This window comes from Taurulus bubalis (assembly GCF_910589615.1).
Source record: "Taurulus bubalis genome assembly, chromosome: 17".
NCBI classification, from domain to species: Eukaryota; Metazoa; Chordata; class Actinopteri; order Perciformes; family Cottidae; genus Taurulus; species Taurulus bubalis.
In genome coordinates, this window is record NC_136605.1 from 11457903 (window position 1) to 11529991 (window position 72089).

General features: G+C 44.7%; 2 protein-coding genes across 3 annotated transcripts; one reads left to right on the forward strand and one right to left on the reverse strand.

Moving 5' to 3' along the window:
* Window positions 1–9805: 9805 nt before the first annotated feature.
* Window positions 9806–59488, forward strand: adgrl1a (adhesion G protein-coupled receptor L1a; the record flags this gene model as incomplete). The annotated part of the gene is made up of 25 exons (XM_079233044.1): window positions 9806–9875; window positions 21370–21583; window positions 22721–22830; window positions 29600–29614; window positions 37974–38181; window positions 38411–38675; window positions 40119–40446; window positions 41698–41991; window positions 43379–43482; window positions 44387–44572; window positions 44759–44797; window positions 46431–46611; window positions 46791–46913; window positions 47810–48018; window positions 48115–48288; window positions 48865–49074; window positions 49322–49542; window positions 49869–49935; window positions 50117–50208; window positions 50339–50507; window positions 50758–50913; window positions 51891–51987; window positions 54812–54928; window positions 58240–58257; window positions 58401–59488. The coding sequence occupies 25 exons, from the start codon at window positions 9806–9808 to the stop codon at window positions 59357–59359; spliced, it is 4626 nt and encodes a 1541-aa protein (XP_079089170.1). The 3' UTR covers window positions 59360–59488.
* A 7530-nt stretch (window positions 59489–67018) lies between these two features.
* LOC306749463 (uncharacterized protein) lies at window positions 67019–71347 on the reverse strand. Of its 2 annotated transcripts, none has more exons than XM_079232758.1 (13): window positions 71257–71347; window positions 70978–71084; window positions 70660–70788; window positions 70496–70541; window positions 70336–70380; window positions 70157–70238; window positions 69945–70046; window positions 69577–69869; window positions 69380–69433; window positions 69203–69259; window positions 68394–68483; window positions 68058–68157; window positions 67019–67957 (listed from the first exon to the last, which is right to left on the reverse strand). In XM_079232758.1, exons 1-9 carry the CDS (start codon window positions 71315–71317, stop codon window positions 69384–69386), a joined length of 915 nt encoding a protein of 304 aa, XP_079088884.1. In that variant the 5' UTR covers window positions 71318–71347; the 3' UTR covers window positions 67019–67957; window positions 68058–68157; window positions 68394–68483; window positions 69203–69259; window positions 69380–69383. The 2 variants fall into 2 exon arrangements, with proteins under 2 accessions (XP_079088884.1, XP_079088885.1); XM_079232759.1 differs by having other exon boundaries at window positions 68054–68157.
* Between the last annotated feature and the right edge of the window lie 742 nt (window positions 71348–72089).

Consider the following 72089-nt stretch of genomic DNA (forward strand, 5'->3'; position numbering starts at 1 on the left):
ACTATGAGCAGTAGTGGGGGAAGGCGGTCGGCTCAGACCCTCTGGATCCTCTCCATGCACTAATGGGTGTTCACCTTGTGTGGATCCCGGCAAAGCGTTTCCAGCATCGTGCTGTTGGTAATTAACAGAAGCAGGCAGTGGAAAGCAGCACCTGTTACAGCCTGACTGACTGGGGCTCTGAGCTCTGGGCTGTGTCTCCCACTGCTCCTCTCTAATAATCAGACCTCCGCCTCGCAGCATGAATGCATGCACTTGTGTGTTTGTGTGATTAGTTGGGTTTTTCATAACAATGAAAAAAGAGGCAGATTAAGAGGAGGTAGGGACAAAGGAGAAGATATTCTACAAATACTTCAGTAGTAATGGTAGCTCCACACATTGCCTGAGGCTCTGTGTGGTTCTGAGTGTTCTTTCCAGAAAACGAGCAGGCTGTTGTCAAACATTTACCTGTCGGGTTCCCAGACAGCTGAGTAATGGAGTAATGCAAAGGCTACTGTGTGACTTGATTTTACCCTTTTAGTATGAATGTGTAAACAGTCTTTTTTTGCCACCTCCGTTAAGACTTTTTTTAAGCTAGGAATTTCTCTGTCTCGGATTCAGTTGTTTCAAATTGCAAATACTGATAAATAAATGAGCATTAACTTGAGAATTAACTAAATTATACGGCCGCATGCTGTGTTTGCGAGCGCTCACATATCTGAATGGAGACTTTTATTTCTCCTGTTTTTCCTGAGTAGCTATGAAGGCTGCTACTGTGCTGTATGCATGTGGGACAGTGTGCCATCATATGGGGGGCGGGGGGGGGACATATGTGTGTGTGACAAAGGTAGACAGAGGGAGGAAGCGAGACAAGAAGTGAGTGACAGCCATGTTTCACAATTGGGGCATGTCAGCCAGGCCTGCTGTGTCAGAATCTCCTGATGCCGACTCTGCCTATCCTAAAGCTGGATAACCTTGGCAGGCAGATTGGGGTCACTACTATCAAATTAGATATATCACTCTCACAAACACACCCACACACACACACACACACACACACACACATCGTTGCACACAAATCACTCCGACATGTGTATTTGGATAAGGTAGACATGTCTGCATCTGCATAAACAAGCAAACTTGCTGTGCTCTGGCAATGCACAACAAAACCATCTGGATGACTCCAGACAGATATCGAGGGCCAAGGAGAAGTTGAGAGTTTGGTAGAATTGCTAAAGTCGTCCTGAATTGAGTTCTCTACTGCCCAGCTGTCACAAAGAGAGAATGCACTTGAATGCAGCTGATAGAAATCCAGATACACATCTGAGGTTTAATTAATGTTCACTCACATTAAAAGCCAGACCCATATGTACGCTCATGAAGCACTTTGAATGCAAATGTGTGTGTGTGTGTGTGTGTTTGTGTGTTTTTGTGTGTGTGTGTGTGTGTGTGTGTGTGTGGGGGGGGGGGCTCTGACATTAGGAGTATTGCTAATAAACAGCACTCTCAAGCTGTCGTGCCAGAAATCCAAACCTTGAAAACAAACATAAAACTGGCAAATGAAATATCGACGTTGTCAAAAGGACATCATAGATTTTTTTTCTTCTTTCTTTTTAATAAAAGGCTGCTCTGCCAGCATTTTTGAAAACCTGAACGTTCTTACAAACACTGAACGCACCACAGCACAATAACAATGTTGGCTTCATGTTCAATGAGCAGCCTGCAGCACACTTTTTAAACCAAATGCATTGAAAGGGATGAAGCATGTTAAACTCAATATCAAGTAAAGAGGAGGAAACAAATCATTTGGGCGAATAAGACACAAAACACAATATCAGTGCATTACATGTTCCAACTACTGAAGCAGGGAACGATCAATATCTGAGTTCAAAATGAAAATGAAAATGTCTTAGTTTGGTTTTTGGTCTGTTGGACCCTCCTCCAACTTGCTCCACTGAAACCAAATCTAAACCTGGGCAGAGGGTGGCTTTCTGAAGTTGTAAGTTGAAGATGTGACGGAATAATTAGTTGACACAAAAGATGGATACTTTCATTGTATGGGCCTCAGCAATGAGATGAAAAGAATGTCAACCTATTTTTAAATGTCACTGTCTCTTTTTGTTCTGAATCCCTGCTCTACTTTGTGCCACAGATCTAAACTGGGTCAACATCACATGTGGCGCCCTGGTGTGTGTGTGTGTGTGTGTGTGTGTGTGTGTGTGTGTGTGTTTGTGTGTGTGTGTGCTTCAAGACATCATCATGTGCGCGTTACTCTACACTGACATCAACACTTAAAAGGGGGTGTCTACAGTTTGCAGAATTTGAAAAATATAAATAAATTAGTTTTTTTCCACACATAATTATTGTCAATTATGAGTGAGCATGAATTATCTGCAAATTGTCTGTTGCTGTGCTCATTATTAGAGAGAGCTGTGGATAGGCGGGAGTGTAAAATGATTGTGTCTGTGTGTGTTTGTTTGGTGTGCATCCTCGTGTGTTTCAACAAAGCGTGTCTTGGCTATGGTGAACCGTAGCGCAACAGTGAGGCGGGGGTTGCCCTGCTGGAGCTTTCAGATTAATAGATAGACACTGATAATAACACACACAACTCACAGCGCTTCTGTCCTTAATGAAGATGGATCTAGCCGGGGCCTGGCGGTGCACAGGCACTCGGGGTGGCAGCCTGCCAGTCACAGCCAAGTGACATCTGGGAACAGCTCAATGCAAAGGGCGGGAGGGAGCAAGATTCACCAGAGAGTACAATTTCATAACATTATCATGTTATATCATAATCCATTGTTGGTGGCTCATAAGATTAATGTCAGGGCCGGCAGTTATCACTCTTTGTGTAGACTTAATGGTCACAGTGAATTATTCATTGCCTCCTATTGATTCGCGACGCAACTTGTGCTGACAAAGTTGACAGCCCAGGTTGACTGATATGGAGTATATCTAATTTGACTGTGAGGCTGGGACGCAGGGGAGAAGGAATGGAGGAGAATGAGTGAGAGGAAAAGTCAAAATGCAGAAACAAGAGGAAGTTATGCGTCAGTGCCGACAGATGTGGCTGAACTTTCTGCGTCTTCTAAGAGATTTCTATGTAATAAATGTATTTGTCATTACTAAATTGCAATTTTCAGGCTGAACTGAATACTTTTTCAACTGGTTAGTGATTGGCTGTCAGACTGGGTCAGAGGTTCCATCCCTGTAAGATAGTAGATCCCATTAGAGCGGGGCTGCAGCCAGTGTTTGTGGTAGAAGACAGGTGGTTGCTGAGGTCACTTCCTCTGGCAGCTGTGGCCGGCATCACAGGGCAAGCATTGATGGGTGGTGGCGTTGCCTCCTGTTGCATCAGTAATAATGAACAGTGACAAGCTCTCTGCCGCCACAATAAATCACTGGCCACACAGGAGACAGTGAAACCCGGGCCGGAGAGCACGCTCTGTCTGCTGCGTGGTGTCGTTACTGCCGAACGGACTGACTGACTGACTGGCTGACTGACTGGCTGGCTTAGGGCAGACTATCTCTATCACTCACTCACCGATGAGCCCACATCATCACACATAGTCGGCCCCCTTTCAGATACTCAGGACTCCGATTAGCAAGTACATCTGTCACTTGGGAATATTGGACTCTTACTGGCTGCTTTATTGGCAGTGAGACCTACTACTGTTTCAGAAACATATAATAGTTCAAGTGTAGACTCCAGAGATGAGGAGGCATGTAGGTTGGGCTTTGTGGGGAACTGCATCTGAGGACGGGCGCTGGAGCAGGAAAAAGTGGTACAGGAGTGTCTATTGAATAAAGTGAGTGGGGATCTCTCTCTAGCCCCTTCCTTTTCCCTTTACCTCTTTGACAGCCACTAGCCGTGTTTGATATCCCTCCGCTGTGTTCTGCAGCCCTGCAGATTCCCTTGTCTAATTTGCATTCCCTTAAAGCACACTTCCATTAAAGTCTCCCCCTGTTTTTTGTCTCTTCCCACTCTCCTTCTGTTTCTTCAAATAGGTATTTTTTTTTTTCTCCTGGGTTGCTGTTTTGGAAGGAGCCTTATTCCCTGTTGACTACACAGCCTATCCCCGCTCTCCCTGAGTCAGTAATCAAACACATTGGCCCTAATACACAGGCCATTACAAGAGCTCTGATGTTCCATCTGCACACAGCCGGCACAATGGTGTCATTATATAAACAGCCCTGCTGCTGCAGCCAGCGAGATACTACCACACCAGAGCCCCGGCCTTAACTGACCCACCCCAGTAAATGGAGAAGTGTTGGGATGAGCTGACCTGAATGTGTTTGTGTAGTCGCTATCTTAACAACATTATCCATCCTGAATGGATGCTCTAGCGTTAACAGTACAGTTCTCACTGTGACCGAGAGCGTGTGGGCTGTTGAGCATCAATGCAAATGTAATAGAGGTTGTTGTGAGGGAATAATATCTAATGATATTATGTTGTCTTTGCTAGCGATAGCCTCACCAAAAAGGATTAGAGAGATTAGTGATTGGCCCAACTGGAAGATAACATTGAAGGGGGTGGAGGACGGCGGTACACAAGCTGGTGTCTTTTTTTTCCTTTTTTTTTTTTTTTTTTGCATTGACATTGATACGATCTTGTTTTGGCATCTGCTAACTGTACAGATGTGGAATTGTAATTTTCTTTGGAAAAAAATCTGTTCGAAAATGTTAGAGTTGTCGGACATTAATTAAATGCTAAAAGGGCATACTTCCTGTTGTTTTGAATTCCTCAGATAATGATGTCAGATTGTGCCAGCCGTTGAACATGCCATTTATTTGCACAGTGACTGAAGCTAACTCTTTCTCATAATCAGAGTAATCGGATTCCATGCGCTCCGTTAATAAGGGATTTTAACACAAACACACACTGCAAGGGGAAGTGTGTCCAAATCATCTCTCTGGATAATTTGAATAATCATTGAATTAAATTCCACTGTCATACCTCAGCATCCTGGAAGGCAGGTTTGACAGTAAAAACACAGCCGCCCACTCAGCAAAGCTCAGTCACAGATGGCGATGGTAATGATATTTCATCGTATGTCTGTTGCGTTTCAAAAGGAAAAGGAGAATAATTATATTCACTTTGGCGAGTGATTAGTTTTATGGAGGTGAAGAAGTAATTAATGAATTCTATTTCATCCTCATTTATTGTTACACTCCGTTGTATAGCTCCCTCTTGCCCAACTCAAGAGAGTACAAAAGAGTATCGAGTGTGACAAAGCTTCAGCACCGATGAGTCAGAGGGAGAATTACTTAGAGGCCCCCAGGCGAAGCATACGTTTTTGTCGTTCTCTGCAGTCTCATCAGACTCTAATACTACATGGCTAGCCTTCACTGAGTCTAGTGATACTCTGCTCTGAAATAAAGTGCCTGTCTCAGACCTGACTGAAAGCAAATCCCAACAGCATTTGAAAAATAAGTATTTGTTTTCAATTTATTCCAATTTAAGTGGATGTTGGAAGTTTATCTAAAGTGAAATTTTACTTGATTACAAATATTTAATGCAGCAGTTTGCATCACTTTTAGATTTGTAAGTGAGATGTGATTGCCATTCAGTTTTGCACGCTCGAATGTGTCGGTTGCTAGGAGGCAATCATTTCCTTCCTAGCGGGAGCTTTGCTACTGAACCAACTATTTGTTGTTGAAGCATCTGAGGCATAAACATCAATCCTAATAGCATAGGAAATGCTGGTGCTTCATCTCAGGATGCAAAGAGTTCTCTTTGCATGAAGCAACAGACGGTCACAAGTTATGACTGTCAAATCTTTAAATCAATCACGAGTGTTTTCCTAACCAAATAAATTTGCGTGTTTGTGTTTGCACACTCCCAGCTTTGCTACCCATTGCCCTGCATGATTTTCACTTGTTCATACAGCGTACCTCATCTTCAAATATATTGAAATGCAAATCAAGAACCTTGTGTCTGCAAAGCGTCTTTGGCAAGCTCTTAGTAAAATGTTTCCTTTTCAAGCTGCAGTTGTTGTCCAATCAGCAGTGTGGCTCTCAAGCTTTCTGACCACAAGCTGCTCAGTCACACACGCACATACACGCGCCGAGTCGACACACTTATCATACTTGTCTCTCTCACCTTGATATCAGATTCCCCTCGGAGGGGGAAAAAATGAAGAGAGAAAGCCTGGAGCTACACCAGCTTTTCTAATTATGCAGCAAAAACTGTCGACGTAACCTCTTTGTTCTCCTTCCTTTTGATTCCGGTCGGATAATGTTCCTAAATGCCTCTTTCTTCTGTACAGATATAATTTGCGTGATGGGGTGAACATGAATGGTTTCCGTGACAGACACACACATACCCCCCACCCCGTATTAAAGCAAACAGAGTCTTAATGATCATGGTCATTATCATAATGATCCAATAGAAGTGGATAATAAGGTTATTTGCGTTGGATCAAGTTGGAGAAACAGAAGGTAGCGTCCCAAAAAGGAAGACTGAGCCACTGCTTCCTTCAGAGTGCCTGTCATTCACTTCCTCTTTCCCAGTGCTCGCCCTCCTCACCTTTCCACCAGTGTCGGGAAATTGTCATCCATCTTCCCATTTTGTGGGCTCCGGTCTCATAGGGGTATGATATTCCACTCTTTTAGAAGAGGAATAGTGATGATAATAATTGTGGATGTGATCAGCGCAAAAAGGTCAGCATCTTGCCTCGGGTGGGTAACATCCACCAAGTAGGGAGAGCACGGAGGGTGAAGACACCCATCTCACACTCAGCAATGACTCCTAACCTCCCTCCCTCCAGAGGCAGACTGACTCACAGACACAGGCAGAAGAAACGCTTTCTCCTTTGACTTTACTTCCTGCTTTCTTACTATTCTTTGCTGTTCTCACTTGGCTATTTTCAGCAGTTTTTCCTCCCACTCTCATATTTATTCTCGTTATGCAGAAAGTCATCCTTCCCTTAGTTTGTTTGTTCCTCACTTGCTTTGCTCCTTCTGTCCCTTGTTTATTGGTTACTCAGGCTGCGTGATGCTTTCTCTCTTTTTTGTTCCATCGTTCTTTCATTCCTTTGTTTTCTAGTTTTCCTCCATTTTGGCCATCACTACATCCTTCTTTCCTCTATTCATTGTGTTCTCCCTTCTCACCACATTGAAATGAAGTGTTGTGTAATGCTGGCTTTCTTTTTTGTCACAAAATGAAATCAATTTATCCACTTTTCTCTCCCTCCTTCCCTCAATCCCAAACCTGCCCTCCCTCCCTGCTCTTTCGCTAGCCCTTCTCATCTTCTGAGACCACAGGAGAGCTATTGTTGAAAAGTACGGACAGAAGCACAGTAAGAAAAAAAAAACAAGAGGAAAGACAGATTTTTCTTATTAAAACCACAGAAGTTGGAGAAACAGCCCGTCACTGCACAGGAGGGGATCACTTTTTGACCATTAATAACACAGCGAGAATGGGGGGCGGGGGAGGAAAGACCGTGAAAGAGCGGCACCGCCTCTGCCTCTACGGCACCACATCACATGTCTACTGCTATTTGTTTACTGCTTTTCTACTCTTTCTTTGTCTCTTCTGCCCTCCCTCTGAGCGTGTCCTTTTCTCTCAGCTTCTGGTCATAGAGGGTGGTCGCAAACAAACACAAATTAAGGCACAGGCTTCACTAGTGCAGAGGTTGTGTTTGTGTGTGTTGTGCATATGATTGAAATAAACGTTGGTGTAAAGAGCAGCTGCTGCGGATGTGCTTTGTACCCTGTTCTGCTCGCGTTCTTTCTCCCTCTTCGCTGTTTGCCCTCCCCTCTCGCTCTGTCTTGCTCGTACTCTACGACATCCAACATACTAATCCACACGGCGACACCCAGGCAGGTCGGTGGCTGCGGGCCGGGCGTTGCCACTGGGGAGGAGGGTAAATATCAGAGAAGGTCAGGAAGAGGAGGGGCTTTGAGAGGTGGAGAGGAAGCCAAATCAGTGATGACGAAGAGAGGGGGTGAAAACACCCAGTCACTCAGGATCTGCCATCTTGGCTGCCAGGAGAAGAGAGCTTTGCCATGCCTGCATGTTGATGTGTGTGTTGTTGAGTAAACATTCAAAGATCAAAAGATTACAAAAGTGCTTGTGGTTTTCTGCCAGTGTTAGAGCTCCAAATGTTTAATTTATATTTTGAGTTTAAAATCCAGATTAGTATTCGGGTTAAAAATTCACAATATTTACTTTGAATTTTTGCTTTAATAGTTTTATAGTAAGACACATTTTCACATATTCTGCGATATGTGCTCAATCCAGCATCTGTACGTTTCATCACATTTTATGGCTGAAACACATTATGAAATGAAAACATTTGAGTTTGTGTGTGATTAAGCATGACATATTTGCTAGCGTCGAATATGTTTGGCTCTGAAAAGGTCTGTTGGCTTGTCAGCCAGGGACAAATTAGTCGAGTTGGAGCCGTTAAATAGTTAGTTGGGCTGAAGTGGTAATTGTATGGGTTCACTGAAGATGATAGGGCTCAGAATTCGGAAATGAATGAAGTAATTTAAAAGTCAAAATAAGTTCTGTATAGTCAGACCTGTGTGTGTGTGTAATGGACCCGTACTTGTATAGCACTTTTCTAGTCTTCCGACCACTCAAAGCACTTTAACACTACATGAGTCACCCATTCATACACTGATGAGAGGAGCTACCATGCAAAGTGCCACATCAGATTATCAACCATTCATACACCGTAGGCGCAGCTACGGGAGCAATGTAGGGTTAAGTGTCTTGCTCAAGGACACAAAGACATGGGCTAGCGGAGCCGGGGATCGAACCGGCGATCCTCTGATTGAAGGACGACCCTGCTCACCACTGAGCAGGGTCACTGTGTGTGTGTGTGTGTGAGCGCGCGTCCGTGTGCATGCAAGCTTAATCTATTATATTATGCCCTCGTACAGTTTCAAGTTGTAAGGATCACTCAAATAAAGGAGATAGAGGGTTGGTGAGATCAAAGGAAATCCTCTAAACCCCCTTCAAAAAAAATATAAAATTGCACACAGATACAGACAGACACAGTCCAATCTGTCTGTTTCATCAGCAAGCTCAGCAGGAGGAGCTTTACCTCCAACAATACCGTCTCTACTGTTTTCTCTTTCAGCCCCCGGCGGGGCAGAACAGTTTCTAGAACAAATCAGAGCTAAAGTTCCAGATTATGATTTATTTCATTAGGCAACGGAGATGTGTGAGCCCTACGGCACTGCCGACAGAGTCACCGTTTTGTGTGCATGCCCGTACACAAACACAAACGCACGCACACACATACAAGACGTGTTTTTCTCACATGTTGAATACAGCCCCGTTTACAGCCCTAAAACATATGCTGCATGTCGGATTCAATCAAGCGTTCAAATGCTTTAGAGTGATGAGCTGGTAGTGGTAACAGCTGTTGCCATGCCATCCTGCACAAAATGGCCTCAGATCTCCCTGTCTGATCATTATACCTGACCACCACAGGGGGAGCCTCTCCTCTCCTCTCCTCCGCCTGCTGTGGTACCATTTAGTATGCTACACCACTCGAGAGCCATTCCGTTTTGTGCAGTTATTATCACATATTCCAGCGATGAATGCAGAATAAATTAGTCAACGCCGTCTAATTCAAATGCCATACGGAGAGGGGTGAAATTGAAAAACAGAACAGTGGAATAATTGCTCTTTATGAACATACAGTTACATAGAAATGTTTATGAGGCCCGAACCTCTCTGATATTTTTATCCCACTTTTTCTGCAGGATCACCCTCCGGGAGGGTGTAAGCTGAGGAAGTGCCGCCCCGCTCACCTGTGCCTGCTGACCGCCTCTTCACTCTAGCACCACCCCTTCCCCTGCTCAGCCCCCAACATGGCTCTAGCAGCCTGGATCATCTTCACCTGTGCTGTGGCTTTCAGCAACGTTGCTCCGTCCTCGCCAGGTGCGTAATGACATTATGTGGTATTTTATATATTGTCACATTACAAATGACTAAAATCATGTCTATTCAATATTTATTTATCTTTGTTCATTTATATATTCAGTAACACAGATTACGTTGTACTGCTCCACTGAGCCAACTTGTAATAGCTCCTGTTGGGTTCACTGTAACTGGCCTGACCAGGTTGTAGCAAATGAGGATGTAATATTTATACGTCAGCTACGTGATGGAGGTTGTAAGTATATTGACTTGCTGACCAGGCTAGAAGCACTGTACTTGATTAACCAAACGGCCTCTACAGGGGATGGAGAGAGCTTGTGAGTGTGTGTGAATGTCAATAAAATTTCTTGTCATCTTGATGTTAGTTGGAGCGTGACAAGAATATAAGGGGGAATCCGTGCATGTAATGGCGCCATATGTGTGACCTCCTTGAATGTGCCATGTACCATGAGAAATTTCATTGTGCGTGAGCTAGCCGTTAGCCTGGCAGCAGGTGACCTGGTTGGGCTGTAGTGATGCTGGAGGGTGTGTGTGTGTCAGAGGATGTGTAGGAGGGAAGGAACAGGGATTGCAGGGAGAGGCGGAGGACCAAGGCGGGAAGGGAGGGGCTGTTGGGTGTCCCGCTAGTGCCCTGCCACACAGACAGCGGCACACCATCTGCTGTATGCTCTCAGTGAGCTCTGTGCCAACTAGCCACTGGGTGGTGGACAGTTCGGACAAGCAGGGAGAGGAGCCTTAGAGAGACAGTCGCCACAGGGAGGGGCAAGAGATGAAGCAGGAGGAGTCGACGGAACCGAGGGAGGGAGGTTCAAATTAAAATGCGTCCGTGTACGCCTGTGTCAGCAGTGGCTTTAGCTTTCCCTCTGTGTAAGCTATGATTGGCCAGGTGCAGTTCTAATTTGAGGAGGTGATGTTTTTTTTTTCCATCTTAATTTGGCTGCATTTGTAACATTGAATTTGAGCAGCGTACGCTTTGTTCTATCGGACACATTTGGCCTCTGGCGATGTGTTTGTTTGTGTGTGTGGGTGGGTGGGAAAATAATCCAACTATCTGTGTGACCTGGCTCTTGGGGGGTATTAATAGTGCATTAATAATCAATTGATTGTTATCTGTATTCAGCCCCAAAACACTGGCGCAACATTCGGTTTGATAAAATTAAGAATATTTCTAATGGAATCTGGCACACGGGCATGCATGTAGACACATGCTCATGCACACCCACACCGCTCTGGTGCTCATAATGTTGGCAGCTGAATTTTGGCTGAAATGTATTCTCTTTATACTGTTAGTGTGATCAGAGAGCAGGGGAGAATAAGAAAAGGAAGCAAGGCATTTAGAGTCTAAAGGAAGAGGGCAGGGTTTTTGATGTGATGAGAGATGCCGAAATCACTCTCAGGCTAATCAGAGCTCATTTGGAAACCTGCAGGATCATCACACATGGCTTCACAGCCTAATGTGTACCTCTGCTCCTCCTCCGTGTCCCAACTAATCTGCCATGCTTTAACCCCACGCTACTCCTGGCTGCACATTCTAATATTTACCCCTAACACTCAAACAGTTATTCTCCTCTGGAAGCAGCTTTGTAATGCAAATGTTCCTAACCAGCATGAGCTGTGTAGACATCCTTCTCTGTCCCACAGTCCTCACTCACCTGCGCTATTATCTTGTTCAATCACAATTTCCCACTTCTCTTTTAAATGCAGTGGCTGTGTGAAACAAAAACAATATTTTCAGCAGTGTATGCAAACTGAAATTAACCTAGGAAAATAAGGTAATGTTCCTTGAAGTATACACAAAACTACTCCACCTGCCCAACCCGACAGGCTCCCTGATAGACTGACATGCAAACCCCGACAAATTGAATGTCCCGCTGATTCCACAGAATGGTTGAGAATGTACAACCCTTCATACGTAGTGTTGCTGCTTTGAAAGCCCATTAGGCTTGCTTAATGTGGCAGGCATTGCAGGCAGCTGCGCCGTACATGATGAAGTCCTGTCACAGAGCTTTCATTTAGCACAGCACAAGCATCGTTGTGTGTGTGTGTGTGTGAATGTGTGTGTTTGTATTTATGTGCACCAGTGGTGGAAGCTAGACCATAATAAGCCCCTTTGTGGGACATTTCAGTCTGTAATAATACGTGTAAGGTATGTTAATCTGTAAATATGTACATGTATGTCCATGAGTGCGTATAGCAATTCAAGTGAAATTGTGTGTGTGTGTGTGTGTGTGGGTGTGGGTGTGGGTGTGGGTATCAGGACAGCGGTGCCAGCTGACTAGTGGAATCTGTTCTCGTCTCCCCTGTATTTAAGCCTCTACTCTCAGATCAGTCGCGTGGAAAGGCCCCTGGTCCTTTAGTGCACACGCAGACATTTTTATCTGTCTTCCCCTTTCCTCCTCTTGTCTTCTGGGCCTTTTCTCCTGAACGGGAGTTATTATTTAAGGATTGGGGAATAGATTTTTTTTTTTTTTACACATCTTCTCAACAAAGTAGTTTAGTCTCTCGACTGTCCTTGGATGGTGACAATGTCTGAATGGAGACTGATCTCGATGCAGTATTTTGCTTTTATATAATGCAGGGATGGCTAGATATTTTTCACGGAGGGCCACATGAAAAATGCCACTGCACTATGCCTCTGCAAGCCAGATGCTTTTTTATGACTGAGCTGACAGTTATTTCGGGTCTAAGTGTTGCTCAAAGTAAATAACATAATACTTGACCTGAAACCACAGCCCATATTTAATTCTTGTACAGAGAGAGGGAAAGAGAGTAGACTTTAACTCCCGCAATACAACAATATTAAAATGATAATTTCAAAATTGCAACCTACTCACTAATTCATAAGAATTGATTCTCTGACAGGCTTGTAGCAATAATATCTCGAGAGGAGGCAATAAAGAGATAGTGCCGCTAACCTTGCTACTGTATGTGGACTTGGCTTCTTGTTGTTGTATAAATTGCTGAACCGCATATTGCTTTAATGTGTGTTTTGTAAACTTGAAGCTCTACACTTTTGAAGCTATCAGAAAAATTGAGCATACTTCAGGGAGAGCACTGAAGTTGTGCATGGTGTTAGCTGGACAGAACCAGGTGACACTAGAAGTCAATGAGGTAAAATTAACACGTACGTGCTGCACCTGCAGCTGTTAAGGTTCCTTATTCATCATACACATCATGTATTTGGTAAGCATCCTTCATTTTAACACCAACACAACAGCACAACAAATTGTAGCTACAATTTACTTTGACATAAGTATATAAGTTATAAGACAGACAGATGACTTACTTACGTTAATTTCAGAACAATAAAGACAACTTGCAATTTCAAGTTTCTAATAACTTTGTGTTTTATAGACCATCAGAACCAGCTAGTTATGTATGTGTTTATAGAGACAAGTAAATGCTCTCATTTTGTCTGAAAATGACCTTTGAATATGTTTTACTATGTCTTTTCTCTGCCATAAAGCTGAAATCCACGGGCCTAGCTGACACTAATTGCTAATCTAGAGGCTTGTGAATATTGCGGCGTATCATTTGGATTTTGCAATAATAAAACAGCTGTAGCCTTTTTTCCCCCGCTTTTCCCTCATCTCCTCTTGTGTGTGTGTGTTTTCAAGCTTTCGTTGCCTCCCCATCTTACGAGCAACAGTCTTCTCACTTCTCTCACTCGGCACTAATTTTCAACCAATCTCTCTGCTTTCTCTCAACACCACAGCTATTACTCCCTCTCTCTGCGTCATGATGTCCTCCCTTTTTACCGGCCTTCCCCTCCTATTCCCTCTACTGCTTCCATTCTTCGCCTCTCTTCCATTTTCTACCTTCTATTTCACCTCCTCCCTCTTCTGCCCATCGCCTTACCCTTCTTTCTATCCAGCCTCCCTCCTCGAGTGTCACTCCCCTGGCTCTCCTTTCTTTCCTTACCCTCTTCCTACTATCTGTTAACGGGACGCATCTCTTGTTATCATTTCCTCCTTCCTCTTTCCTTTCTCTCCCTTTTGCCTCTTTCTGTCTCCCTGCACCTCCTCTGCTCCCTTCCCAGTCCTGGTGGTTGCTGTGCTCTTCAAAGCCCTTGGCTGAGAGCAGTAGATCACAGAGAGGCCTGTGTGAGTGAAAGGTTAATGGTTGGCCTTTGAACACATATTGGTAGTCGGGGGCGGGCGGGGAGAAGGAGGGAGAGGCCGGGGCGGAGTGGCGGTGTGTTCTTTCAAACCTCCCTTTGAAGATGACGCACACTGCTCTCATGTGTCGGCGCCTGTATACAGGGGCTGTGCCTTTTTTGTTTATTCATTCGTTCACAGTGTTAGTGTACGTGTGTTTGTGCGTGTGCCCATTTTGTTTGTGTGTTTGTGTTTGCTTGCGGGTGTGTGCAACGGGGTATGTTAGTTTGTGTACATTGATTTGTGTACCGCACACAAGCTCCTACATGCAGGATTGGGGACTGTGTTCCTGTTTGTGTAGTCGTGTGATAGCTGCCTCTTTTCTCTCAGGGCCTCGCTACGTAACTTTGAGGCTTTGTAGCCGTGAAGGACCGTGTGTGTGTGTGTGTGTGTGTGTGTGTGTGCTGGTTTGGGAGTGCGTGCAGGAGTGCTAGTGCATCATGCATGTTGTGAGCTTGAGAATGTGTGCATTTGCTTTTTGTGTGTTTTATGGACTGCAGATTGATAATTACCAGTCACAGCTTACAGCTGAAAGACAAGGGCAGAGAATGTGGGAGAGAGAGAAACGCAGCAAAAGAGAGCTGGATGAGTCGGGAGGCTGATAAAACTGCGAGAGGGGATGAAAAAAGGATGAGAAGAGAAGAGTGGAAAACTGGAGGTGAAGGGTCAGGACAAAAGGGAGGGATGGAGACATGGAGAGAACAAGGGGAGGGTGAAGAGGACGGTTGGGGAGGGTAAATGAGAGTTTCCGGGTGGATGAAATTTGATGAGGGATCGAGGGATGTTGCTGAGGTGAAAAAGAAAAAACAAAGAGTGGAGGAAACATACAGTATGTTCATTGCACTGCAGGTGAACAAGATGGCATATAACAATAAGAGGGATTTAGTAGCGTTTTACAGCCAAATTCATTTTCAATTCATATGAAAAATTAAGGCACCGGAGCACTTGAAATGCTGCACACTGTCGATACCTACTGGCAAACAGATCGATCAGCTCATAAACATGCACAGAGAAATACAGCCAGACACACACTCTGTCCACACATCCAAGCCTTTGGCTTGGCACACACGGAGGTTAATTAAGTGTCTAATGCAGCGGCAGGGCTGGGCTTTGACACTCATCTTTCCTAACTGGTCTCTGGATGTGGCTTGCAACTCTTCCAAATGCGCACACACATCTTTCTGACAGCAGGCCTTGCATGGTGTACTCACCCAGTCCCCCTTCTCTTTCCTTCACACTTTATTTCTCACATCCCCTCCTCTTTCTTATCATTATATTTGCTTCAGACTCTCACCACCTTCCTAACTTTCCTCTCTCTGCTTCCCTATTCTCCCCTCATCCCTGTGGCTGCTTCCCTGCATCACCTGCAGTTTTACTCCACCACAATGTTTATATGAATCTAGGTCTGACTCACTGTCTGCTGGCCTGCCTCTTGTGATATGTGCTGGAAACAGAGAACAGAATAGAGTTGTGTTGGGCCTGTAGCACAGCTCCCGTCCCTCGGGACAAGGAGGATATTTTACACCAGGTGAATCTCTTACTTTTTAGGCAGGCTGATTTTTATTTTGGGCTATGCTGCTTTCCCCCTGCTGTGGCGCTTTTATTGCATAATTAGGCGCCAGGGCCAGCAATGGAGTTGTTTGACAGTATGAGCACGTCCTGTCTCGCCTCCCTCCTCAAGTTTGTGTGTGTGTGTGTGTTGCTTCGTGTCTCAGCGGCTTTTTAACCGCCTGTCTTGATCTCTCTGCTATGCCTGCTAGTTCCCCCCACAGCAAAGTTTGTCAACACACACTGAGACTTCTTGAGGTTGAAGGTGGATGAGCGGTAGGGCTTGTGTGCCTGCAAGAACTCTGTTGTGTGTGTGTGTGTGTGTGTGTGTGTGTGTGTGTGTGTATATGTGTATGTGCATGTGCATGCATCATTGCAAATGCATGAGTATGGGTTGCATGAGGGTGTGTGTATTGGGGGCACGTTAAATTCTCCTATGAATGATGTAATTTTATGGGTTGTGCTGTAATGCAGTTCAGTTAGAGGGCTGCTGAGGAGAGAGGCTGTCTGTGCTGAGTGGATCAGAACAATAGGAGGTCCTCGCTCCCACAAATCTGTCTGCCTCACTCCTTTATGTCGGTGACCTTGTGCCTCCACAAAGAACGATCGTCATGTTCATCTTCGGCCGGCATCTGGTTTGATGGTTCCTACCCTTTTCTATTGTTACCCTCTACCCCGTCTAATTTGCTCTGCCGTTCCTTTTCTCCCTTCCTGTGCGTTAGCCTGACTCGGCTCCATCACAGTGGATGTGTGTCATTTTGGCGCTGCTTTGTGTTCTGACCTTATAGCACGACGGGTGACTCCCCATACAGTCGCCCCTCATCTCATCTCCCCTGCCTCCTTCGCTTAGACAGGCGGAGGAGTCAGAGGAGATGAGATAGCATCCTAGCTTTTAGGCCAGCGTTACCCCGTTCCATCAATACACGCACGCACGCACGCGCACACGCGCACACACACACACACACACACACAGTCCCACAAACTCACACAGCCCCCACCCCCTGCACCCTCATGTTAGGCCTTTAGGTTTGTCTCAGGATGTCACTTTGTCACAACTCCTCAGCTTGACGGCTGCCTGGATTTGACAGTTGTGGCCGCATCGACTCAGCTTGTCTGTGCTGACAGGCCATGCTCCAGCGAGTCATTACGCTAACTTGCAGTGCTAAATGAGTCGCTAAGATGCAGCACTAAGCTGATAAAGTACTTGAGACATTGGTCGGGTTAATTCTGCACTAGAGAAGGATTCCCATCACTGATACCTCTTAGTTTTGTCCCATGGCTGTAGAATTAGGTGTTCTTTTTGCCACGTTTACTAAGGAACCAACCTGAAATTCATGAGGGAATTTTATATTTTATCCAGAGCTGACAGAGGGCAAGTGTAGATGTATGCAGTATACTTTAAAAGTAATATCCCACTACTATCTCTGAGCAAAAAGAGGATATACTCATCTATTAGCCTTAATGCCAAATTAATTTAAAGTCAATTTTAAGGACGGAGATATAACAAGAATCCCACTTCATCAGTAGCATGCCAAGTGTCTCAACTACAACTTGGCAAGAATATTCTCTTGCTTTGTGCTTCAGTGCCATGCTGGTGAGCAACATTAGGAGAAGACTGCTGGAACAGACAGATGGGCTAAGAGGGGCTGATCACATTTCGGCCCCCAAAAGACGGTCAGCCATCCAGCTAACAAGACATCCTTCGGGCCACAGAGCTCCACGCCTATAATCTCTTATTGTGAGTCAACTGCAAAGTCGCTATCATAGTCTCTGACTAGTGGCTACCTGTGACGGCAAAACTTCTCACCCAATTATTTCTGAGAAAACACGCTATAGAGTCTCTGTGCTAACTCAGTCGAAGGTCAAATGATGGTACAATCAAAGGGCTTTTATGTTTGAAAGCACACCGGTGATAACTGAATGTTCTTTATCATCATGTTTCAATGAAGAGAAATCTCTTTTCTATTCATCCTGTGAACTTTTCTTTTCAGAATTCTCTCTCCAAGTCAGTCTTGAAATAACAAACCAGATTTTCTTTTAAGTGCTGGTCACAACTCTTGGTTGCAGTTCATGTCTCCTCATCTCCAAATGATCTTGAAACCTGGCAAACGTGTGTGTGTGTGTCTGTGTGTGTGTGTGTGCTCATTTGAATGAGAATTGAAAGAACAAATATGTTTGTGCAAAGGCTGGCTTAGCGTCTTCAAAATTATGTTCTTGTCTGAGGGTCCAAACATCTATTCACCCTCAGGCTTTAATTACTGTGTGAGGATAATGAGTCAAATCAAATCAGTTCTCTCTTTTGCTCTTAATTTGTATGGAGCTTCTATTATGAAGGCAACCACTTCAGCCTCTCACACCAGCTGCCCTGGAGTGACACCAGGCCCCCCTCTCTCTGTGTGTGTGTTTGTGTGTGTGCGCGTGTGTGAGAGACTTCCGTCTCTTGCACACTGCCACGTCTGTGCATATCCACTCATGTAATTATCAAATTGGCTCATATCCCTATCAGTATGTGGGACAATTGGTAACCATGTCTCGCGGTTGACAGGTATTAACACAGTTTTATATACCACGGGGGATGAGTCATAGCCTCACAGTGTGGGATTAGATCCACCTATACATATGGCTGCTGCTGAAGACACTTTGTCATCCAGCTATTATGATTCTGACAGGCACGACTAAATGGCCACGTGTGAGTCTGTGTGCATCTGTGTGTGTGTGTTGGCTGAAGAGACCCTGAAACCTTAATGGATTCCTGCAGAGTGAAGGACAATCGTAGCCCATGGCCAGTCCAAGCTTATCCTCTGCTCATCTCATCTCAGCTCAGCTCAGAGCCAGCCACGGCTCCAGCTAGGCCTCAGGCCATCTGGATGATACACAACCACGTTCTCTCTCTCTCTCTCTCTCTCTTTCTCTCTCTCTCTCTCTCTCTCTCTCTCTCTCTCTCTCTCTCTCTCTCTCTCTCTCTCTCTCTCTCAAACACACAGACAGTAAGTCCCTGAAGTTAAGTCCCACGCTTGTTTGTGAATACGCCATTCAAAAATCTCTCCGCAAATCAATATCTAAGGTACATCCCTGCTGTATTTACACGGTGAATTCCACCTTAACCTGGAACATGTCAAACAGTGTAGGTGTGAAATATGATGCAGTATGCCAAAAGTAGAGAATTGCAGTGGTGGCAGAAATAGGCTAGTTACGGTGGTTGCTGTCACCATTGAAGTATTCTAGCTCAATAATGTGTGTGCTCAATTATTGCTAAATTTATACAGTAACAGTCGGGCCAAAAAAATAAATGTCTGGAAAAGTTAAGGGATTTAGGTTCATGCATCACAATCTGTGTGAAATTGGACTCGTGATGTTTCTTTTCCAATGTTTACATTGATTCAATATGGTCAAACATATTTTGTTTGAGCCTTACCACACTTGGCATAATACTATCTAGTCAGCAAGCTACAAACAATATACCAGACATAACAGTCATGGTAACAAGCTGGAATTATCTACACAAACACAAGCTGAGCAGCATAACTATCAGCAATGCAATGGCCCATTCTTGATCAAAAACAGTACAGAAATGATGTTATTAACACACCCCTGTTCTAACTCAACCAACAGCCAAGAACATAAATTAACTCCTCCTTGGCCTGTTTTGCCCAAGAGCTGAGCCCTTCCACTGAAGTATTAGCGCTCATTGGTGTCACAGATGGCCCTGAATGGCCAGAAATAGTTACCATATCAAGTGTGTGTTGTATATAAAGTATGTTTAACGTGTGGTGTGCCGCCTCTGATAGGGGCTAAGTGGAATGAGCATGATCACTCCTGGTGGTCCGCTTTAGTTTAACACTCCTCTTGGCTGACTCTGTGGTTCTAATAGCTGGCCAGCTGTACGCTGCTGTGTACTTACACCACAGGGTAGTTAGGAGAACAAGGCCACACACTGACACTGTGCATTGCAATCCCACTGTGACACCAAGACTGTGCATGCATGCAAGTATGTGTGCGCTTAACTGTGACCGTGCACACTCACCTGCCCAGTACGTCGGCCTATGTGTTAATTTGTTTGTGTGTTCTTTTTGCATTGGTGTGTGGATTTGTTTGTCTGGCCTCGCCTGCTGTTTGCATCTCTGCATGCTTTAATTAGTATGCGTTTTTGTATCTAGGCCTTTGTGATTTGGCACTGGCACTGCATGCTGGCGAGGCATAAAAAGATTTGAAGTCTGTCTGTGCTAGTCATTCAGCCTTAATGGCGTTAGTTACACAACTGAACTCAAGTCCCTGCTGCATAACTGGGTGGCATTTAGAAATATGAGGAAGTTCGATGGCAGTGAATCATGTAGCGCACCGCTGCGGAGCATGTCGGGGATGACTGACATTGACATTGACCCAGATGGGCACTGCTCCTGAATGGACAGCGGCTGAAACCTAAGCAGTGCTAGCTCAGTGTCAGGGAGTGAAAACAGCCCCGCTCTGTGGGTTTCAGCACTAACAAAAGAGGGAGAGAGGGGCTGACTCAGTGCCCTCGTCTGCTGCTCAGTCCGTCTGGCAGGGGGAAATGCGCAGTGAGAGCTTCAGTTCATAAAGAACTTCTAAATTCCAGCCTGCTTAAGTGGCACATGAACTGGTCTGTTTAGATATGACAGCGTGCCCACTATCAGCTTACTATGTGTCATGTCCTCCCCACTGACGATGAAAAGCAGAGCACAGTCAAAGCTCTCTGCTCCTTCAGGACAGCGGACAGCACCTACCAGTCTCTGATGCAGCAGTCATTTTCCCCCCAAAGAAGTTTTGTCAGTTCAGGACCATGGACAGCAGCTCTCACAGTCGCTGGCACGAGTCTCAGCACAGAGAAACACTGCCAGATGACTCACTCTGTCTCTACTTCTATTCTGTTTCTGTGCCCTTGTCTCCACCTGTGCAGGAAAGGAAGCCGGCAGCCATTTTGTCATTTGTGCTTGTGTGTGCATGCGTGTGTGTGTGTGTGTGTGTGTGTGTGTGGCTGAATAAAGAGAAGTTGGATAGGTATGCAGTTATGGAGAGAGCTGGGTAGACAACAAGTGTCTCTCTCAGTGCCTCTTTGCAGCCCTCTTTCATGCCTCTCAGCTTGGCTCAGCGATTAACCCTGAATACCTCGCCGTCCCTACTGACCCATCTCCACATAGAGCCCCGCTGCTGGTCACAGCGGTGCATTGACATGCTTCTCAGATGGCTGATTAACAACAGCGGCTGTGCAAATGGTGTACACACCATAGGTGAAGGTGTACAGAGACACTAATTCTCTTTCTTGGCTGCCTCTACCCTGACTTCCTCTCTTACTCAGAGTGAATGCTAAGGTGCTGCTCCGACACCCCACAGAGGTGGAGGGATGCTGAGAGAGACACACAGTTCCTTTTCAGTGTGGGGCTGAGTGTGATAAGCGGCTGCCTGGCTGTGTGTAGGAGTTTGTTAACATTTTAAACTCTCAGTTTGTTTCACAAGTCTAATATCTTATTGGAGAAACTGGTGCGGCTGAAAATCCCTCATGCCAATATGTGATCTGTGATGTTCCAATGTGAAAACTGGATTGCGAGGCTATGCATCAACAGTGCTGAAACGTTACTGCTCAGTGAAGGCGAGTCGATAATAGCTAATTTGTGTTATACATGAGGACAATGGGAACCACTTTCATTCCACCTACTCTTGTCAAATACTACACATCATATTTACAATGTGGTTGAATAATAAAGTGCCTCCTAAAAGTATTAAGGTTCATTGAATTATCAATAACTTTGCCTCTCTCCCTTTTTCCACTCCAGCTCTGAGCCGGTCAATGATGCCCTTCGGCTTGATGCGTCGAGAGCTGGCGTGTGAAGGCTACCCGATCGAGCTGCGCTGCCCTGGAAGTGATGTCATCATGATTGAGACGGCCAACTACGGACGCACCGATGACAAGATCTGTGACGCAGACCCCTTCCAGATGGAGAATGTGCAGTGCTACCTGCCCGACGCCTTCAAGATAATGTCACAGAGGTAACTATTGATCTGTTTGGATTAGTCAGACCCTGCTATTGGCCAAAGAAACAAGATACTCTCACAACATAATTCCTCCAGAATTTCCTGCTTTTCCTCCTGAGGTGTTGATGTCTTGTGTGAAATACTGAAGTCAGCATCCGCTACGTCTTGGCGAGACGTGCATGCCTTTGGTGGTTTATTACGTGCGTGCGTGTGTGTATGTGAATGTGTATGTTCTGGATTGTTGCGGGAGTGTTTGTTGGGCTTCCTACAGCTGCTCACTGTGTTTGCGCTCAGCATCTGCTTCCTCTGAGCTCAGATCAATGGAAGCCCTCTCCCAGCTATCCATCACGCATGTAATGGAGGCACAGGGTGCTAGCGTCGGGAGAGAGCAAAGGAGGGAGGGAAGTGGCAGCGGGAGGGGTGGAGTGGAGAATGGAGGGGGTAAAGAAGGAAGAGAGACTGATAGAAATGATGGGATGATAGAGTGAGTTCAGCAGAGATTTGAGATATGACGGGAGTAAAAGAGAGAGAGCACAGGGGAGAAATGCTGAAAGCTGGATAGAGAAGGATTATGTGATGAGAATGAGTGAGCACATGTGTTTGTGTGTGTGTGTGTGTGTGTGTGTGTATCTTTTCATCTGGGTGTTTCTCCGGGTGTGCTAATGTGAGAAGGCATGCAGCGATGCGGTTTAGATATAGGTATTATGTGCATGTGAATGTTGTCCTTGTGCATGTGGCGGTGGAGTATTTGCCTGAGCCCCTCGCGTCCTTCCCTCTTCTCTCACCTCTAATTGCTCCCACTCACAATCCCCCAGGAGAGGAGCCTCTTACGTCACTGGCCCTCTCTCTGCCTCTTACCTCCCTCCTTCCTTCTCTCTATCCTTCATCCTTCTCCTTTTCCCCGACCCTCATTCCCTCTCCGTTTCCCACCTCCCCTCAGGTGCAGCTGTCACATGATCTAGTCTAGTGTGAAATTACTCCCTTCCCTACCGTTCTCCTCATCTTTCAGAGCCTGAAGATGTTTTTTTTGCATCCGCTCCTCTTTGTCTTTCTTACAATGGCACTCGTCGTTTTTTCTTTTATCACTTACTTCCTCCACTCTCTCTCTCTCTCTCTTTCTCCCTTCCTTCCCCCGCCTGTCTCCTCTCACAGGTGTAATAACCGCACCCAGTGTGTGGTTGTAGCGGGGTCGGATGTGTTCCCAGATCCCTGTCCAGGGACCTACAAGTACCTGGAGATCCAGTACGAGTGTGTTCCCTACAGTGAGTACTGAGACCCTGTCACCCTCCCCAAACCCCTCACCCCATTCGCCCACCCCCTCCCCCAACCTGAATCTCCCACCTCCTGTTCAACCCCCCGAAAACCCTCGTCAAATGACGTTCTCACACTTACACGCGCACATGTGCTCTCTAGGGCTTTTTTTTTTTCCAACACAAGCACAACAAAACATGACATACAATTATTCTCACCTGCATTCTCTCTCTTATGTTGTGCTTCTCTCTCTATCTTTCTCTCACTCTCTCTCTCACTCTCTGTCTCTCTCTCTCTTTTCTTTCTCTCTCATACACTTACAATGCACAGACACACACAGACACACATGCACGCATTCGCACAGAACGCTAAACCTTTTTTTCTTTATCGACAGAGCAATGCAACAGTCGCTGAGAGGGATTTTCACATGGGGGAAGGAAACACAGGGTCCGCTAAGCACTTCACACAGACCCACTGCAAACGCCCTTATTGGCGATCACAACAGTGTAACACACACCGCCCCACACTCACACACGGATTGACCCAGGGGCATGCCACTGCCTTTATCAGGTGCCAAACACCTTTGCTGTCCCTCTGATTTCCAATCAAAATTAAAATTGGGCGCAGTAAGACTGGGAGGCAGGGGCGGGGGGGCGTTGTGTGTGTGCTGCACCTCACAATAGGAATGTTAACACAAACAGAAAAGGGTTTATTTTAGACCACATGACCTGGAGCGCCACACATTTTAATGTCCCCATGGTAACGGCTGACTTCCACAAGGCACTGCTCAGAGCTCCGTGGCATGTGTGACATACATGCCCGCACACACACGTACAGGTCTACCTCACACTTGCAAAAGGGGGACACACAGTCGCTCTCATTCTTCCTCCCTCTTACTCGTCTTCCCCAGAGCAAGCATGCACACAGAAACCAAAGCACACCGCCAAGGGAGCAGACGCACAAAGATTATGTGGCGTTGTGTTGATCCTCATTCATGTGAAAATCTCCGCTCAGTCTCCCCTCCTCCCTTTCATGTATTATTACTCTCAGCATTGATCCCCTCACTGTGTAGGAACACCTGGCTGGATGGGAGGGGCACCAGACAGAAGCATAATTGGGGTGCAATGACGATTAAGGGTGTTGGGGTGGCGGGAAACTGTGAGACACGGGTCTGCTTGTGGGGAGGGGGCTGTTTGATTGATCGGGTGGGGATATGGGGTGATTCTCTCTGCTTTTTCCTCAGGCACAGATGTTGTGGCGAGCCTCGGGTTTGGAGTCGTCGACAAGCCGTTAACCTCCTTTCCTCTCTTCTTCCACTACATCTCATTTCTTCTCAGAGGTCTCTCCCTCATCCTTCTTTTGCTTATAATCTCTCACAGTCAATATCACCCGTTTCCTCGCTATCTGTATTGTGCTTTTCTCAATTTCACCTCCTATCTACACTTTAAAGTATTTAACCCTAGAACACTAACGTTAAAAATAGTTACACTATCACTAACGTCAGGTGAATTTCACCCGATATAATGTACCTGATAAAATATACTTCTCATCGAAATACATTCAAATACAACAATACAAGGCAAGTTGAAGTACTCTTCTTTTATTTGACCCTATAGAACTTATCATAAAACGAAAAACAGGTATCACAGGGAGACCCTGAAAAAAAAGGCTCAAAATCTGGTGAAAACTTAGGGAATCGTCAATAAAAAATTATTACAAATATAAATAAAGGAGCTATGAATTTGTTATTTGGTCTACATGTTGGTCCACAGACAACACAATGAAAATAACGTAACTACAATCGCTCGGGTGAAAATCACCCAACGTTAGTGTTCTAAGGTTAATCTTTATCCATCAACCCCCAATTCTGTCATTATTCTTCTATTTATACTCTCTGTCCATCTAACTGTGACACTTGTCATTCTATTCAGTCTCTTCTGCTGTCTCTTTCTTATTTTTCTGTTACAGGTGGAACAAATATTCAAATATCCAACCATCCAGGTCGGATGGAGAGGCTCTTCGAAACTCAGGGACTTCCGAGCACCTCTCTCTCTTAGTCTTTGCCCTGCTCTGCTCTGTGCCTTTGTGCCCTTGGTTTACCTTTTGAGAGTCTTTGTTGAGTCAGGTTGCAGCCACAGTCACAGATAAGAAGTTAGCTGAGTTTCTTCCCATTGGGGATTTCTCTCTGGTGTGAATCTTTTCTTCACTGCCGCCCAAGTGGCAACAAGTGTTCTTTTCAAGTCTCCTCTGCCCTCTACACCTGTCTTTCAGTCGCTGCAGTCAGACTGACCCTCTCCAGGCGCCTGACTTGGTTGTTAGCCCTCTGGAAGTTCTGTGCTGTAGCTTAGTGTCCTGTATTGTTAAGTCCACGAAGGGCCAAGGTAGCATTGTGTAGTTATACCTGCCTTCTTCTCCTCATGCATTTTAACCTTGTTTTTCCCCCCTCTGACTGCACAAGGGAGCTTGCTCTCTCTCTCTCTCTCTCTCTCTCTCTCTCTCTCTCTCTCTCTCTCTCTCTGCGAGGCAAATCAAAGGGATGATTAAATAGCTGCTGACTTGCATTTTTCCCCGCCCTGTTTTGAAAAAAAAAACACTCATGATTGCGTCTGAAGTATGGCGTAGCTTAGAAAATTGGAAGCTGATCCCTCTATGATGAAAAGTCCTGCCTGTCTGAGTTGACAAAGAAGAGCCAATTACCCCTGTCCTCTGCCACTCTCCTCCGCAGGAGAGGCACGACTACGCTACACTCACTCACGCACCCAGAAAGAGAAACAAGTACGCGCGCGTATGCACACAACTTATACCTCGGGCTGCTCCACGTGTTTGTTCTCATTTGACAAAGTAAATACGACCTGACACATTCAGACTCAGAGCTGGAACTGTTCGTCCCAAAACCTAGTCACCGTCGCACCACACGCCACTCAAGTCGGCCACTTTTAATTACCAGGAGAGGGGGCGCGTTGCTCTCCTCAGTTCTGCCTCAGCAGAGATTTGTCAAGATTAATTGAATTTGCTGCTGCTAATCGCTCTGGTAATGCCCCATTGTTCACGTCTGGCTGGGAACGCTGGGCACTTTGGCATCACCCAAGGCCGACGCATGTTTTTCATCGGTTGTCTCGACAAAGAAGGTGAACAAAAGAGAGATGATGTGTTGAGGTCGTGTGTCATAGCAGGTGAGATGGTGTGCAGCCATGTTGATGACTGTGTGTGATGTTAGCGCCTGACAGGGCCCTCTATGTGCGTGTCACACAGGCGCCACGTTACCAGTCACCTGAAACGGCGAGGTGACAGCCAGAGCCGAGCTGACACGCAAACGCAAACACGCACAGACACACATCTCTGTCAGCTGAGCTCAAACAAGGGTCCGGAACGTGTGTGTTTGTTGAAGCGCGTGGGATCGCCTTGGCAAAATACAACGTCCGCCAACAAGTCAAATCATATCTCATCGAGCCAAAAAGCCCTGCGAGGCCTCCCCGCCACAAAGCATTGTTTTTTGCCAGCCAGAACAGAGCAAGACAAAACGGCTCAACAAGAACTCTCATTTTGCACTGTCACAGCCTGCTGTAGACTTCTGGGTAACATTAAGACATCACAGATACACGCACACAGTTGCTGCGTTTATTTACTGCAGTTGAAACCATACACTGCAGTCTTATAGCACAGATGTAAACTGAGTCAAAGTAAATCTACCCTGCGAGAGAACTCCACCTGCCCCCCCGCCCCTCCCTCCTCCGGGACACAGTGCTACATCATTATTGACTCCTAATGCTCTGTACTCGGGCCATCCATGCTAGCCATGCCAGAGCCATTAGACTTAGTGTGGTGCCTCTGCTACTTCATCAGCTATGATTTCTCTTGCTGATATGCACAGTGCAGGTAGCTGAAGAGCTGCCTGTATAAACGGCTACCGAGGCTGTGCAGTAGAGATTCTGCACAAGTAACTCCATAATCTGCACTTATACATTCATATTGTGTGGCTCTGCCACTGTTTCACTTTATGAAAATTATTCTTACCCACACATGTATTCAGCGCTGCCTATTCATTATGAGACATCGCTTTCTGGACACTAAGCCGCTGGAAATAATAGTTGACTTGTTGGGTAGAGTTTGTCGGTAGAAGGAATAATGGCATTGTAATATGACAAGTTTTCAGGGGAAGAAAAGGAATCACTTTGATGTAGCTCCTAAATGCTTGGTGAATGAGAAGCAGGCGGCTGTGCTCGGGCCGTGGAAAGGGATGAATCTTTACCATGAAAGATTTAAAGGAAGAGAAGGAGAAAGGGGAAAGGAGAGGACGGAAGGAGCTGGAGAGGACACACTATCTCTCAGCAGTGTGAAAGAGACAGATGAGGCTGAAGATGTCCTGCAGTACAACTGTGTGTGTGTGTGTGTGTGTGTGTGTGTGTGCTTGAGAGTGTGTGTTTCTAGCTGTACTCATTAGTGTGGGAGTAATTGATAGGGTTGTAGAGAGCACTGAGCAGAGTGATTAAGGGGAGAGAGGGCAGTGGCTTATTTCTCAAAAGGGCCCTGAAAAAGAAATGCTGAATGAATCAGACAAACAACCAAGGTGGCCTTAAACTAACCTCCTGCTCACTGTGAGGACAGTTTGATGAGTTTCTGTCTCTTTTCTCTGTGCTTGTGTGTGTGTGTCCGCAGGTACGTGTGATGATCGTGTGTGCGAGTGTGCTTCGTGTCTATTTTTCAGGTCGACCAAGAGCAGAAGAAGTAAAGTCAACAGTCTGCCACCAATATTTGTCTTCTCCTTTTCTGCAGTATACAAGACATGTTCTTTCTTTTTTTTCTTTCTTTCTTTTCTCTCTCTTTTTCTCTCCACACGTCACTGCTGTGCATCATGTTCCTCCTGTTCAGGGAAACCTACTTAGTAGTCCATTCATGACATTTAGAATACACATTTTTGAGGATACTTGCATGAAGTGGACAATCTCTACTGTCAGTAGTCACATCTACGAAAAAGCTCCCTATGTTTGAGCTCTGCTGAATCTTGAATCCCCAACACCCCCGCAGTTGTTTCAGTGAGGATGAAAGCAGGATGCTCTCTGGTTTGTCTCTCCCTCCCCTGATCTTAGAGCTAATGATTGCACTCGCAGTTGGTGGCGGGGATGTAATGCTTTCTTGCCCCCTGCCCCAGCTTCACAGGACTCTCATCCATAGCTTTGTCATGTTTACTCCTCTAGGCTGAACATGGCTTCCATTCCCCGGTTCTTCATGCGGGTTGTTGTCCAGTTTGATCTTGGCACAAGATGATAAATGATCAGTGGTGCTGCTGATACTGATGCTGCCTGTGCTGTATCACTGGCAAGATGCAAGGCCATCCCCCACACAGATCAGGCTACTGCAGCTAACGCTCCCTTTTTTCCCCTTTTTATTTTGCTCACTATTTGTCTCTTCACATCTCTCTCTCTCTCTCTCCCCTTGTATTCCTTATTTATGGGTAGCCCTGCAAGGTGTCGTGACAATTTCACAGGGCTCCCCTGGGACGTCATACTTCCCTCGACACATGCATGACAATCACGCCCGCAGCAGGAGTCCACCAGCCACGTGCCTTTTGACGCGTGTCTTCCCGAGAGACACGCCGATCCACTCGCACACCGCTTGCGCCTCAGCAGACACAGATGAAAGGCGTGTGCCGCCACTGTGATGTGAAAGGCTGAGCTGAGATCCTTGCCGGAGTCTCCAGTTGCTAGCGGACCTCCCAGGACGAGGCAACTCAAGCAGGTGCCAAACAGCGTCATGGATGTGGAAGGAGCCACGCCTTACCTGCTGTCAGCAGAGGCCTCGGTGTGACTCAACACACCAACCTATTGATTCGTGTGTGATGAGCCCGCTCTAGACATTGCTCTCATCTCTCTTTTGTCTCTACCATCTTTTTTTCCCTCTCCCCCCTTGCCCCCCCCCCCCCCCCCCCCCTTCCCGACCGTGTCTGTTAGTTTCTCTCTGTGTTTCTGAGACGTTCCACTCTGTCAAGCCCTCCCTTTCCCCTGTTGTTTGTTCTCTTTTTCTTTGATGAGCCAGCATCGGTCAGGCAAGCCAGCAGCTCCCCATTGATTGGACGGTCGATGGGTTGAGTGTTTTCGCTGGCTTCTATAGCGAGCATCCTAACTCTGTAAATTGAGCAAAGCCTAAAGCGCCGCTTTCTTTAGACCAAGGAGCCGCTCTAATGTCAACACAGACTGTACATTGAGAGAGAGGGATTCATCAATCCCGCCGAAGACAACTAGCCACAGATATACATCCCCATCGCCACCTTCCCATCTACCATCTCCTCATCGCTTTCACAACCTTTCATTCTTTGTTTGCCTCCACAGCTGAAGAGGACTACAACACAGTTTCTCTCCAACAGGTTCCTGGAGCTGCACTTTTTGGGCGTAAGGGAAAGTGGGTGGGAGGTGGGGTCGAGAGTGTGTGGTTGGGGGAGGATTGTGTTGTTGGGGGATTATTGATAAAGCTGAAATGAAATGGAAATGGATTTAAACCCAGGTCAGGCCATTTCCCCTCCTCATTTTCCATTTGAGCCATCCTTTCTCTGAGTAGCCAACCATAACACAGACAGATAACTTGCTTTAAAAATAGAGAGTAAGAGAGAGAGAGAGAGTAAGAGAGAGAAAAGACAGCGTTTTATTTAATCTCAATTTTCTCTTTTTTCCTGCACCTGTTTTTCTTTCGTTTTCTTCACTTTCCTTCTCTCTCTTTCTCTTCTTTACTGTCTTTCTCCTTTATCTTTCTATCTCCTTCTTTCCACTTTTTCCGATGCTTGAATAGAAGTGGATCAAAAAGGTAAAGACCACAATGAACATAACAACCACAGCTCGCCCCTTCCTCCCTTCTCCTCCTCCCTTGTCTCCCTTCCTTCCCCCATATCCCCTCCTAACCCAGCACCTTGTGTTGTGGTCATGTTTGATGTTGATATCCTTCCCCCTTCTTTCTCGATCTCTAATCGCCTCCTCCCCTTTTCTTTCTATCTCTCTTAAAACTATAACCAAAACTCTAAAATCCTTCTAGATTTCCTCCTTGGTTCTGATGACACCAGCCTGACCTGCACGCATGCACGCACGCACACACACACACACACACACACACACACACACACACACACACACACACACACACACTTGCACAGACACACAAAAAGGCATCATAGGGGGTCTATGAGAGATAAACGAGAGATTAATATCATTCCTTTCCTGTACCAAGTACATCTCAGCCTAAATTTACAGACCACATACATTCATATCATCTCATGGATAGCAAATCTTTCCTCTCTTTCCATGCCTTACATTGCCTCACATACACCTGACAATTCACATTTCTCATTACTTTTCTCAAGTATCTGTCAGCTCATTTTGCTATTGCGATTTATTTGTCCCTCCAGAGCTAAGAAAAAAAAACACTCTCTCATTACCCAGCTGCTCCATTTCTCCACACTGTATCCCCTCCCCGCTTCTTTTGGTTTCTCAGGACCGATTCAAAGTTTGTTGTTGCTGTAATCTCGAAGCAAAACATTGTGTTAAGTTAACACAGTAACTGGCCAAAGTTGCTCTCAGTATCATTTCACAGTATCCCATTTCCAGGTGCTTCAGTGTCCTTCTCTCATTCTGTCTTTCTCTTCCTTTTTCAATTAATCACTCTTCCATCTAACTCCTTTTCTCTCACTGTCTCCTTACTTCTTATTTGTCTCTGTTTCTCATCCTCCTCTTCTCTTGCTCTTTCTCTCGCCTTCCTCTGATTGGTTTATCTCTCAGATCACATCTGGCCAGCACAAGCAGCTGCAGGCTCCTTTGAGCATCTCTTACACTCCTACTACTCCTCCTCTCTTCTCTCTCTCTTTCTACAGTTTGTCTCTGCTCTCTTTATTGCACATTCACTGTGAACTTGTGCCCCTCCCCTCCCCAATACCCATCCACATCAGTCAATTCCTCCTGTTTCCTTATGTGTTCAATGAGGCTCCGGAGGGGGAGGAGAGGGGATGGGATGGGGGAGGGAGGTGTATCCCCTGCAGGGAGTGCTCCAGCTTCTCATAATGGCCTGTCTGATACAGGCAGGCCTTCGCCACAAGCGTTCCTAAAGAGCCCCAATCAGCATGGCCAGGCACCCCAATCACTAGCTTCTTAAAGAGGAGAGATAGAGCTGACCCATAGCCAAGGTCACGGTGAGAGTAGTGGCCATCAGTGCCAGAGTCCCAATGAGCCTTAAGTCCCTCTCTCGGGTCCTCGCCCTCCTCAACTCTCTCTGAACCCCCCTACTTACATCTGTCTCAGCCTCAGCCATTTCCCTGTCTGGCCCCATGGCTGGATCCATATGTTGGAGGAATTAACTCCTTTAGATAGAACATTAATGGTTTATGGACCCCTTCGTCTGTTGTCGTGTCCATTTTCATTAACATTGTCTCACATTTTTCTCCCACCGCAAGCGGTAGAATAACAAATGACAAAACCATCCTCCTCCTCCTGCTTCCACCTCACCCAACTAGTTATTTTTATTTACTACTCTCCCTCCCACTAACACTGAGATGAAAACCCCTCTCCTCTGTCTGCACTTAACCACCTTAATCCATCCCTCCACTGCTGCTAAATACACTTCCTCTCTCCGTTTATGGCTGAATCAACATTCCAGACCTGTGTCTTGTCCGTGTCTGTCAAATGAATCCTCACTGATTGATTAGTTGATCGACAGATTGGGATTGGGATGACGTGCACCGTGTGGTGATGATGTCACATGCAGGAGATCCTGTTCAATGAATGTCCGATACTCTGTCAACCTACCTACTGTTAGGCTATTTTAAGACCATGTTGGCGTCAGCCGCCTTCCCTTCTTCCCATCACTTCCTCTGTCCCTTTTCTCACCCTGTTTGCTGACAGTCTAGCAGAGTGCACTACCCACATCATTACAGTATTTCATTTATCACTGCTGACAGGACCAAACTAGTGTCCGCTATATTTTTCTCACCTCCAGTCTGTTTGCTTCTAAAGAAAAAGGGGCAAGACAAGGAGGGGGTGGGGGAGTTACAAGGACAGAGCCATTGCTCACAAAAACAGCTCTCTACTTGTGATTTTTGGAAAAGTGAGAGGGAATAGGTGAGAAACCACTGCAATCGTGTGACAGGAAAGCACAAAGAGATCGCCGCGAATGGAGAGCGAGAGGGAGAGCAGTCGCAATAGAGACGATGAGTCAGGCTGCATCGCCTCATTAGGGATGACCCACCACACACAAGCACAGTCATGTGACCGAGCCAGTGCAGACACCCTGTTTAGTGACACAGGGAGATGGGGAAGAGTGTGGGGATTGACTGTACATGAAGAAGAACAGGGAGGTGAGTGAGTGAGACAGGTGGACATGAATATGAATCACAGCTTCTGGTTTCAGGACTTTTAGCACCTTCGGGAGGCCTGATTCGGATCGTGTAGGGTGGCAGCAGGCTAGGCTGGGCGAACAGTCAGTAGTCTATATTGTACAGCTCCCCCCCCCCCCATGTCGCTTACTGTATCTGCAGCCATGTCCAGACCAACTTTCCTGTCACTCAATGTCACCTTCCCTCCAACGCAGATAAGACTTTGCTTTCAATGGACGTTATCTCTAGCTGTTGCCAGCTTTTGGTCTCAGTGAAGGGTATTCTCTGGGGTGAATGTTTGGGTTGATAAAGGTGCCAGTTTGACACCTGCCTCTTCTGTGTGTGTGTGTGTGTGTGTGTGTGTGTGTGTGTGTGTGTGTGTGTGTGTGTGTGTGTGTGTGTGTGTGTGTGCGCTTTGTCCGAGAGTTTGTGTGTGTGTCCTAAGGGAGTATGTGTACGTCTGTGCATAGCTGTTTGACCTGTATTGTGTTTTTACTCCCACGACTTGACCCCCTTATATACTAAAAGGAAGCAGAAACACAATGGGAACCCCTTCCGCCGCCTTCCTTATTTCTCTCTCTCTCACTATATGTCAATCCTCAGCAGATTAACTCACTCCTAATTCTCATTTCACAGGAAATAACCTATTTACTCTTTCTTACCTCACTCCTCTTTCTCTCTTCTTGTTTGCACACACAGAACACGCTCAAATACTTTTCCACTCTTTTCTTTTCTCTGTCACTCTGTCTTACTTAACCGCACACACACACACGCACGCACACACACACACACACACACACACACACACACACACACACACACACACACACACACACACACACACACACACACACACACACACACACAGTAAGGCACAGCTACACACACTAATGGGCTAATGAATGCACATCAACATACCATCAGGAGACCCACTGCACTCTCATGCACACAAACTAACCTTAAAGCCCACTAACTGTCCAGCATGGACGCTATGCTCCACTCTGCCCCCTGCTGCCTACGTACTGCACCTGCCAGTAACAGGTGTGAGATTCAATTAGAGCAGCATGCTCTCAGCAGTCTGTCCTGTGAGCAGGCCATGACTGTGAACTGGGCAAAGGCTTGGGCCAGCAGAGCTCTCAGATCCCTGTAGCAAAAAAAATAACAACAAAAAAACAACCAAAGCACAAACAACCACGACGCCGCCACTTTAGAAACAGCTGCCAACCATTGGCAGGGGGTATTTAGATCATCAAAGTCTTACATTAACCATCACCATGGCGCTGTCACATCAAACGTAAAAACACCATGGATCGCAGAAGACAACCAAAATGAAAAGTCTAAATTTAGCCTAAAGCTGTCAGCGCTCACTTTTAATTGCGTTACCAGTCGATCACAAATTGCAGCGAGACACTAATGGGAGATATTTACTGTCATTTTCTGAAAAGTACTGGCGCTTTAATCATTTTATACTTCAGCCTCATATTGACAAGTAACAGCTGACCTGTGCCTGGGAAAGGGATTATGGAGATAAATAGTCAATTATTACAGCAGTATTTCCCTGTATGTGTGGCAGTAATTGGCATGCTAGTGTATGATAGCTACAGCCTGGGTTTTAATCCCTGATAAGGTAAGTTTCATTAGCCATCTGGCTAGTTTTTAGGGTAAAGAAGTGTTGTGTTTGCACTGCCTAATGTGTTCACTGACTGCAAGATTTCTATCTGCACCAAAACCAGAATTAATCTATTAATCTAACTATCTCACATAATCCCAGATGGCTCTTACTCCAGCTAACCTGCTCTAGCCAGACTAGGATAATGCCTAATCTCAAGATTTACTCCTAATGTCTAATGCCTATTGCCTAATACCTCATTCATACTGTGGTCATAATAGCCTTTTGTACTAGAGTCTCTACTGTTAGGTGAATTGCCTGCTCCGGCTTACCACTGCTATAATCGCCCTTCACAGCTAGCAGGAGAGAGAGAGAGAGAGAGAGAGAGAGAGAGAGAGAGAGAGGCAGAGTGAAGCGGACACAGAAAGAGCTGGTAAACAGGGAGGCAGCCGGGAAGGCTGGGCATCGTAGGTCAGAGTTAATGAAGCCCCCCTAGGCAGGGTTTGCAGGGTGTGAAGCATGGCCACTGTTTCTGTTTGGCCTGTTTGTGTGTGTGTGTGTGTGTGTGTGTGTGTGTGTGTGTGTGTGTGTGTGTGTGTGTGTGTGTGTGTGTGTGTCCTCATGGCCTGCGTGTACAGTACAGCCTGGAGGCCGCTGATGAGCTCTTTTGACAGCGGGCCCACCCAACGCTCAGTTCATTAGAATAAGCCGAGGCTCGCTGATCGGCAGCCAGCAGGGTTCGTATGGGAGAGGAGGGTGAGAGAGGAGCATGTAGGAGGAAGAGAAGGCCAGTGACGTTTGGTCTATGCTGTGCCACAGTGTTGTTGTGATGATGAGCACAATAGAGTACCGACTGCTACCAATTTAGGACAGGGCTTGAAGGTTAGGTGCAATAATATATTGGGGGGAACACTGTGGCGGGCTTAATGTAGTGACAGTAAATTGTATTGCAGACAAAAACAACTATTTTGGTGCCGTGATAAATTGTAGTGCATTATTGTCTCTTACTCACACGTTATAGCCAGCCAAGACACAGAACATTATGCCTCTTCCTCTAAAGCTCCAGATCAAATCCTAAACTATTATTTTTGCTTATAAATATAAAATATAATCATATTAACAGAATTGTATCAGAAAACACTAGTTTAATTACAATGTTTGTTTTCTTCTATTGAACAATGATAATTAAGGTTCAGCCATCAGTCCAGTGGAATATGCATACAGTATGGAAGTTTGTCTGCCCTTTACTGTACTGTACTCAGGACTCTACAGGGATGAATATACATTTTGGGAGGACTTTTGGCCAAAATTATGCGATTAAATTGACTGCACATTTTGTGTAGCATGCAGTTCTTTGACAACATAAACACACACACAGCACAAAACGCTGACCTCTGACCTTCTGACTGCCGCAGCAGCATCAGGGAATTCAACCCAGGTCAATGAGCTAATTTTAACGCCATCAGTTAGCTAACAGAAACCGCGAGCTAGTCACTCAGCAGCAACGGTTTGCATTGATAGTGACTGAGATGACAATATCATTATGCTAACTATGAGGTGTCAAAACTCAGCAACAGCTCAAAGCATGTTACTAGTGTTTACGTATTTACTTACTTACTCCTCTTTATCCCCAAAGGGTAATAAGGCTACAGGGAGATTCCTCCATCACATTTTGTCCTTGGCAACAAGCTGCATCTCTCCCCATGACGTGAGCATCATGTACAAGGCCCTATGCAAACAATGTTTTTACCAAATGCTACTTGTCACACATACACATATTTTAATTGATATGAGCTTATTATCTTATTAACATAAAGAACAAACCAATAAAAGTGCTTAAATTACATTATTCATATATAAACAAAAATATACCATACATTGTTACTTGGTTACATGGTCACTTTTTAGCTAATGATGATGAAGTTAAATAAGGTATAATATTTTATATTAAGGATGGTCCACATTCATTTCGGGACGAATCCTGTACGATGGTGAAAACGTTAGCTGAGAGCCATGACTAACGACCAATATATCAGTCGCACTGTATCTTTCCAAGCTGGAACGCTAGCGTTAATATTAATAGTTACTTTTCTTTGGTTGGACTGTAGAGAACAGGCTTGCATGATTGTGTTTCTTTTCTCCTTTATTCTACCTTGAGGCAGCGTGTTCCTAGCTTTGTTTATGGGTCACCTACATGCAGAGCCGCTGCATTGCTTTCTGCGTGCTGTTTATTTATCTATTTACAGTAGCGTTGTACTTTTGAGGCAGTGTCCTACTTTTAGTGGTTGTTTGTTTCCCACCCCTTAGCTTTCTGCTCAGATAATACCTCACCCTTTACACAGCTACAAAATGCTTTGGAGCACAACTTCAATTTTTTTTTTTTGCAGTGAACTCATGCTGTGTTCGGATTAATACAAATTTCATATTTATTAGAATTAGCCCAGATGTGAGTCAAGAAATGCATTGTTCAGCTGTCTGAAAGTGCCAGATTTAACCATTGCTCCCACTATTATGTCTTGTTCATATTGGCAAAGCAAACACCTCAGGCATTCCTGCTTTCATGGGAGCATTTTGGTTCGACAATGGAGCATGACAAGCCTCCTCCCTGTGAAGAGTTTGTATTCAGAGTGTTTGTTTATGCCTGAGCTTGATTAGATGCCTGTTTGGCTGCCGGTCTCAATCCCGGTTGGACACCCTCAGACAGAACAGGCTGATTCCTAAGTGGCCCAGCACCACAGATCACCAGCCACTAACAACAACAGCAGCACGACAGGCAGCGGAAACAGAAAGCTGGATTTCCAAAAGCCCGAAGCTGCTCCATTTCACTATTATGATTCTCCTCCTGCTCCAGAATCCATGCAATATTCAAGACAGTTTGAGCCCACACTGATCCATCACTCTAACAGTCACTGTGTGATAGCGTATGCATGCGTGTCAGTTTGTGCATGCATGTCGTGTACTATTCTTGTGTGCGTGTGTGTGTGTGTGTGTGTGTGTGTGTGTGTGTGTGTGTGTGTGTGTGTGTGTGTGTGTGTGCTGTATGTCATCTGTGTCCTATTGCCCCTGCAGTGTCCAATTAGTTCGGAGATACGTTCAATCATGCGGTGACCAGCAGGTGTCTGGTTCTGTCGCAACCCCAAGCCAGAGAGCCACATAAATAAGTTGGCAGAGGAGATGTGGGGACTCCTCAGCTGTTTTATTTTGTAGTGCCTCCAACTACCTCTCTCTCTCTCTCTCTCTCTCTCTCTCTCTGTTGCCACTACCACTGTGACGTCAGAGTGGTGAGGATGCCAGCAGCTTTCCTCATATATCACCTGATGTGCCCAGTGTTCCCACGGCACTTTCTCTGTCAGGCAGGGAGGGACACAGTGCGTCCGCCAGCCAATTTACACCGGTCCCCAGTGGATGACCTCCACCTGCCTAAAGTAGACATCCTCTGTGTGTTCTTGTTAGGTACACAGATTGTGTGTCAGGGTTCCCATATATTTTTGTGTTTGTTTCTGTTTGGAGTGGGGGCTGTTGTTTGTGTCTGAATTTGTGCGTGTGGGTGTGTGAAGCCAAGTTTCAGGTGTGGAGGAAGGGGAGGGCTGGCCAACCTCTCATCTTTACCCTGGGATGCTTTTTCCTTTGAGGCATTACTCTTGACTGAGAGCCAAATTTGAGTCCTAATAAAACAAAGCTGCACAATTACTGTTTCACCACCCAGTAGCAGAGTGAAGCCTTTGAAATAGAAAATGCACAATCAAATAAAAAGTAGGCCAAGATAATTTAAATTAGAGAATACAACTAAGCCGCGGCTGCAGCCAGAAATCTCCCATTTATCATATTCAGACGCTTTCCGACCACAATGCTGATGTCCTACAAATGAGCCTTTATATGTTCCTTCATTTTAAATCAGATATTGTATCTCCTCACTCCACACTCTTTCCTCTAACAACCATTATCCTCCAACTCTTTGTCTTCTTTTCAATCCTCAACTTACTTGTATCTACTCACATCTTTGTTCTGTCTCCTACCTGTCTTTCTCTTCTGTTCTATATTTCATGGTCTTTGGCTATTTCCCGTGTCCTCTCTCCCTCCCCTGCCATCTCCATGATAGATACATTTCATTTATACAATGCCTTGTTTTCATTTTCTATTTCTTTTCCTTTTTTCCTTCTTCTGCTCCTCTCTGCTGCCACACGCCTCCTCTGCTCCAGTCTTTGTCTGTCCGGGTACGCTGCTGCGGGTTCAGGCGGCCAGCTCTTTGCAGGAGGCGGAGCACCAGGCGGGGGCGTGGTGTAAGGACCCGCTGCAGTCTGGGGACCGGCTGTACGTCATGCCCTGGACCCCTTATCGAACTGACATGCTGTTTGAGTACGCTTCCTGGGAAGACTTCAAACAGAACCGAGCCACCACCACCTACAAGTGAGGGCGCCTCCCACTGTCCTGGATGATCAAGTAGCATCTGTTGCTGTATTGATTTATTGGCTTTTGATGTGGATATGGGTGGTGATAGCAGAATGGTCCCACTGTGGCGTCAGCTTGCTCACAGTGTGGCCATCGTGTAGGATTGTGTCGTGACAGTCATGCCGAGGTGATGAATTGACTTATTCTCCTCGATTCCTGCTGCGCTCATGTGATTCTCTCTCAACAGGTTGCCCAACAGAGTTGACGGCACGGGGTTTGTGGTGTACGATGGTGCAGTGTTTTACAACAAAGAACGCACACGAAACATTGTCAAGTATGACCTACGGACGCGCATCAAGAGCGGCGAGGCCATCATCACAAACGCCAACTACCACGACACCTCACCCTACCGCTGGGGAGGGAAATCGGACATTGACCTGGCTGTGGATGAGAACGGCCTCTGGGTGATCTACGCCACTGAGGCGAACAATGGACGACTGGTAGTCAGCCAGGTGGGAGAGCAGCGCTGCATAGAAGCGGATGAGATGTGGATTATATCTAAATCTCATCTGACTAGTCAGCCGAAAGGTCATATGTCACACGTGAATGATTTACTATTGAGATTACACAGGTGCTCTGACAAATGAGATGAAAAGAGTCACATGAAATGATCTGCAAAAGGCTGGGCCTCATTTCAAATCCCCTCGCATCCAAATATTTTAATACATGATATGTAAGCCCACAACTAGTTTATTTATGGCTACAAACATTATATGATTTTATGATATAATGTGACATGTTCAGTGCGGCTTCTCTCCGGGTTCTCCGACTTCTTCCCACAGTCCAAAGACATGCAGTTTGGGTTAATTGATTACTCTAAATTGCCCGTAGGTGTAAATGTGAGTGAATGGTTGTCTGCCTCTATGTGTCAGCCTTGCAATAGCCTGGGGATAGGCAGTTAAAGATAATGGATGGATGGAAATGGGACATGTTTGTATAGAAATAGTTTCGAGTCATATATTATGTATACATTTTTAAACAAATCACATCTCTTTGCCCTGCTTACTTGATAAACTCAAAACACGATCCATCTCTGTGAACTTCAGGACATTCATATTTTAATACAAGTTGGTTCTTTGTTTCTTTACAAACAAAACTGCAATCAGCCAGCAAGTTTCCACACAAACAGAGTTTGAATTAATGTGTTGCTCGGATAGACAGGTCCCATTTATAATCACTATCTTTGACCTAACCATGAAATTGTTTTTCTAACTGTATAAGTTAAGCTATCCATCTAAAATATCAAACTCTGCATGAACTATGAGGGTGTAGAATAATGGAGCAACAAAGTAATAAATAAGGAAGTGATCACTTTCATCATCAAGGAGTTTTTTTCCTACTTAGAGTGCAACAAACACATTGAAGTCTCTATTATTCCTCTGCACACAGTTTTTAGGTACAGTATATTGAGTTGAAGCAGCTTTGCATAAAAGCTAAGAAATATCTCTTCTCCAAATTTAAAGCTGAAGGTTTAATTACTTTTTGAATGTTTTTTGAAAGTGCTTATGAATCTAAACACTATTGTACAGAAGACGTGTGCTGCTTTGGGCTCATGTAAACATGAGTAATAATGAAAATGTTACATCAAATCATTTTCAAAGTTTATTAAACATAAAACGGCTTACAGAAATGAAAAAGGATCTAAAAAAAATCATATGTAAATAGACTTTTTTGCTCTTTTAGTCTCTACAGCTGAGAGTCTTTCTGTTTTGTATATTATATAGAATATTGTATTGTGTTGTAATGATTGACTGAATAAAACATACAAACAAACAACAAACTGAAGTAAAAAGTAAAACCCTGCACCAAAAAGAAACAGCTTCTTCAAGCTTCCCAGTATGATCGATTATACAATAAACCTTGGCCGACTTCAGCCTTTCCCTTTTTGCCCACAGGTGAACCCTTACACCCTGCGTTTTGAAGGCACCTGGGAGACCAGCTTTGACAAGAGGGTGGCATCCAACGCCTTCATGGCGTGTGGTGTGCTTTACGCAGTGCGGTCCGTCTACCAGGACGATGACAGCGAGGCAGGCGGCGACCTGGTGATGTACGCCTACAATACGAACCGAGCCCGCGAGGAGCCTGTCAACATTCCTTTCCCCAACCCCTATCAATACATCTCCTCTGTGGACTACAACCCTCGAGACAACCAGCTGTATGTCTGGAACAACTATAATGTGCTGCGCTACCCGCTGGAGTTTGGCCCACCAGACCCCACCACGGGTAAGAAGTGACCCCACTGAGAACACACAGAAACACAGTATGTGGAGAAGCACAGCAGCTGTGATACCGACACCAATAGAGCACTTAATTCGATACCCATGATGTGAGAGTCCCACTGGCATTTACAGTGCACATCGCTCATTCAGCAGTTACTGCAGATAACGTCGTCCCCTGACCCACGGCAGCCAGGCCATCAAGCCTCCCCTCCCCCAATACAAACAGTCATTGCTTTCTAGATCTTGGCAGAAAAAAAGGATAAGCAGGTCCCGTTTGACTCTAGAGGTTTTGATTCTACTTTGTATAGGTTATTTCGGTGGACACCTTAAAGGTATCAAGTACCAATACACAGTTCTTATAATGCACTTGCAATGACTGTATTTCGTTTGTGATTATTTTATTTTCATAGAACATGAAACATTGAAGTGTTTGGTAAAAAAAAAAAAGAAAAGGTGCTTTTTGCAGAATGTGTTTGTGGCTGCTTCTTATCTGACATTTGGGTTCCTCGGCTATCAAATCATTATATTTCCATCCCCAGCCATAGTTACAGTAAAGAGCAGCCTCTCAGGTATGACTGCTATAGCGCTTCATATCAGCTTCTCCATGTCATGGATAATGAAAAAATAATTCTGAAACGATAAGCTGGAGGATAAATCGAGGACACCTCACTGCATTTTGGCAGTCCATCAATATGAGAGGGAGGTTTGGATGTATTGTAGGCGGAGATCTGAGCCGCATAAAGGCCTGTATAAAGCTTGAATTAGGCCCAGAGAGAGAAGAGGCAGACACACACAGGCAGCAACTTTCAATGTGCCTCTGCGTTTGATCAGCTTGGATTTTGTAGTTGTGATGCGTTGCTTTTATCTTCGCATTAGGTTTGGTTGTTAGTGATGGCGACTTCTCTGATACATTTGATCAATTATTTACTTCTCCCTGTCTTGAGATGATGCGTTCTCTGCACCTCCTCCCCTGCTTCTCTCATCTCTCTGGAAAGCAGGCTTTGAGAGGCTCAAAAAAGTATTTGTCACCCCAATTATTGTCAGGCCAACTTTTGAACTCAACTTCTGAGAGACATCTTTAATTCACATGCATGTGTCCTTCACTCTCTTGATATTTTGTGGCTTTGCTGTCGGCTTTTGATGCTCTCTAACAAACCCCTTACATCCTTTTAATAACTCTCTGTCTCTCATTCTGGTTCTCATTTGTGGCCTCTAACTCGTCTGTTCTCTCTGCACGACTCTTGGGTTACCTCAGGCCCTCTCACCACCTCCCAAGTGACCACCACTCCTGCAGCCAAGCCCTTCACCTCCAGTGCCAGCCCCTCTACCGCTCGCCCTCTGGCTCCCACCTCGCGCCCAATCGGCTCTATCAACAAGCACCCTGATCTTCGGCCAATCACAGCCACTGTGCCAGTCACCCGCCGGCCGCCTCGCCCTCCTCAAGGCCCGGAGAACCATGTCTGTGAGGCCAAGCTGGTCCGCGGTGTCCGGTGGCCCACCACGCAGCGAGGAGAAACAGTAGACCGCCCATGTCCCAAAGGGTCTCTAGGTGAGGACGTCTGTATGCGTGTATTTTTTAACTGATGTGCATTTTCTCCCCGTTTATTAAACAATCATCATCATCATGGTAGAGTGTACTCCCACGGCATGTTCTCTGTGCATGTGGGTGTTTTGTCTCTCAACATGTGCCCAAGTGATCAGCATGTTTGTGTGCTCACATTATTTTTTTTCCACTGTTGTCCTCTTCTGTCCCTGCGTTGGTCCCACCAGCAGGCACAGTCCCTGAGGACTCGCAGATGAAAGCCCGTCCTCCACATATGAAAGGCTCATCTCCCACAGAAACAGAGCTGATTGGAAGTGGCGAATAATTAAATGAAAGGCTAGACAACACAGGCTTTACCTCCCTTAATGCTAGCTTCTATACTTATAAACATGCAGCAACTTAAAAAGACCCTCTCTCCATCTCCTTCTCCAACGCCTTTCGCTGTTTCTGTATGTTTTCTCTGTGAACGACAGTAATGTTAAATTAGTAGCTGGCTTAATTGCCGCATCTTGGCAGAGCTCTCAAAGCCAACCCGTGGTCGATGGAGGAGAGTATAGAGGAAAGAGGAGAGAAAAGTAATCATTGAGAGAGAGAGAGAGAGAGAGAGAGAGAGAGAGAGAGAGAGGAAGAAGAAGGCGGCAATGCCACATCTGCTCTGATCCCTCTACAACTGTGAGGCGTTGCTGCATTGTCTCTGTCATCTATGCTCTTCTCTTGTGCCTCTCTCTCTCTCTCTCTCTCTCTCTCTCTCTCTGGTCTCTCATCTCCTCATTTCCCAGCCTTGTCTTTCTGACATGATGTTGGTTATTTGTTTTAGCAGCAGTATATAGACCCTTCTCTGGTTTTACCCCTACGTGGTGTCCTTTCTCTGAACCCACGGAACAAGAAAAACCAGGGTTTTTTTTTTCAAAAGGTGCTTCACTTCAGGTGTTTTTATTTGACAGTGTGGTATGATACCTGATGTCTTTGGTGTGTGTGTGTGTGTCTGTGTGCACACAGTAAATGTCATGTGGCACGTCTGCACGTATTCCTTTTAAACCATTTATTTTAGCGCATGCAGACCCGTTCCGCCCCTGCCGTCTTTTTCCTCTCTTTCTCTGCCCTTACTTTCTCACTGCTCTACACTCCATTACTGAACCATTTCCACTTGTGACCCATTTTTACTCGACCTCCTTCCTCCTTTCTTACCTCTCATCTTCAAACACTTTGACTATTGCATTTTTAAAATTCATTTCATTCCGTTTTTCTTGGGCAGAGAAAATAATTCCATCGCACTTTTTTTTGTGCTTATTCCTCTCCTCCACACTTTCCTCTTTAATTGCAGAAACCTAACGCGTATTATCTCTCCATTACTTCCCGCTCCTCTGTTTCCTTCCCCTCTGCTCGTCTCCAGGCATCGCTTCGTTCCAGTGCATGGTGGAGCAGGTCATGTGGAACCCGCGGGGTCCTGACCTGAGTAACTGCACCTCCCCGTGGGTCAACCAGGTGGCCCAGAAGGTGAGACCTGGAGCCGTACCCTCTGGCCACGGGTCTGTCCCCGTCCTCTGCCCCACCACCCCGACCCTCCTCCCTGTCCACCTGCACACACACATTAACATATCTCCAAGGCTGGCCTGATTAAAATACAGACTCTTTTCAACTGGCCCTTCATTACGAGGCATTTGCTCTTGATACTTAATTAACTCTCTTTTTTTCCGTAATATACTTTAATCACAGTTGGTTACATTATTTTTTTAAATCAGGCTTATGGCCTCGCAGCTTTATCAGTGCTCTGCCACTTCAATTTGTCCACCATTGTTTCATATAATGTGTTATACCTGTGCAGTAGCTAAACATCATGATTTTACCTCGGCTCACTGATATTCAGAGTAATATGATCCATCCCAATTTGGGCAGTAATCCGATTTCAGTTCATATAAATGTGAATTTAAAATAAGCTGTTTAACGCGGCTACATTTCTGCAGAAGATAACCCAGATTATTGAGCCATGCCTACCCTTGATCGGCTCTCTTAAAGGTTTTTTAAGTATGTCCGTGTGCCTGGAAGGGAACACAGCATCACGGTGAAAAGTAACACCATTGAAAGAATCCATTATACCTTCTCCTTTTAGGCGAAAATCAATCGAAATTGCAAAGTGGTTGCTACGGGTGTGATTTGCAAGTGAAACAGCACAAGGGAGCAGAAAAAGTTCACGATGTGTTCTACAAGGTCCATCTTTGTTTACAATGACGCAAGAGAGGATGATAATAGAAATGGGCCTACCTCAAAACATGTGGTTTCTTGTCATTTTAGTCTGCATGTAAACATTTAACAGTTACTTTGAGGATAAAACCAGGTCGGCTGTGTCGTTGTACCGCCACTGTATGTAATCGTGCATGCGTTTGCGTGTGGTCCCGGGCAGATAAAGAGCGGTGAGAATGCAGCCAACATAGCAGGAGAGCTGGTGAACCACACGCGGGGTCGGATCCAGGCTGGAGATGTCAGCTCGTCCGTGCGATTGATCGAGCAACTGCTGGACATACTGGATGCCCAGCTTCAGGCCCTGAGGCCCGCAAACAAGGAGTCAGCTGCACGAAACTACAACAAGGTAGAGCAAAGTGTAAACCCCCGCATAAGCACACCCACGCCTGTATTTAATTCAAGCATTAGAAAAGGGTGCTGAGGTTAATGCGAATTTGCCCCCCTAGTGCACATGCAAGGACGAGTGAGTTTTTAATTTACGTTTTTTTTTTGTTTAGCTGTTTAATTCAATGCTTTGTTTTCTCCCTTCCAGCTGCAGAAGCGAGAGCGGACCTGTCGGGCCTACATCCAGGTAGCTTTTCTCTTTTATCTGCCTGCTTTACATGCCTGTGGAGTAGGACTGCGCTGCGACTTAGAATAACTGGGGGAAGATAAATCCTTGAGTAGACCGGGTTTGAGGATGAGATTCCTTTGGCTCAGTGCTCTGTATTTTGATTTATATTGCCTTTGGAATCATCACTTATAGAATTTCTGTTTAGTTTTTTCTCTGCTTTTCCCAAAGAGCAGTGAGAATAAGTTTTGGTACAACTCCTAGCAGACGTTGTTGCAGTATTTCCCAGAGCAGTGAAAGCTGATTTGGAGTTCCAATTGCTCATACATATGCTTGAAATATGGGTTCAGCTAATGTGCAGGTCATCTCTGTCTTTGACATAATCATAGATGTGTTGGACTGGGATTCAGCCTAAATGTATTATATTGGTATTTTTCATGTGCGTTGCAGAAAAAGGTACAAGATCTGTGGCTCTGGAAAATGTAATTTGACGATAGTAGTGCATGAAAGGCAACAGTTTGTGTTATTACACCCTTCTGTTCTTTTCCAATATTTGTGCAATATCTTCTTTGTGAGAAAGCTGTAATCTAATATCATGAAAAGGCCATGTGTATGCCTCTCTGTAATGATGAAATGCGGCGCTCCGCAGCACACCGTCTTTCGTGTATCTTGACCTGTCTGCAGCAGACTGTAATAAGACACCACACCTTCTCACCTCTGTTGGTGCAAGATTCATTTAAGAGCTGCTGTATAGTTTGTCACTGACCACTGTTTTTTGTAACTCGCTGCAAGTGATAATAATGTTCAGAGAATTAACCAAAAACACCCTCCATCTTTTTCTTTCTAGCCGACAGAGCGCTTTCATTTTGTTAACAGCAATGCTCTTTATTCCACACAGCAGTCAATCCTTCATTTTGAGAGGCCTGAGCAAGAGAATTACATGATTCATCAAGCAGGCTACTCCAATAAATTGGATAGCTGATACAACCATCAAAATTGCCATTAAATGAATTGTAAGTGTGAAATAGAAAAGTAATATGTCTGACATAGCACAGTAATAAATGTAGTGCAGGGGAGTGGTGAGTTTCTAGGAAAATTGTAGTGGAATCGTAGTGACTTTGTACTTTAAAGTGGTCAAGTAATATGATTTAACTTAACAATATGACACAAAAAACTAAGTGATTACCAAGGGCATGTGATAAACAAATCAAGAACCAACTGAGAACAGACTGTCTCTGGAGTGTCTAATAATTAGCCACTACTGTAGTTATCTGTAAATCTGCATTCTAACATTTTTCTGTCCCCTCATGTGCAGTAGTAAACAGATAGGAGTGGAGCTTTACTTCATCATTTCCTTGCAATTACAAAATCCTAGTGGACTGAGAAATAGCTACTAAAGATTAAGTGGGAAAGAGCGATTAGATCTCGAATGACACAAGGATGAGAAAAAGAAAAACATTGATATTCAGAGCATTTAAACGTATTTAAATATTCACATCATATCTGGAACTACGTGGAAGCGATTCATTCATTATCGGTTGGATCTTGATTTTATTTGTTACTCGCTCCTTGTCGACTGCTCTGGGTTTTGTGCACCTTGCTGTGAAGTGTTCTTGGTGTTAGTAAAGGATGCTATGTCTTCTGCATGTGCCAGGCGGTGGTGCAGACAGTGGACAACTTGCTGCGTCCGGAGGCCCTGGAGTCGTGGCAGGACATGAACAGCACCGAGCAGGCCCACACTGCCACCATGCTACTGGACGTGCTGGAAAAGGGAGCTTTCCTGCTGGCCAACAACATGTATGGGAATCGGTTTACCGACCGAGCGCCCAGCATTGGTAAGAAAACAGTTTGATGGTGTGTTGATTATAGTGAATGTATGGATGAACCACAGTTTGTGGAAGAAAAAAAAAAACCTCCAGGCTGTGAATCTAACTTTCTCTTGTGTTGTATTTTTGCATATTTGACATCGTAGAAGTCTTCTTTTAACTCTTGCATGCTGTGTTTCCGCCATCAGATCTCGAGGTGCATGTCCTAAACACAGAGATGGACCTGCAGGACTTGTCCTTCCCACAGAATTACGCCAGCGACAGCACCATCCAGCTTTCAGCTTCCACTATCAAACAGTACAGTCGCAACGGTCAGCAGCCCTCACCCCACCCCGTCCTCACCCCACGGCCTGACAAATTACACTGTCCTGTGCAGCCCACTTTTATGTTTCCATTTCATGCAAGCTTAAAACAATCTGCATGCAGTTGACTACATTATTGGTTCATAATAATAGGCTAATCAGATTAACAAAAGTGCTGAGACAATTTCTTTTCTTGATGGTTTCTTAACAGCAGTCTTAATAGAATAGCTGGGGAGGCGTGTAGATTACAATCGGCCCCAGTCTGACAGAGCAATCTCAGCACTCCCTCTCTTCTCTCTTCCCCATTCCATCCCCTCGCTCCGTCTCTTCGCCATCTTATCCCCCTCTCTCATCTCTCTTGTTTCTAACCCCCACCGCAGTCATCCCCCTCTCCATCGCTCCCCTCCTCCCTCCTTGGGCCCTCATCCCATACCTCTTTCTGTTTTCTGTCTCCGCTCGGCTCTGCAGTGGGAACGAGATTAGAATGATTGAAACAAACGCACATGAAATATTCATATGGAATAATAAGAGATCTGTGAATGCTTGAGGGATGAATGTTCCATTGCCCTCCACATTAAATCTCGCTCTCTTCCCCCAGTCAAAATGAAACGGTCCTTACCATCATTCTAACCTTCACTAACTCTCTCTCTCTGTCTCCCTTTCGCTCACCCTGTCACTCCCCACTCTCTATCTCCGTCACTCTCCCTGCTATTACCATATTATGCCCCCATTTCTGTATTTGGTCTTTTTTTCCCCTCCTCCTCCTCCCTCCTCCTTCCTCCTCCTCCTCCCTTTATTGTTCTGTCTGCATCTCCCTTTTCAAATACCGTCGGCCTTTTCTTTACTGGCTTTCCCCTTCACTCTCTTTCTCTTCATCGTTCTGTGTTTCTCTCCTCCATGTGCAGGACAAGTCAAGGTGGTGTTCATTCTATATAAAAACTTGGGGTCCTTCCTGTCCACTGAAAACGCCACAGTGAAGATGGAAGTTGACGGGCCAAGCCACGACAAGAAGCGCCTGGCGGTCAACTCGCATGTAATCGCTGCCTCCATCAACAAAGAGTCCAGCAGGGTGTTTCTCATCGAGCCGGTGGTCTTCACTCTCAAACACCTACAGGTAGCTTAATGCTGTCAATACCATACTTTTCATTCACATAGACTCCATTTAAAACATTTTCCATCATCCCATGCTTTCCTTTTCTTTCTTTTCCAGTTGGATAATTACAACACTCCCAACTGCTCCTTCTGGAACTACTCTGAGCGCTCCATGACGGGCCAGTGGTCGACGCAGGGCTGCAAGCTGCTGGACACCAACAACACACACACCACCTGCTCCTGCAGCCACCTCACCAACTTCGCCGTGCTCATGGCTCACCGCGAGCCCGATGTGAGTAAACAAGGGCGTGGCAGACACACGGTTAAAATTGAAGCGGAGTAATTTATGCAGACGTTCATTCGTGCGAGCATTAGCGTTCGCTGGCTCTCAGTCACACACCCTCACACACATGCACATTAATGTACCCTCTCAAGGCTGACAAGCTCTTTGTTTTGAATTTTTCTATTTTCCTTCCTTCACTCCGACATTCAGGGAGGCACATGCTTAAAAATTCATGTCCCGCTACTTCTCGCTGACATTCACATGAATTTGAATGTCATGTATTTCAGGACGTCTTGTCTCTTGTCTCTACACTTTAGCTCCTTGCATATATTTACGAATATTAAATAAAGCAATTTTGCTCTTTCTCTCCCCTCCCCCTGTTCTATCCATCTATCCCCCTATTGTTTCTTCATTCCACTATTTTCCCATCTATCTCTGTCCATCTCCCATTCCCCGGTCCTCCTATATTTTTCCCGCTCTATTTATCTGATCCTGCTGTGTATCTATGTCTCTCTGCCCTCTGTTTTTACCCGATTCCCCTCCACTCTCTCATCCCCCGTTTATGCAACGCTCCCCGGACTTCAGTACCAGGAGCGAATGCATGAACTGATCCTGTTTGTGATCACTTGGGTGGGGATTGTCATATCCCTAGTGTGTCTAGCCATCTGCATCTCCACTTTCTGCTTCCTGCGGGGCCTGCAGACCGACCGCAACACCATCCACAAGAACCTCTGCATCAATCTCTTCATCGCCGAGCTGCTCTTCCTCATCGGCATCGACAAAACAGAATATCATGTGAGTTTCTAGCCAAGTGTCAAGGATGTTGGAGTCTCACTCATGAAAAAGGTTTTGCTTGTTTTCTTGAGAAGGACATTAAAAAGAAATGCACTTGAGTACATATTCTCCTTTAAAAGTCAACAACATCAGGTCAGTTTTTCAAAACTACGTTCTTGAGCTCAACCGTTTCTCCTCTTTAATTCTAATATTTTCAATCCTGCTCTTCTTCTCTCCTCTCTACTCTCTCCCTTCCTGTTGACTTCAGATTGCCTGCCCCATCTTTGCTGGCCTTCTGCATTTCTTCTTCTTGGCTGCCTTCTCCTGGATGTGTCTGGAGGGTGTGCAACTCTATCTCATGCTGGTGGAGGTCTTTGAGAGCGAGTACTCCCGCAAAAAGTACTACTATCTGTGCGGTTACTGCTTCCCCGCACTGGTGGTGGGCATCTCCGCGGCCATAGACTACAGGAGCTATGGGACCAAGAAAGCGTACGTGTAAAGACAGGTCTTTTGCACCTGCAGATTGAGAAGTAGGATTATGCTATTCCCCCAGCTGGAAATGTAATATGCAGTGCTGTGTGAACGGCTCTTGCACCTCCCTGCGGACTGGCTTTTCTGAACACACTTCGCCAAAGCCTGATGATTAGCCTTCATAAGATAATCCGCTGAGACAGGGAAATAGTGTGTGCAATCCTGGCTGTGTGCGCATGTCGGAGTGAGTGTGAGTGTGAGTGTGTGTGTGAGTGTGTGTGTGTCTGTGTGTGTTGGTGAGCTTAGTTGTGTGTAACTCTCTCTTCTCCTTTGTGCCACTCCAGATGCTGGCTGCGAGTGGATAACTACTTCATCTGGAGCTTCATTGGACCCGTTTCATTTGTTATTATGGTATTAGCTTTACTGTCAGACAGTATTATTCCCCTCTCTGTTTGATATCACCCAGTCAAACCAAAAGTATTTTGCCATGCTGGCTTTTATGAGGTTATTAACGGTGCAACGCCAGTACTTTTGGTGCAGATTGTAAAGTTCACAACACATTTATTTGATTCTTCCTATCTTCCATCCGTAGCTCAACCTCATTTTCCTCATGATCACTTTACACAAGATGATCCGCAACTCTTCAGCACTCAAACCTGACTCAAGCCGCCTGGATAACATCAAGTGAGTTCTAATTATTCAGTCACTCATGATAAATAAACCACACAGTTAGATGAATTCCGAATTGATTCTGTAACTCTGTGTATCAAGTCATTATTTGTCAATATTTCCATGTCCACTCCACTTCCCTCAGGTCGTGGGCTTTGGGGGCCATTGCTCTGCTGTTCCTGTTGGGAATGACGTGGGCTTTTGGCCTCCTCTTTATCAATGAGAACACGGTCATCATGGCCTACCTCTTCACCACCTTCAACGCCTTCCAGGGCATGTTCATCTTCATCTTCCACTGTGCCCTTCAGAAGAAGGTAACGATACAGGACTAGTCTATGAAGACGACTTAGTTATATAAATATATAGTTTTGAATAAGGAGATGAAATGTTGTGGAGATGGATGGATGGATGTGCATGTCTGAGGAATTAATATTCAGAGTGATTGCATTTTGCTGCTGCTGTGTGTTAAAAGCCTTTGTTGCTCCACATTTTTAAACTAAGTGTTTGTGTTTACGAGTGGCTTTAAAACCTGCCCGCTGTGCCGGTGGTGTTGTTTCTTTACAGGTTCATAAGGAGTACAGTAAGTGTCTGCGTCACTCCTACTGCTGCAGCCGCACCTCCACCACCAGCTCCCACGGCTCCCTGAAGAACTCAGGCCTACGTGCCAACAACCGCTACTACAGCGGCAGCCAAGCTCGCCACGCAGCCGCCCACCGGCAGGTGCGTGCATGACCGACCCACACACGCTAAGCAGTGCACACAGAGCACTGCCGAGTGTTAATGATATAAAGAACAAAGTATTGTTCGTGAATAGATGATTTCAGTGGAAATCATCCTCTCAGACTCTCTTGATAAAACCTGACTTTTCTTTTTTTTTTATTGAACAATGTCAAATAGAGTGGTAAAAATGAAATAAATAGCTTTGGAAACAAAAGACATTTCCTCACTCTGCTTATATTTTTACCCTGTTTTAAAAGGTCTGTTGTGCAAGAGACGAAATGAGTGCACCTGATCAATACAAATGACTCACGATTACTTACTTAACTGACTTTTCAGCACACAAATTTTTTCCATTTGCCAATGAGAAAAAGACTGGCCAGTGAAGCACCAGTGTCACAGTACATGTTTTCAGTGACAGAGCAGAATTAAAGTGTGTTACATCATAATATATAACGATGTGTTCAGTTTTTCACTTTTAAGTTACCAGCCATTACCGGCAGCCCTGTGCTTACCACAGAACATGACTCATTATGAAAGATATCTTTTGAAGCCCATGTACTATATATAGACACAGACACCATACAAGACATCCGGAAATACTGTGCATGCTGGCATAAGCACTATGGCACATAAGACACATACTGTACACACACATCCTCACAATCAACAAACAAGCTTCCCCACACTGTAATAAGACGCTTCAAAAAGAACAATTGTATCAACAACTGCAATCATGTCTTACACATCTCCAGTTTATTAGCCCCCCTCATGATGACATGACATGGCTGTGTGCCTCTTTACCCAAGGCCTCAATCTCTTTGTCTGCCGTGTTTGCCTATTGTTCTTTGCGGATTAGAGCGAGCCCCACAGTTTTGATTACAGCAGCCCCACTGAGTTACAAAGTCTACCCGTCGAGTTTCTATATTTAACTTCTTGTCTGTTTGCTGCCACTCACTGAGCTCTGCTCCTTCTTCCAGAGTCGAATCCGCAGGATGTGGAACGACACGGTTCGAAAGCAGACGGAATCGTCTTTCATGGCTGGAGATATCAATAGCACCCCGACACTCAACCGCGGTGAGGCCTCCCTCTATCACTGCTCTGCTTCCTCTCCGTTAAGTTGTACAGGCTTAAATGCACACAAAGCCCATGGAGTCCAGCACACTCATATAGACTTATTGACGTATACTTATTGAACAAAGACACATAAAGCACGAGTGGACACAGCCCAGGCAAAGCACTGTTATTCAGTGTTAAATGTGCACATGTGATAGTATACAGGATGATGAAATATATGTTCCCTCGCCTGGTGTATTAGGGTCAACTAATGATTCAGCCAGAACGGCAGTCAGCAAATAGCAGCAGCAGTAATGGCTTGAATTGAATAACATATGGTTGAAGTCTGGTTGGTGGGTTTTCAGTTTGTGGCAGCCGCTGGTCAGTAAAAGCACTTATACACTACGGAGCTCAAACACTCTGCTCTGTAAATATGTGTGTGGGCGGGTCATAATATACTCCTGTTTTTGTTATTAGGGAGACTTGTAATATTTGTTTTGTATTCAAAGTCATTAATACTAATTTATCTTAAAGAAAAAGGGAGTGTCTGACCACATCATAGATCACATCCACAACAGGGTATCAATATTTTTCAACCCAGAAATTGTTTGCAGCCAGTTGCAATGAAATAGTTCATCATTAAAGATGAGTCATCCGTCTTAGCTTCATTTGTTGATTTTGTTTTTGTGATTTCCAGTTTTTGCTGATATTGTTGCTTGCAAGAACTTCATATCACAGTTTATCATCTCAAATGTATGAGATATTGATTCTGGCACCCAACAACACAGCAAGATGACATATTCAATGTGTAACTGTAGCCCACTATTTGAGGTGATTTGTGTTTTCCTCCATTCTTTCCAGTGATGTAATTGTGACGTTGGCTATAAAAGGGTCTATATAGAATTGCATGTGTTGTGATTCATCATTATAGAAAAATATTGTTATGGCTGCGAGTTAACCCGAGATTGCCAACCCGAGATTGCCAGCCCTAGTTTGAACTCTGTCCTCGCAGCGTTTTAATAGTGTCACGGGATCAATTGCATCCATTTCTTCTCTGCCTGAATGCAGTGACACATGCCCTCCCCACTGAACTCCCCACAAGACACAAATAGCAGACTAGCAATTATTTAAGAAGTGAAAAATGTGTATGCAGTCACCGATTGTCTCAGCCTCAGCAACTGGTGGCGTCACCGCTGCAGTCATCAGTAACACGGAGACGATCAAGGTTGGCTCAGGTTTCCGGAGTGGGGAGGTGGGGGTGTTGATGATGGCAACAGAGGCAGTTGCTAAATCAGCCGTCACTCTCTATGCTAATTTCATCCATTTTGTTTTTAATGAACTGATTAGCGTGTGAATGAACAGGGGGTAATTATTCTAATTGAGGAGAGTGACAGGAGCAAGGCAGGGGGTGAGGGAGAGGGTGCTCTGAGTGAGCTGCATGGATGAGGGGGTGTACGTATGTGTGTGCGTGTGGGTGTGTGGTCGGGCGGGTCAGTTTCCGGGGCTTTTTGTCTCGACAGAGCAATCACCAGAGCTGTTAAGACACACAATGTGGATCCTTCCATGTTGTGCTGTCAAACTCAAACAACTGTGCTGTGAAGCCTTTATTTTGTTGTGCTTCTGAGAAAAGTTTGGCAGTTGGCAGAAAGTTAAAGACGAAGGGAGGGAGGGAGAAGAGAAGCGAGAGACGGAGAGATGCGCCATCATGGAGGAGTAATTAAAGATGCCAAATCTGGAGAAGAGACGCTGCGTCGCTATAACTGGCATCTAGGATCTCTTTGATTTCTCCACTTCACTTCTTTATGAACCACAATCTCTTCCTGAGAATAGTAATGTGTCCAGAATACACAGCAGGAAGAACACACACACACACATACACACACACACACACACACACACACACACACACACACACACACAGCCTCCCATGATTCCCTGTGTCCTACTTTCTCTCCCCACTTAAAGCTAGTTCCTTTAATTTTCTACAGGATATTCCTATGATGTACGCACAGGCAGCTAATCCCAACTAATTTGGTGTTGTTTGTAAAAATCCTGGCACGAGGAACTGAGGAAATGTGGTTGAGTCAAGACACAGCCAAACGAGCCAGAGAATAGAGGGAGAGGGGTTTGTGTGGCATGCCAGAAAGATGGACAGCGGAAGTGTAAGAGGAGGGAAAATGACAAATAAATAGCTCTGTGAGTGCTTTTTTTTTTGAATTCCCTGCTCCCTTGCAGTGTGATGAACGGTAGGCGTGAGACCTGAAGGTTGCACTTTGCCTGGGACGACTCTCCGTCATGCTGTCCTATTTTTAATTTCATGGCATTTCTGTTGGAGTTGCCTCAGGCTCGAGCCTTACATGGGCATTATACAACATTCCGTGTGCCATTTCCTTGAATTATATTTGTCTTGTAGTGGCATTCACATTGCACTGGGAAATTAACTGTGTTTCAATGGCTGCACCCCTAGACTACATAATGGCATGCATTACTGTTCTCCCCCATCTGACTACATTGTCAGGAGCCAAAAGAAAAAAAAGAATGGCAACGCTCCAAACAGTACCTTTCCCCTGCAATTGTATTTTTACGCAAAGGTTACAATCACCAGTCATAAACATTGAGGAGAACACTGTGAAATGCATTACTCCATAAAATAAACCCATCTGAATAAACAGTAAATATTTTTATGATTCCAGATGTTATTATCGAGTCTGGAAACGTGAATTTCAGAGCGTTACACCTATTGTGTGTTGTGTTTCTGCTTGTGATTGCTTTGCTTACATTTGTGACAAAGATAAGAGCCTATTTATGACTGTTTGTTTATTTCTTAAATGTTTGTGTCTTACAGCGACCATGGGCAACCACCTTTTGACGAACCCGGTTCTACAGACTCGCACCTCTCCCTACAACACTCTGCTGGCTGAGAGCTTCACACCACCCTCACCTGGTGTCTTCAACTCTACCGGTTAGCTCCGAAACACCCCAGTCTGCATGTGCACGCTTGTCAGTATCTGTGTGTATGCAGTAAGCAGTAGCGGTCCTTCTGACAGTTTGACACAAATTCGTCGTATTTTATGTGTGTGTGTGTGTGTGTGTGTGTGTGTGTGTGTGTGTGTGTGTTGTGGGGAGGAGTCTTTGCAGTGAACAAATCAGTGTGGCACATCATAGGTCTTCATTACACATAGATACATACAATATAGTTAAATAATGCTATTAGTTAGCCAGACAAACAACAAAGAGAGAGCGCTTGGTGTCACCAGTGGAAAACAGCTCATACAAAATGCACAATGGCACATCCACACACAATGAGCATCTGGCGACGACGCACCGCGACAAAGAACAAAAGAGAGAAAATCTTGGTGGAGTGTATAATCAGGAACAGCTTTTTCACTAACTACCAAATGTGGAAAATGGCAACACACATGCACTGGTGACAACCCACCAGGATAAAAGAAAAAAAGAGAGAAATATTAGTGTCGGCGCACGGGTAGAAAACCGCTTAATCAATCCCACTAAATGCCCACAAGCGCACCCACACGTACGTCTGGTGGCGGCGCACCAGGATAAAGAAAAATGTGAGATATCTTGGCACCAATAAAGTAAAAAAATCAAGAAATAATTTAGGGCCATAACAAATGTCTTCTTTTTTTTTTAGCTTCTACTGGAGGTGTCAAATGAGGCTTCAAATGGTAGTCATATTTTGCGATGACATCACTTTAAAAAAAATGGGTGGTAATGTGGCGGTATTAAGGCCGGCTTCAAACGCTGTGTGGCCTCGGGTTTACAGTCTCCTGCAGATCATTGTGTGTCGAAAAAGTAAGCAGCTGCACAGGTGCCATTACCTGGACTGTTTGTGAACGGCATTATCCCACCAAATCAGACTTTAATCTAATCAGATTGAAGGATTTTGCCTATGTGGACAGGCTCTTCAATGTGTTGTCATCAAGTTTAGCATCTCTGTGTATTGTCTACTTTCAACTAAGCCAAGGATATGGAGCTCCTTCAGATGGACAAACGTGTCTTTCATTTGTACAGTGAAGCTGTCAAGAACATTATATATATATATATTGTGTCCCACTCATCTCTTGACAGGATTTGTGGCGCCGATCTCCTTATTTATCTTTTGTTTTCTCTGACAAACACACACAACCGTTCAACAATATTTCATAGATTGGCAGAGCTTTTGCTCTCGTCGTTTCCTCCAAAGCCTCGCACTTGCTTGGCAAGGTAATATGTCTGTTTCTGTGCCTTTGAATTGTGCTGGCTGGTATGGAGCCTGCGTTGCTCATCCAGGGTCGTGTCAACGCGACTTTTGCTGAGGGTTGTCATGGTGATCTGAGAGCTGGCATGAGCCGCTGTCGGTAAATTGGTCAAGTCCTAGTAGTTCCATTTCATCTCCACACTGTTGCTGCTGGAGGAGAAGAGCATGCATGGTAAACAAAAAGCCAAATAGCCAGTCTTTCTTTCCACTCTGTTTGAAAAGTCCTTAAAATCTTAAACCCTTTTCCGCAGACCAGGTGTTGGTTTATCATTAGTGATTGCAGCTCTTTTTGTCTTCAAAAGATAATATTGAAAATATTTACAAGAAAGAAATATCAGTCGAAATATCAGTCGACCTGGAGTACCGACAACGCATGCGCAAATCTTCCTAGACGTTGGCCTACGACACCTTGAACTTCCTGTTTCTAGAAAGGTACAAAAGTAGCACACTAGTTTGACTGGAGTTTTTGTAATCCTGAGATGAATAATACATAGTGAAACATTTTAAATGAAACAAATAATTGCAATTCATAAAATTATCAATTTATACTACAGCCTATCATGTAAGCTCAGCATTTCGTTTGAGCTTATATCATATAGCTTTTAGATTTGTGTGTGTGCGTGTGTGTGTGTGTGTGTGTGTGTGTGTGTGTGTGTGTGTGTGTGTGTGTGTGCGTGTGCGCACACGCACGAGAGCCCGTTGTTTTTTCCGACTTTGTAGCTGTCAGACAGATTCACGAGGCTGAGCATAACAGAGCCAAACAGCGCTTACAGCCTAACCAGCCATCTGGTCAGATCTCAAATCTTCATGAGAACGGCAGCCACAAATTGATTTCGAAGTTTAGCTACAGCTGTGACTGCCAGAAATCTTGACGGTTTTTCTGTTCCCAGGCAGAAAAAGTAGTCTGCTTATATCATGACGGGCTGTAGGAACGGATCAGGCAGCTCTGTGACCTGGGACAGTCCATCTGGGTGTTGGTCACTCAGGTGTGTGTGTGTGTGTGTGTGTGTGTGTGTGTGTGTGTGTGTGTGTGTGTGTGTGTGTGTGTGTGTGTGTGTGTGTGTCTGTGTCTGTGTGTCTGTGTGAATTCTTGCTTCTATCTCAGAGTTTCTTTTAAACAGCCTGACTGTTTATCTCATTGCTGCACCCCTACACCCTTCTTTGGATGCATATAACTGCTGAATGTTCTGGTAATTGCATCACTACATACTAATATTTACTTGGTAAGGGAGAACTTGGACTGTGTGGCTGGTTGCTGGAAGAGAGTGCACTCGCAGTGTATCAGGCCTAGTGTCTGAGGACTGAAATTTAAGGCGGCGTTTCTGTTAAATATTTTAAAACCTCTCTGCACGATATGTCAGGCCTGATGGCCACGGGCTTGGCAGCCAAGACATTTTTAGAAGAGAGTGGGAGAGGAAGTAGGGAGAGCACTTCATTAGAATGTCTAATTACCCACACCACCACTGAAGAACATTGATTGAAGTCATAATACACATATAAAAAAGGAGAAAGAAAATCACTTTTGGAGGCTGTGGTTTTTGCTTCGCTGTGTGATGTTAATTTGAGAGAAAAAGCACAACATCTGTGGTGTTGAAAGAAAGTCGTAAAATAAACATAACTGCGACTGTACAAGGTTTTTATATGAATTATGTATGTAGCCACGTATCACTGACAGTGGTAAATAAATATCCAGAGTATTTTCTTTGGCTTAGATGTACATGGTGGAGGAATATGGTGCCAAACAAACAGATCCAAGTTTGCATAAATCAGAGTTAATGTGACTGCATGTGTTTCTGTGTGTGGTAAGAGTTGGAGGGTTTGATATCGAGTGTGAGAGAGACAGAGAGAAAAGAAAAGGGACCAATGGACAAGGATATTTTTTATTCCGTTAATGGTTCCCTTTTGAAATGTCTTCATAATGAATGAATCAACTTAATGTTACACCATTAAAGAACACTTACTGACTAGTTTCTTTCATTTTATTCTCTTCTCATGGCTTTCTCTGGGACACATAGGAACCTTCCGTGATCCAAGTAAGTGCAATTCACCCCAGTTCATATAATTGTACTATCTGATATGTATTCCTCTGCTCTTACCAACACTTTTATCTGACTGCGTCATAATAATGCCAAAACCCTCTGTCTCCTGTCTCTCTTCTATTTGTGTTTGGGTCCAGAGAGCACGTTATCAAAGGCCCGCGACCCCTGTGGGATGGAAACCCTGCCCTTGAATGGTAACTTCAATAACAGCTACTCCCTGCGCAGTGGCCCAGGGGGTGTGGGCGGGGGCAGCTGTGACTTCCTTGGTAGTGGAGGCGGAGACAGTCCCCCGCCCCTCCTCAATCCCCGCGGCTCAGAGGCACTGGGAGGCGGAGGCATCCGACGAAACCTCTCTGATGCCGCTGCCTTCGAAAAAATGATCATCTCTGAGCTCGTGCACAACAACCTAAGAGGTGGTGTTGGAGGAGGAGGAGGAGGAGGAGGAGGAGGAGGAGGTGGAGGTGGAGGAGGAGGAGGAGGAGGTGACGTAGGGGACAGGGTGTGTGGCAGCCTGGCCAGGGGACGTCCTCACGGTGGGGTTGGTCGGGGGACAACGGGGGCCGGGCCAGAGCTGTCTATGAGCATGGATGAAGACGAGGACTTTTTGAGAGAGGGGCGGCAGCGCACCCCGCAGGATGTGGAGCTGCTGTATAAAGCTCTGGAGGAGCCCCTGCTGTTGCAGCGAGCCCAGTCGGTCCTCTACCAAAGCGATCCAGAGGAGTCAGAGAGCTACACGGCCGACCTCACCGAGAGCCTCGGCCACAGCGGCCACAGCGGCCAGAGTGCTGGTGGGCAGGTGGGCAACAGAGCACCAGACTCCCCTGCCCGTGACTCCCTGTACACCAGCATCACCAACCTGCGAGACTCACCTTACCCCGACAGCAGTCCTGAGCCCCTGGAGGTCGTCCCCCGTTCAGCCCAGCCCCCTGAGGAGCTGTACTACAGCTCCGGGAGGCCCGCCCTGGGCTCTCGTGGGGCCCCCATGCAGACCTTCTACCAGGCTCCCCCCCGGAGACCAAGTGGAGACGGACACCAAGCCCAGGAGCCTGCCCACAATGAGGCAGACGGACAGATGCAGCTGGTCACCAGCCTGTGACTGGAGCCTGGAGGAGGAAGTTGGAGACTAATGTGATGGCCAAAGCCACCTCCTAGCCCACCTCGTTCTCGTGTGTCTCCACTTTCTGCTTGTTTGGATTGCCTTTCTTTCTCTTGACTTTTATTTAGCTAACAGATGAGTGACCTTCAGGGGGAGTCGTGGCTGCCTTTATCTTGAACCCTCCTTCGTCTTAAGGAGATGAGTGATGAGTGTTTTTCTGCGGAGCATTCGACAGCTCTCTCCAACCCCAGTCCTTCCCAGTTCCTTTGGTACCCTAAAGGCCAAGTCCAGCACTCTGAATGTACCGATCCACCCCCTTTACCTTCAGATATTTAAAAACTTAAAAACTTACTTAAAGTTTTTTTTATATGTAATTTCTCTTCAGACCTGTTTCCTGAGATGGGAATGTCATTTTATATTTAGTCTCATTTCCCTTTCGTACCATCAATAGGTCTTTTTTGACTCATCATTTGAATCGGAGTAGTTAGCTGTGGAGACAGGGAATATAGTACACTATTATAACCTAAAAAAAGGTCTCACCGAAAGCTCCTCATTGTTGCCAAAAATATCTTTTATTGAGCCAGAACAGAAACTAGAGCATTCACAAGGCAAACACACACACACACACACACACACACACACACACACACACACACACACACACACACACACACACACACACACACACACACACACACACACACACGCACACACACGTACGCTCACTCATCCAGAAGTGCTCATTAATGAACATCAAAAGTGAAAACAGTACTCCATCTAAGTAAAAGGGAACAAGAGCCTTTGTTCCAAGCAGGCAGTGGGAGCAGATTCAGAGTAGTTGCCTTCATTTTCTCTTGCTGTGAATCAACGACAATGTACAGAAGTGGAGTAGAGGCAGAAACAGAGACTGAAGAGCCGCTGCACCCGCCCTCCATAGCAGCAGAACCTGTATCCATAAGGCTGGCCAATCATCTCCACTGTTCTCTCTGGTTGTTTGCTTCAGGCATTTGAAAAGTTAAATGACTGCCTTGCTTTTGTTTTGAAGAGAGTATTCAATGTGTTGACTTTGCGTCTGCATCCTCTGGGGGCTACAAGAGCGGACTGGTGTCGCCCTCCCTCCCCCTGTACTTTGCTGTTAGAGCCTAGCCAGTTGAAGTGGACTTGTTTCCTGTGCGTGGTTGTGACAAGCAAGACTGTAAACACCGCAAACTCACTGGTCGACCAATTGGTATAGCCGTGTACATAAGAACCACACATGAATCTACTTTATTCCTACTATGTAAATAAAGACACCAGATGATCAAAAGCAACAAAAAGTAACAAATACTATGAAAAATGACTTCTTGTACTGCAACAAACCAACGAAAGAAAAAAATAAAATGTTTTGGAGTTTGTGAACTGAATGATGAACTCTCTCTCTCTCTCTCCCCCGTTGCTTGATCTCTCGCTCTCTCGCTCTTCTGTGCCACTCAGTGAAAAGGGAGAAAGGCAGAGAGAGAGAGACAGATTATAATGTGTAGTAGATTGTATTTATACAAATGAAAAAAATGGAGCAAAAAAATATAATCCGTTACATGTTGTTAATGTTTGACCTTTGACATTCCCGGGGTGGAATTGCAGAAGGCAGCGGGAGGTGTGAGGCAAGCAACATAGATGTCATCAAAATGTCATTGTGTGCCTCACAGGCACGATAAAGCATTGTGGGTGAACGACAGAATCCACAGAGGGATTTGGTTTGTACTTGTATTATTTGGAAGATATAACCAGATTACATACTTTTAACAACATGGGTTTTAGCATGTATAATAATGACGTTTGTTTTGCTATCAGAGAATATTGCATTGTGCTGTTTCTAAAGAATAGATTCAGCATTTATCCACAGCCCAATGTGACAATTCCTCAATTTCCCGTGTGCATGTGTGTACGTATGAATGTGTCTGAATGGCTGCTTGTGTGTGTTAAGAGTCCAGTGTGTGCGAGCCGCGCACACCACACTTTTGAACGTTTTTATTTGTGTGTGTGTGTGACATGACTTGAATGCTCATCAGACAAAAGGGGGATGCACCTCAGAGAGCTGCCATACTTCTCCGCCTCAAATGGAAGTTGCTCTTCCCGTGGTGTTTAGGTACAAGGAGGACAGGAGAAATCAGACCGCCTCGGGACGACATATGATAACCATATACCATGAAAATGACAAGCAGGGTTGACTGATCGGGAAGAACACGTTTCCAATATGCCACCTTATGCAAGCGATACATTTGAGAAATTAGCTGTCAAGCGAGAGACGCTCAGGAGGCTCCTTTCATCCAGCGGAAATCTGTCTGACCTTTAAAAAAATACTGAGAGTTTGCCTTCTTCTACGCTGTATTTATAGGTATTTGTTATGGTTTATTTATCTTTTTTTTTTACATGTTTTTTGAATACTTATTCACATTGATTTATTCATGGATTTGTTTTTTTAGTTTTTTCTGTCTCCCTCGTAAACCTGCACTAAGCGTAAAGAGCGTGATGTGTGGACAGAACGGGAGCAGAAATAGATGCCTCCACTGCAGTGTGACATTTGGATCGGGCCTGGCTGTCCCACTTCTAAGAGAACCCAAAGGACAGCTTTTAGCTGTGGCTCCAGGGGCTGAAATAGAGAGGGTTAAAGGCAGATAAGGGAGAGGGATTACACGGATTCTCCACCATTTATTCTTGTTATTCAAATCACTTGTGCAAGTAACATTGTATGGGCCACGGAGCGCGATGAGGCTCAGCGAGACGGCCCTAGTATCATCACTTGAGCCATAGTGGGGGACGTGTGCAATACTACTTTGATGGTACATGACTTGGATTTGCAGCTGAACCTGGGAGCTGTCTGTGTTTACAAATGAAAAGACAATGTGCACACGTATTCTGCTCTGCTGTAGTGCTGGACAATGTGAAACTCGGATCTCGCGGCTCGGTGGTGGGGGCACCGTGCCGAGGCAGCACTCGCTGGTCAACTGAGGACAACTGAATGTATTTTAACAAGCAGGACTGAAGATGAAACAATTCACTCCAGGGCGGAAGTGTTAATGGGAAATTCAAGACGGCCATCATCATCTTTATACCCAACATTCTCATCAGCATCATCATTAACTCCATCCCTCCCTCATTGTATTTGACATAATGTGCTGATGCTGATCTCTACTGCTCAGCTGGGACGCGCCCCAGGAGAGAAACACTGTTTAGACAAGCACTCCCCCTTGAGAGGAGGAATGTGCGTCACCTTGGGCCTGCTTCTCTTTTTTTTTCAGCATCTCTTTCCTCCTTTTCTTTTCCTCGCTCTCCACTACATCTCATCCACATTTTAATATCAATCTCAATGGGCTCCATTATTGCAGCACTTCTTTGAGCGTGTTAATTTGTTTTGTAAAAAGCTTTGTTTATCCCAGATTAATATCTCAATAAACAGAGGAGAGCTGTACTGTGGTAAATGATAGTGATTATAGAAGGTCTGCAGCCCATGCTGTTGGACGGAAGCTGACACAACGGGAGTTTCTCCACCATTCAAAGCCCTCCAAACCTGTGATTACAATAATGACACAGTGCGTACTAATTTACTGCAGTGAACTCGTCCTAGCTCTTTTTTCTATTCACTTTTTCCGTCTCAGCTGGACAAAACTCCTCGCTTCGATGCCGGTAGCAAGTCTGTCATGCACGTGCTCCAGTGGTTCGGTGGGAAGTTGTTTAAAAGGTGGGACGCCCAACCTTTGACACAGTGCTGTCTCACCCCTGCAGCTTAGTGTCAGTGGAGAGTGAGCTGTGGCATTGTTCAGTCTATCATTAGACAGCGGAGGTCCCAGCAGGCTTTTTCCGTTTACTCACAGTTGACCCCTCCATACACATTTTATTATTTTTTACCAATGATTTGTGTGGCCCATATCACTTCAGGAGGACGGTAAGGAGGTTGGTGTGTGAGTTCAACTGCAGCAGAGGAGGTCATTATGTCTGCAAAGACCGGACCGAGAGGAGACAGAGCGGGGACAACATCAGCATAGATGTCACAAATTCATAGCCATAGGCAGTTATAGAGAAAGAAGATGGCGGGTGAGGGGGGTTTGCAGTGAGGCGGCGCCGGGTTGGATCTGGAGATAAGGAGATTGATGTGCTGCTTTGCTACAGAGGGCTTTCTGTTGGTGGTTTGCAGTCCAGAGGTCATCACTTTATTGTTTGAATTGATCAAGCTGGCATGTCAGATCTCAAGTTTGTTCATTGAATACAACTGTCTGTAGAGGAAGAACGGTGATGTGATTGTTGTTTGGTCTAATGGATGCTTCCTTAAAGAAATGTGAAAATGAATCCACTGCCGCGTCAGCCTGATTAAAGCAAGATTTTTAGAGAAAAATGCGACAGGATTTTACTATACAGATTTTTAAAAAGCAAATGTAAACAATGATAAAGTAGTACTATTTTGTTATTGGTCTGTTGTTACGTGTCTACATGACTCCTGAATACTTATAGAATTGTTTTAAGAATATGTAGGGGTATGGCATAAACCCAGTGATGAGGATTGTGCTGTTTCTCTTTCGTGTTGAATATGTGTCCGTGGTGCTGTGCCAGCAAATTCAGGCCATCTTTAATGCACAGGGTGGGACCAACATCAGAGGGGCTTTTGTGTAGGATGGGCTTCTCTTAAACCTGTGAGGCACACTCTACATAGAGACCCCAAGGTCCAAAAACCAAAACAAACATATCTTTTGTCACACTGACATATCGTATCCTCAGTCAGGATAGGTAGTTTTATACACTGACTTGGAGAAAGACATGCATCTGCTGCTTTCTCGTTAACATATATACACATACAGCAGGAGCAGGATGAATCTGTAGGCATGTTTCTTCATTTCTATTTCTTCCTTTTCCTCCGCCGAGTGCACCGTCTCTGAGAGCGTGGAGGAGCAGAACTGTGCCTGCATGTGCCTGTCCTTGGCTGTAGTGATTTCCATCCTATGATCGTCCATGGCGACAGGCCAGTAAATGCTGCCTGAGACGATCTGTGTCCATCATCAGAGGTAGAATAGCTGGCTGTAGCAGGTGTGAGTCTCAGCTAAGGGCTGTATTATCAATTAGCTCAGTACAGTAGAACCTGGACAGTATTGGACATCCCTGAAATAGTGGTTTTACATAACAGGCTGTAGGCATTGGTAGAAACAATGAGTTCTAATATTGTGTCATGTCGGGTACTACATTTAGCACCATTTCCAGAGCTTTCTGTGACTTTTCTATGAAATATATAATTTATCATGTACCACTGAGACATTTGTAAACTGAGGTTAATATAACACCTTGATTCTGTTTCTATTTTTCTTTGAAGAATGATGTTAATTGGTTCTTTTTGTTTTATTTATTGTTGCTTTGACAGCTGTCTGGGCCAAAGGAGATGATTTTTTTGTGAGTGTTTGCGTCATTGCAGGTCAGAGCGACCTTGTATCAGCACATATTAATAAAAAACTATTGAAAATATACACTGTTCATGCGTCAGGGTTTCTCTGGGAACATATTAAATGGCTCATTTGTTGTTGTTGTGTGTGGTTGTATGCCTATGTGCAGCACATAGTGTGCTTACGCATGTGCCCGTGTGATAAAAGGACAACAGCACAGAAAAATTATTTCAAAATGAATCTTTCGTGGTGCCACATGGATATAAACTTCAATATACCGACCTCATGATTCAAACTGGAAATGAAAAGTCGTCTTTTCGCACTAATACGGTGGCTATGTTTTATTCATGGGCTGTACTGCAGGATACGTCAGCATTGTGCTGCTCATCGCTGTACCACGGGAAGCAGGGGACTGAAGCCAAGCAACCGAGCCCCTTCCTGTGTCAGCTCCCCTTTGAACCACAAACTGTGTGCATATGCAGATTTAACCCGGTGGTTTAGAGGATGAGTATGCCAAATACTGGTATGTGGCAAAAGAATACTACACAAAGTGATCAGAGAGGGGCAGAGAAAAAGGCAAGATGTCAGTTTAGGGACACGAAACCCAACAACACTTTTAGTGTTTGGACAGGGACTAGTAATAGCTTTATGCACTGGGAAGGACGAGGCGACGGGTCCCATACTAATCTGGAGAAAGCAAAGGCTTTGTTTCACCCTGACTCAGTATTATTGTGACCAAACGATATCGTATGCCTTCAACCTTCTCACACGTATGTACAAGCAGACCTGTGGGCAAACTCGCTCAGCTGGATTCCTCTTTACAAAGCATCAGTCAAGGTTAATTAATCATACAGCGTGGTGTGATCCCCGATGTAATCTTTTAATAACTGCCGTGCGAGTACAGCTTACTGACTTTTGAATGCAGCCCTGTTTGCTTGCAGCTGTCCGTTAAGCCACGGCAGCACACAACTGTAGGCAACCTTTAGTACACTCCAGAGGAATCATAAACATTGTGATCAACGAGAGATCAGTTAGGGATAACACAACTATGTGTCTGGGTTATTGCAGCCCATCTAGCTCCCCTAAAGCCAAAGTGGTGTGATCAGTGTTCAGCTCCCACTGAGTTTGGTTTCCTTGACTGCTCATGATATCATTCACAGCTGAGTGTGATTGGTAACTAATTAGCCAATATCGAATTATTATGTGCATCAGAGCATACATGATTCATCCATAATTACAGCCTCTATCATGTCCTTTTTCTCCACCATGTCACACTGTTTGCTGTACATGTATGGCGACGCGGGATGAGCCAATCCGCCCATCTCCTGCCTCGCTCATGTCCTCTCAGTGAAACTCCCCGAGAGGGGAGGCTCCGAGGCCTTGACCATTCAATCACCCTCTTTGCATTGGTAGTACAGTAATGCTTTCACACACTGACACACCAAACACGAGTGACAACCTCCAGCCACCCTGACACACTCTCCTCTTGGTACTCAGTCCACCAGAGAGGTAAAAAAAGGGGGCTTTTTCAAGGTCATTGCACATTTGGGGAAGCTTGAAATAGAATAAGACGTTGACAAACAACAACTCTCAGCAGATCCCAAGAGACCGGGAGAAGAGAGTACTAAATTCAGCCTGAACCCGTGTTTGTGGGTAACTGTAATTAAAACATTGCATCAAGCCACAGGGGAAACACATCTTTTAAGTACTGTAACATAGGTTTATAACACTTAAACTATCAAGTGGTGTTTAATGTAATTACCGTGCCTTTATAGGTTTATTAATAAATCAGAGCCCTATAAAATGCATACATCAAATTAAAACATACACACTGATCGCGTAAATCATCACTTAATAATCAACAACAAATTACAACTATGCGGAGACCTTAATTCATTGAAACAAAAACATTTTAGCCCCACCCATAGTGTTTGATATATAAATACAATATGTACAATATATGGTTTATAGGTGAAAGTAAAATTATCAGGACTAAATACGCATACAATGCACTTGCATAATTCAACCAAAGTAATAAGAGGTGTAATTAAGTTGTTATGTACCTCAGTGGTGCAGGACTCATGACTATTTACTGCCTCCATGTGGTAAAATGTTGATATTCCAGCTGCTGGGTTGCTCTCAGTTGTTTAGAAACCAGATAAAAAAATGACCAGACAGTGAAATCCAAGATGGATTAAACAATTTATTTTAAAAACATTACAACAATTGATAATTTTAATAGGCATACTGTATTTATTAATACAAGTATTTCCATACAAATGGATCAACTAAAAAGCAAAAGCAATGCAACTGAGAACATAACCAAGAAAAGAAAAATACAGAATCACAATAAGATCTCTGAATTCACAAATACAGAGTATTAACACAAAAAAAAAGTTCTGATTCAGGTGATATGATTACACATGTTAGTAATGCCAGACTTAATTATGACTGATTGGATAAATATGAAATTACAACAAATTTCAAAGAAAATGTTTTTTTTAAAGCATACTATATTCGCTTGGCATTTATGTTATGCATTATCTCATTAAGAGCATAAAGCATAATATAATATTATATATATATATATGTTTAGTTCATAAATATGTATTCATACATTATACCTGTTATACAAGTATTACTATACAGCTCTGTATGTGGTACTTTAGCTGACAGAACACCCATCCTTTGGTAAAGTCATGTACTTTATATTCTCAGTAACAACCCCCCTACTTGTGTTGTTGTTGTTGTTGTTGTTGTTGTTGTTGTTGTTATTATTATTAATAATGTTTTTTTTATTAATTAATGTAAAAATAATGACCGTAGACAACATCAATTTCCACCGGGATTGTCTAATTTTTCTGAATAAAAACATAGGTCATCAGAATGATGTAAATATGTTGTGATCATACAACACTTTGGGAGATAGGGCTTGTAGGGCTTGTTGAGAATATATCGTCTAATATTGTGCAAAAAGAGAGCATGCTCATCAGGAGAGCAAAGCATCATGGGATGAAATTATTATTTAAATAAAACTCGATCCAAAAGGAGCACCACATAGCCTGACTTTGAGAATACTTAAGTTATTATTATTGTTATTAATATAATATATTTATTCTTTATATATCTATTTTATAAATCAGTAAACTTCTATACTGCAGTTGTTCATGTTGGGCGTTGACTCCACGTCAGTGTCCTGTGCAGCAAACAAAACAATTGCCAAATAAAATATATATAAAAACAACAGTTTCACAGAAAATATATTCTGAAGCATATAGGGAAAGCTACCCACTTACTGGTACAGTAGAGCACCTGCTGATCTGGTCTGGGTCAAAGCCGTGCTTGTACACCAAATCTTCGGCTTTCCCTGTCATGTCAAAACCTTGGTCGGCAGCTCTGGAGACAGAAACAACAAGGAATGGAGACATGAGCCTCTGCACAAAAACAGCAAAGCTTGGTTAACGCTCACTCTCCGAGCAGACGTCAGGCAAGTTCTGAAGTCAGGTTTGGTGTGGAGGTAAGCGAGCAGTTCCTAAAGTTACTCCTGACAGCTGTCCAAACAACAGGCAAAATGAAACAAGGTATGAAGGAGACTGGAAATTGGAAAGCGACGGTGAAAGGGGAAGTCTCACCTCTGCTTCGACAGCAGCGGTTGTCCTTCATTCTCATGATCTTCAGGACCACGATCACCAGCAGCGCATCCACTGTGCATCTCCACGACGCTGGAGAAGAATTCCCAGCTGTTATCATTTCACAGAAGTGCATATAGAATAACCTCAGGGTGAGCAAATCAAATTGTCTAAGGTACAAAAAAATAAAAATAAAACAATCTGAATTGACATCATCTATGGAGCTGTACGGTCGCCTCACAGCAACAGAGTGGGTTCTCTCTGGAGTCTCTGGCTTCCTCCCACAGTCCAAAGACATGCAGCTTAGGTTAATTGATTACTCAACTGCCCGTAGGTATGGATGTGAGCGTGAATGGTTGTCTGTTTATAGGGCAGCCCTGCTGTATAGCCTGGCGTGTCCAGGATGTAACCTGCCTTCGGCCAATGTCAGCTGGGATCGGCTCCAGCTGACATTGGATGAAGCCCCAGGATGAAAACTTGTTTGTGTACACTTTTACTCAAAGATTTAGAAAATCATCATTATCTTAATATTTTCTACATTTTATTTTATTTTTCATCATTTTGCAGACATCCAAAACAGAAGTTATCTTAACTTGTTGGTTGCTGTAAAATGCTGATACAATTATTGATACATATTTTATACTGAAGAGATGTACCTCTTGGAGGCTATATATAATATACATCTTCAGCAGGACATATTATCACCTCAAACATTCTTAAAACAGTCATGAATGGGATTCAAAAAGGTAAAAAAAGAAAAAAGAAACTCTTTAACTCAATATGATATTATAATTATCAGACTACAAACTTACACAACAATGGATTTTCCGTTGTTGTCATTCTCTCCTCCTGGATCATCTCTCAAGCTCCTGAGGCAGAAAAATACAATAGTTGTTAAATAAGTGTGTTGATTAACCAATAATACAAAATGATTAATAATAAACACACTGACAATAATAAACACACTCCATCTAGTACCAAAAGCTTACCTGTTCATGGCTCGATGATTAGAGGTCCCGTTACCATCAGCAACCACGTCTCCACTGCAAAACAAATACTGGATAAGAATGGCTCTGAATCTCCTCTGAGGAATCTTATTCACTACCTGTCCAGTTAAAGGGACACTTCACCTAAACCTAAAGATGAACTACAGGCACAAGCAAAAGGAAACAGCTTTCACTCTCACCTTGCAGTCGGCTGGATTCCCGGTTCGCTGGAGTTGCGGTCCAGACTAAATGACTGAGGAGGCTGGCCATCAGCCGTGGGATCAATACTATGGAGACAAACGTAGCTTTGAGCAGATTACAGTCTAGACTTCCAATTGCTATTTTATAAAACACTTTTAACGGTTTTGACAAACAGTTTGTATTATTAACGTGGCAGCCTAACCTGTGAACATGCACACTTTCAAGTGTGTTATCCTGCTCGATAGCACTTTCACCACTTCCACATGGATCTGTGGCAGATATTTCACTCAGCCTACAATGAAAAAGAAAGGATGAGGATGTGGATGTCTTCAACTCCACTGAAAGTAGCTCCTGAACATTAGCTCACCTGTTGGGTTGTGTTGTGCCATCTGCAACAATCTCCTTTCTGAGACAAGAGCAACGTAGGTATTGCAAAAAGCAGGAGACAGTCGAGGCACCGTCGGGCTTCCTAACATAAGAAACACAACAAACATTTCTGAATCCGTGCAAGCCACTGTGTAGGTAAATGAGAATATGACATTAACAGTCCATTCCAATTGCAAATGGAATTGAAATCACCTTTTCCACATATAACAAAGCACCCCAATGAGCAAAATCAAACCACCAGCCCCACCGACAGTCCCACCGACGGCCCAACCGACTGGAGGACAGACGAAATGCAAACATGTCATCATCAACAAAAACATTGTGAGGCACTCGAGTCAGAACAATGTCACTCAGAATAAACTTCCACTCACTGATGAAGTTCCGTGGTGGCTGAAAGGAGTCTGACTTTGGCATCACTGTTAGGTAAAGAGGAGGGACATATAACAGACAGTTATGTCGTATGTATGTATGTATCAATGATCAGCAATGTAAGATTCAAAATCAGTTATTTACAACATCTCATTGCCTCACCAGTAACTTTATAATCCCAACAGATGTCTTTTACAATGCTCTTTGCCTGAAAAGCAAAATCAAAGTATGTATTGTGAGAGTGCAGAGTTCGTAGGTCACATGTACTATATGCCTTTTATTAATTAAATTCATAGAAGTACATATTAAAATAGAGGGAGACTCACGAGAGGAACTATGCATTTTACTTGCACGTCTCGACAGTTTCTTGTAACGACTGAATCGTTGCCAATGCTTATCACTTCATCCGAATAGTTTGGCATCGAAATGCCAAGCTCAACAGCAGCAACCATGGTCTGTTGAGGAGAGAGAAAAAAAGTTGCTGTAATTAACATGTTATTGGCAACCTCCAACTTTCACTTTGTCTTGATCCCTTCCCCCTCTTTCTGTCTCTTTCTTTCATCAAACACACATATTACAGCACCATAAAACCTTTTGAAAAAACAAATTATAAACTACTACAGTGTAAAAGTAAATGTAAATACCCCATTGTCGAACACGTAAATCTTACTGCCAATAGGACACCCATGGAAGAACGTGAAACTCTCAGCAATGTTAATGTCGTTGCAGGAGGTGTTGGTCTGAGAGCATCCTGTGAGAAAATAGAGATGTACAGTGCATCATAAACACACTTGTAGCTCTCTATAAACATCCTGGAATAGCAACAGGGACAGCATAACCACAATTAGACGAAAGGTTACAGGAAGCAAAGAATGTCCTGGAATTTTTTTAGAAAGACATATTTACAACGCCCCATTTCTTACCGAACGATTTTTTGATACAGAAAACAAAAATCACGACGCTGAGACAAGTCTGAAGGGCCATTTTGTCAAAGGAATGGAGATAAAGGTAAAGAAGAACTCTCTTCCCGGATGAGGAAGTCATGTGCTTAAAAAAAAACGAAAAAGGAAGTTGTAATCCTTCCCTCACATTCACTTGCATTATATCACTCAGTTGTTAATTCAAGATATCTGGGACAGTGCCAGGATTTTATGAATTAATTACTTAAGTTTATAACCTCATGTTTGGTTGATTGAACTCGTATATTGTACATGTGCCAACATTATGGATTTGTAGTTTTGCAGTTTTGTAGTTTTGCAACTCCAACACAAGGGGAGGCCCTTGTCCTACAGGTCAGAGTCACTGCTGTCTTCAGCCTTAGGAGAAGAGTCACAGAATCAGGCGAGTCATTAGATGAGCATAACCTGCTGCACAGCACGGATTCTGTGTTGTGGCAAGTTTTTCCACATCAGGTGGATGCATTTGTATTCATCAATGTTCACTTTTGTGTTTTATATATTCTCTTATCTTTGCAGAGGGGTCAGGGACAGAGGATGGCAGTCCTCCTGACATATTATAACCATGAGAGAACAGAGGGAGAACAGAGTACTCAAAGAGGCCTCTGACACACACACACACACACACACACACACACTGCAAGGATAAAGCAGAAGCCGCCATGCTACAGCACGCTTCATTTACTCTGCATCTGCCCTGGTCCACCGAGAAAACACAGACCATGGTCTGTGTCACTCAATACGGGCCCCTCTCTATCTCTGCAACTCCGGCTACTTCCTCTCTGTCCCTCCCGGCCTCT

Coding starts and splice junctions, on each gene's coding strand:
- LOC306749463 (XM_079232758.1), bottom strand. CDS start 71,317: ATGGCCCTTCAGACTTGTCTCAGCGTCGTGATTTTTGTTTTCTGTATC. Junction 70,381..70,495: donor TTGGGATTATAAAGTTACTG/GTGAGGCAATGA, acceptor TTTACCTAACAG/TGATGCCAAAGTCAGACTCC. Junction 69,434..69,576: donor GGAATCCAGCCGACTGCAAG/GTGAGAGTGAAA, acceptor TTTGTTTTGCAG/TGGAGACGTGGTTGCTGATG.